Below are 72,089 nucleotides of genomic sequence, written 5' to 3'. Positions count from 1 at the left end.
CACACGCTGATGTGCTGTCTCTCATACGGTGGGCAGGGCCGGTGGCCGATGATGTTGAGGAGGGCGACCTGGCCTGGTGCGCTGCGGGGCTTGAATCGCTGCAGTCCGTGACATGGGACCGTGTCAGAGGGGCCATGAGCAGCAGCGACGATATGCGCACGTTGGAGGAGATGGCGGCAGACAGCTTCCCCGAGTCAAGGGCTGGGATGCCGGTGGCGATTCGTGGCTTCCACCAGTACCGCGAGGATATCACATCAGCTGATGGGGTGGTCCTGTACAAGGATAGGGTAGTCATACCACCCTCACTCCGTGGCGAAGTGCTGAGCGCCCTGCACGCTGCCCACCAAGGCGTCTCCATGATGACCGCCCGCGGGAGTCGTCTGTGTTCTGGCCAGGCATGTCGGCCGACATCTGCGCCACTCGGAATAACTGTGAACACTGCCACCGGATGGCGCCCTCTCAGCCCGCGGCGCCGCCGACCCCGCCTGTCATGGCCATTTACCCCTTCCAGGCTGTGTGTTCAGACTTTTTCATGCACAGGGGTGTGCACTATCTTGTGATAGTTGACCGCTACTCAAATTGGCCAATCATCTCGAGGTCGACGGGTGGCGCCGCAGACCTCATATGCCACCTACGCCGTGCCTTTGCCACGTACGGGACTCCAGAAGAGCTTGCATCGGACGGGGGGCCAGAGTTCACCTCCGCCGAGACCAGGTCTTTCCTTCACAGATGGGGCGTACACCACCGCCTCTCATCGGTGGCCTTCCCCCACAGCAACTGCCGCGCAGAGATCGGGGTGAAGACGATGAAGCGGCTCATCACTGACAATACAGGCCCGAAAGGCGAACTCGACACCGACGCTGTGCAGAGGGCGATACTCCAGTACCGTAATACGCCGGACCCTGACACAAAGCTATCCCCGGCGATGTGTGTCTTCGGCCGGCCCATCCGCGACTTCATCCCGATTCCACCCGGGAGGTACAGGCCGCACGTAACATGGCGTGAGACGCTGACGGCAAGGGAGGAGGCCCTCCGCAAACGCCACATCCGCACAGCTGACGCTTGGGCGGAGCACACCAAACGCCTCCCTCCTCTCGAGGTGGGGGACTTCGTCCGCGTACAGAACCAGACGGGACCTCACCCTAACAAGTGGGACAGGACGGGCAGTGTCGTTGAGGTGCGCCAGCACGATCAGTACGTGATCAAGATTGACGGGTCGGGCAGGATCTCAATACGGAACCGAAGATTCCTGCGCAAGTTCTACCCGGTCCACAGCGACCGGCCCCCGCCTCGATCGATCTATGACGATCTGGCGTCTCGTGTCGCTGTACCAGCACTTAGTGCAACGCCGCGGCTGCCTGGTCTTGTGAGCGGCCCGGTGAGGCCTGTGACGGAGTCAGGGCCCGCTCCACCACCGGCACTGCCACCTGCAGGCTCTCCCCGGCGCGGGATGCAGCCCACCCCTATCGTGCCAGTGGTGCCGGCCCAGGGCGTCCTTCGTACGCCACCGCCGGGCTTTGTGGCCCCTATGGCCCCTCTCCCACCGCCACCCGATGTGCCGCCGGCGACAGACTTGCGCCGGTCCACCAGGAGGGCCGGTGTGCCTGCCTGGCATAAGGACTTTGCTATGGGGTAGTCTTTGATGGGTTCTGTGGGCATTGTGTTCATGTTGGGCCTTCCGCTCGTTTTTGTGGCGCATAGTGCGTCCAACCATTCGTTTGGTGCTGTTTTGTTGTTTTAATCAGCCTTTGTGTTAGAGTGTTAAAGGCTCAGGGGGAGATAGGGAATATTGCACTACGGACCTCTTATGTTGTTACACATAACGGAACCGGAAGTTAATGACTATTTAGATGTAAACATACCAGCACCTTTAGCTGCTCATGACATGTTTGGTTATTGTCATTTCACTGCTATCTTTCATTAAAGAAAGTGAACAAATGGAAAGTTGTTCTTATTTTTGTGAGAAGGTGAAATCCTCCCCCTTCTCACTGTCCCGCATTAGAGGAATTATTATTATTATTATTATTATATTGTGTGCGTATATATTATATTGGGCTGGTGTAAAATTGGTCTTCCGTCCCGGTAGGGGGCAGTATGCTAAGGGAGCTTAGGATCAGAGTATCAGGGAATAGCCCAGGGGGGTGTTGATAGAAACGGCTGTTTTGTAAATATCTTTCGGTTCTGCACAGGGTGTGGGTATATATGTATTTGGTGATTGTTTATTTAGTATCATGTTTATTTAGTATTCACACAATGTACTTTCTGTTCAGTTATGTTGGATTGTTAGCTTTAGGTAAATAATGTTCCCCCAACTAATGGTCTGGCCCATACGGCCGTGATTGGTCCAATTGCCATTTCCCTATTTAAGGGCTTTCTCATTTGGTGTTTGGGGCTGAAGGTGGTGCTGGCTTGACGTGAGGCCAGTACGAGAAACGTATGTTTTGGTTATGATATGATATGCTATGTTATGTTATCTTAGTTTGGTGTGCGGACTGATGCAGTCATTTCCTTTTCATTTTGAACGTTGCTCTATTTTTTTGTGAATGTTTTGGAGAGATTAAAACTTCACTTTTCTTAGTCCTCAGTCCATTGCCCTCATTTTTTGCCCACACTCGAAATTCCCAGTTGGCCGTATCCCAGATACGTGGGGCGACCACGCCGGTCCCTCACATTTGGTGGCAGTGGTGGGATGTTTTTTTCAACGCCATCTGAGAAACTGGAGAGACGAGGGGGAAGACGAGGACTCGGTGGACAGCGAGGACGAGGCCGAATCTGGCGACGAATGGAGCAGAGGCTGTCCCGAGGGGTTCTACTCGAGATGGAGGAGGAAGACGGCCATGGTGAGGACCAGGCATCCGGCGGAGACCCGCCTGAGGAGTCGGACCTTACCGCAGTGCGTAGGCTCTTCGAGCGGGAGGCGTCCAAGCAGGAGCAGCGCTGGAGGAGTGTCCAAATGCAGCTGAACCAGCTCAGGGAGGACGTCGAGGCTGACCGGAGGCCTTCATCTGCAGCGGATCCAGCACCAGCTCCGGCATTGGCACATGCATCAGCACCTGCACCAGCACCTGCACCAGCACCTGCACCAGCAGCGCCAGCAGCGTGACCTGGCCCAGGGCGGCCATTCCCAGGCTGGAAGAGGAGGACGACATTGAGCAGTACCTCATAACATTCGAGAGGTTAGCAATGGCTTATCGTTGGCCAAGAGAGGATTGGGCAGTCTTTCTAGTGCCCTACCTCACCGGAAAAGCACGCAGCGCCTATGTGGCAATGAATATGGATCATGCCACTGACTATAACCGAGTGAAGGAGGCCATCCTTCACAAGTATGCAATCAACGAGGAGGTTTACCGGAGGAGGTTCCGCGAACCGGACGTCAGACCTGGTGAGTCCCCCGAGAGCTGTACACCCGCCTTAGGGATCTCTTTGAAAAGTGGATCAGGCCGGCGGATAAATCAGTCGAAGAAGTGGCAGAAGTGCTCATCCTGGAGCAGTTTCTCCGGACCCTGGCTCCAGACATCCGAATCTGGGTGAAAGAGCACCAACCCCAGAGTGGCCAGCGTGCGGCAGAGCTGGTGGAGAACTTCATGGCGGCGCGGCGAGGCCAGAAGAGTTACCGACAGGAGTCCTACTCTATTCCAGCAGCCCAAAGTAGGTCTGGGGGTTTTGGTCATGCGGGTGGTCCAAAGACTAATGAGCCCAATAGAGTGCCTGCCCAGAAGTCGTATAGGTATGACAAGCCTAGAGTAGTGCAAGGGCAGAAGCCCGGAGGACCGGTGGTCTGCTTCTATTGCCGTGAGGAGGGTCATATTAAGCCGGATTGTCCCAAATTGAAGCCTAGACTCTCTGGCCATAGCTGTATCCCGAGATCAGGGGAGGGTGATACAGGTTTTGGGGGAAGACTGCAGACTACCACTGTCCTAGTTAATGGGAAGGAAGCCACTGCCCTGTTAGACACCGGAAGTACCCAGACACTAGTGCAGCCCCACCTAGTGAAGGCAAGGGATTTTGTGCAGGGTAGGAACCTCAGGATTCTATGTGTTAATGGGGATGAACATGAGTACCCCACAGCTGAAGTCTATCTGGAGGTCAGAGGGCAGGCGTACCAGATGATTGTTGGTGTGGTAGAGAGGCTGAGCCATGCAGTCGTCATAGGCCAGGATATACTGGTTCTGCCAGAGCTGGTGCAGGCCAGCAAGCCAGTTAATGTGGTGGTCACCCGGTCCCAGAGCCGAGCAGGGGCTCCTGGAGAAGAGACAGAGGAGCCTGCTGAGCTAGCTACCCTAAGGGACATGCCTTTTGCAGAAGGAGAAATTGCTCCTCCTGCCAGAGTGAGGGGTAAAAAGACCCGCATGCAGGTCAGGCGGGATAGGCTAGTGGGCACGGTGGAGAGAAATGCTGAGTTACCACTTGCAGAACCAGATGCAGATTGGGGTGATATCTCAGTTAATTTTGAACAGTTACAGAGAGAGGATGAGAGTTTGCTAAAAGCTTATGACAAGGTCAGTGAAGTTGGTGAGACCTCCACAGATGTACCTCCAGCTTTGTCGGGAGAGAGCTACCGGGTAAGAGAAGGGCTGTTGTACCATCAGCCAGGAGAGGGCAGGGCAGAGCAGCTGGTTGTGCCTAAACAGCTCAGAGAACGGGTGTTAGCTATGGGTCATAAAATACCTTGGTCAGGTCACTTGAGTAATGCCAAGAGCTATGAAAGGATTGCAGCCAGGTTTTATTGGCCAGGGCTCTATATCGATGTGCAGCAGTATTGCAAAACCTGTCCCGAGTGCCAGGTAACTAGCAATAGGAGAACTAGCCCTTACCCACTACAGTCACTCCCTATAATAGAGGTTCCCTTTGCCCGCATAGCAATGGACCTTGTTGGACCCCTGGAAAGGACCAAAACAGGCTACAGGTATATATTAGTTATCTGCGACTATGCTACCCGCTACCCCGAGGCCTTCCCGCTGCGCAGGATTTCGGCCCGTCCAATAGCACAGGCCCTGTTGCAACTTTTTTCGAGGGTAGGAATTCCCCAGGAGGTCCTCACTGACCAGGGCACTGCATTCCTTTCAAAGACCTTAAAGCAGGTGTACAGCTTATTAGGCATTAAGGGCATTCGGACCACTCCTTACCACCCTCAGACAGATGGCCTTGTGGAGCGCTATAATCAAACGTTAAAGGGCATGTTGAGGAAGTTTGTTGCAGTCAATGGGAAGGACTGGGACCACTGGCTGCCCTACTTGCTCTTTGCCTACCGGGAGGTTCCCCAGGCCTCCACTGGCTTCTCACCGTTTGAACTGCTCTATGGCCGACAGGTGAGGGGCCCGTTGGATGTGCTGAGAGAGGCATGGGCGGGACCTGAGACGCCCATGACCCAGAGCCTGGTAGCTCATGTCCTCGAAATGAGGAACAAGATGGAGGAGATGACTGAGCTAGTGCGGTCCAACATGGAGCAAGCCCAGTCACAACAAAAGACCTGGTACGACAAGTCTGCCAGGAAGAGGATCCTCCAACCGGGCCAGAAAGTTCTGCTTCTCCTGCCCACCTCGGAGAACAAGCTGCTTGCTAAGTGGCAAGGGCCTTACGAGGTGGTGCGGAAAATGGGTCCGGTGACCTACGAGGTTGACCTCCCTGGCAGACGGAAACCCAGGCGGACCTTTCATGTCAACCTTCTGAAGGAGTGGCATGAGAGGCCACCGGAACTGCAGCTCAGGGTGCAGGCTGTGGCGGAGGAAGAGGAGTGTCCAGAGCAGTTCTTCCCCATCAGCCAGCAGTCCTCCACCCTGGACCTGTCTCACCTGACCTCCCGCCAGCAGAAGGAGCTAGCGGGGATTCTGCCTCCTGGCCTTTTCCAAGAAAGGCCGGGGTTCACGACCATTGTGGAACACTCCATTCCTCTCAAAGACACTACCCCTGTGCGCAAACGGATGTACCGGGTTCCTGAGCGTCTCCTGCCGTGCCTCAAAGCCGAGGTGGAGGAGATGTTGGCTTTGGGGGTGATTGAGAGGTCCTCCAGTGAGTGGAGTAACCCGGTGGTGCTAGTGCCCAAGAAGGATGGCACTATGCGCTTTTGTATTGACTTCCGCCAGGTGAATGCCCAATCACACTTTGACGCTTACCCAATGCCCCGGCTCGAGGACTTGATTGAGCGCCTGGGAAAAGCGTCCTACATCACTACCCTGGATTTATGCAAGGGCTACTGGCAGGTGCCCTTGGCGAAGGAGGCCAGGCATTGCTCAGCCTTTCGGACCCCACAGGGGCTTTTCCAGTTTCTGGTAATGCCCTTTGGCCTGCAGGGGGCACCAGCCAGTTTCCAGCGACTGATGGATATCGTCTTGGCGGGCACAGACGGCTTTGCGGCAGCCTACCTGGACGACATTGTGGTGTACAGCGTCACCTGGGAAGACCATCTGCGGCACCTCGATGACGTGCTGCAGCGCATCCAGCGGGCGGGGCTGACCATCCACCCCCTCAAGTGTGCGATAGCCCAGGAGGAGGTGAAGTACCTTGGCCATATTCTAGGCCGGGGTGTGATTCGGCCACAAAAGGACAAGGTCCAGGCGGTACAGGAATGCCAGCGCCCCAAGACTCAGAAGGACGTGAGGTCGTTCCTGGGTCTGGTGGGCTGGTACCGCCGTTTTGTGCCAGACTTCGCCCGACGAGCAGCTCCCTTGACTGACCTGACCAGGAAGTCAGGCTTCGCCAAGATACAGTGGGGGGGAGGAGCAGGAGCGGGCGTTCCTGGACTTAAAGGGGGCGCTCTGCAAGGATCCTGTGCTCCAGAGCCCGGACTTCGAACAGCACTTCACTGTCCAGACCGACGCATCTGGTGTTGGTCTTGGGGCAGTACTGCTTCAAGGGGAGGGGGACAACATGAAGCCTGTAGCTTATGTAAGCCGCAAGTTGTTCCCCAGGGAGACCAGGTATGCGGCAGTCGAGCTAGAGTGCCTAGCTGTCAAGTGGGCACTAGACACTTTGAAATACTACCTGCTGGGTAGAGACTTTACACTAGAGACTGATCACCGCGCCTTGCGGTGGTTGGGGAGCATGAAAGACTCAAATGCTCGCATCACCCGCTGGTTCTTGGCACTGCAGCCATTTCGTTTCACGGTGCAGTACCGAGCGGGAAGGCAGAATACTGTAGCAGACTTTTTGTCTCGCCATCCTGTTGGCGAAACTCCGGAGGTGGTGGGAAATGTGAGAAGGTGAAATCCTCCCCCTTCTCACTGTCCCGCATTAGAGGAATTATTATTATTATTATTATATTGTGTGCGTATATATTATATTGGGCTGGTGTAAAATTGGTCTTCCGTCCCGGTAGGGGGCAGTATGCTAAGGGAGCTTAGGATCAGAGTATCAGGGAATAGCCCAGGGGGGTGTTGATAGAAACGGCTGTTTTGTAAATATCTTTCGGTTCTGCACAGGGTGTGGGTATATATGTATTTGGTGATTGTTTATTTAGTATCATGTTTATTTAGTATTCACACAATGTACTTTCTGTTCAGTTATGTTGGATTGTTAGCTTTAGGTAAATAATGTTCCCCCAACTAATGGTCTGGCCCATACGGCCGTGATTGGTCCAATTGCCATTTCCCTATTTAAGGGCTTTCTCATTTGGTGTTTGGGGCTGAAGGTGGTGCTGGCTTGACGTGAGGCCAGTACGAGAAACGTATGTTTTGGTTATGATATGATATGCTATGTTATGTTATCTTAGTTTGGTGTGCGGACTGATGCAGTCATTTCCTTTTCATTTTGAACGTTGCTCTATTTTTTTGTGAATGTTTTGGAGAGATTAAAAACTTCACTTTTCTTAGTCCTCAGTCCATTGCCCTCATTTTTTGCCCACACTCGAAATTCCCAGTTGGCCGTATCCCAGATACGTGGGGCGACCACGCCGGTCCCTCACAACCATGAAAATCCTGTTATAGACAAAGCCATGGGCAATACTCTAACCCTGATGACCCACATTCTTTTCACAGCTGTGATGATGGAAAAGTCTACATCCAACACTCCAAAACAAAGTTGGTCTTTAAACAATACTGCAAGTGCTGTGACTGTCCCACAACAACTACCACAACCACAACAACCACCACCACCCCATCTGAACAACCTGAAAACCCCATGTATTGGAAATATCAAATGGCACTATGCCTATCACGCTGATCCATTAATGTTTTACAACTGTGCCCATCAGATAGCCCACATCCACAGCTGCTCAGGAATTTTCATGAGAACTGGGTGTGTTGCTGTTGGCTTAATTTTAATCACTTCGTAATTAGATGTGAGTGACATGCTGTTCCTCATTTCAACAAGGAAACTATAACGATAAAATGTATATATGAATCAATTTGTTTCGTCAACTACAGATGTTGCTACCATTAATTGCCGCAATTGCTGCAACGGTGAAGGTGCGCCGCGGTGTGAGAGAGGAATGAGGGACTTTTATTTTCATACAACCAGGACTGCCCTAGCTGCAGTGCACACCAACAACCACCAGGTTGCACATGAGAGCACCCAAAATTGTGCTCTGTTGTCTTACTGCAGCCATCACATAACAGTGTTATGTGTGCACATAACACTTTTGTTATGAACCAGTTTTAATTAGTGTACAATTTTAAAATGTGAACATTGTGCCCTACATATTTGCCACACCTCGTCAGATGCCAACAAATATAAAGCATCACCGTAATACACCTATCAGTCCACACCCGCAGCAGACAGACAGTGTATGCTTATTTCACCATTTGTAAGTATACCTTTTACTTTGATATTAACAAACCACTTTTTCACTGATTTCCTTTTTTTCTGCTAAGTATATCGCTATACATATATCACAAACAGCGCAACTGTATTTGTGGGTGGGTGATGAGCACCACAATGTCCTTCATAATCTAAACCTATACATTTGGCATTTGATAACTGTATTATCCATTTGTCTCTCAATTCTGGTCACTTAATTAGACAATTGGTGGGGGCTGACAACATCTGTGGCTGTTTGCTACATCTATATGCAAAATTACACCAGTTTTGTGAAATGTGTCAAAATAATTGTTCAAATACTTTAAGTAAAACCACAAACTGTGCTTAGTGGCACTGCCGGGCACACCACAGCATATGAAAACAGACCTACTTTCTAAAGACACTGCAGCAAGTTTGTGCATTTAGATATGTGTTTTTTTGACTTGAAATATTTTTTTGGGTAGGACCAATTTATTTATGAGAATAGCGTAGGCTGATGTTTTGTCTAATTAATAATTCTGTTCATATATTTCCGCTGCATATTAATCAAATGCTTCTGTTTCAGCTTATCCACACAGTGGCAAAATGTGCAAGCTCACTCTAACTGCAGGTAAGGCACGCTGATCAAGTAAATGTTTTATTAAATGTGTCAGTTTAACCAATTCACAAAAACACATTTTCTAACTTACCTCCTTGTGGTATCTTCCCAAGCAGTTTCATGATCAGCCCACATAGTATTTAACAGCTCCTTGGCTAGCACTTAGCCAAAATCAAATTGCTTAGTAGATTAATTAATTTGTATTGAAATAATTTGAATTTTTTTTTGTTATTAAACGAAATGTACTATATACTCTTCATAATCCACACAACACACAGTGTTGATTATTTTTCATAATCAACACTGTGTGTTTTATTTTTAAATTGTAAAACTAAATTTCATTCCAATGTAATTGGAGGACTGCAGAAATCTCAGAGGGTATTATCCTTTAAATCTGGACAAATAAAACTGTTATACTACCGAAAAGTAGAAGAAAGTGAGAATACTTTTGTTTGTTTTATCTTATTACTGACCTGAGGCATGTACCACGAAGCAAGATTTGGGGTTAGTGAGGTAACTTCAGGGTTTACTCTGGGTTTTCAGTTCCACGACAGAGGTTCACTTCTTACCTAAATAGATCGCCACGGTAAATTATGCTGAATACCTGCCCCATATGTCAGACTAAAGGTAAAACAGTTTAAACAGACACATGCAAAAAACTCTGAGTGACTCTGAAATAACTGACTGAGTGAATGTGTAAATTGACTGATTCGGTGTGGCTGTGTAGCAACAAGTCTGTAAAGCCTTGTGCAACAGCACAAAGTATATAATCCTGCGGGCTTCTTCTTCTTATTCTCCTTCTTCCGTACAAAAGTTTGCCGCGTAACTCCCGCCGTAGTGTTGCAAGCACACGCGTCAAAAATACATCAAAACGTGCGGCCTGGTCGGGAATCTGGTCAGAGATTCGCCCAGCGGTTTCCACGGGAACCAGGAAAAACGGCGAGAAATTTCCCCATAGAGATGAATGCGTTTTGGGCGTGGAGAGAGCTTAAAAACAATCAACTTTGGGCACAGACTGACTCGTCATTACGAAAAAAAAATATTCAAGGTTTAAAACGTGAACAAAACTCTGGACTATATTGGGCCAAATGGGCATTTTGATAGCTAGCACAGATTTTAGATCAGAGTTTAAGTTTCAGGAAAATTTAAGCCTTTTTCAGATTTCATAATGGGTGTCTTTTGGATGGAATGTTCAGACCTAGAGCACGTGATGTTATAGTTAGAGTGAGAGGAGCTTCAGAATCAAAATTTTCACTCTTCAGGCATAGTTTTTTGGTTCAAATTGTAGATAAACTTGTCCTAGTCGCAGCCATAACACTATGGAATCCAACAGTCTTACACATTTGACTCCATGTGCCTGAAAGCAACATGAACTCCAACCATGTTAGAAGAAGCATGAGCACACACACGCAGTGTGTGTGTGTGTGTGTGCGTGCGACCTATGAATCTCAGAAACAGAGATGAGGAGCGATAGCTCTTCATTCTCAAGTGATCTCGTGGTCACATTTCAAACACCACAAACATAACAAATATATCAACACGATGGGCAGTCTTTTCTCTCTATTGATATTATTTTTGCGATTGGACTCAAATTATTTTTGAAATGTACCTTAAATTAACCCCAAACTAACCCCAAACTAACCCTCATGATCACATTTTAAACACATACAACACATCAGTGGCAAAATCTCAGCCCTAGAATCCTCAGATAAAAAAATTAAAAAACATATCTGATTAATTATATAAATAAAATAAAATAATATTAATAAAATAAAATTTTAAATTACGTCGAGTTGTTTTCCGTCCATGCTTTGCGCATTTGAGTGGTTTAATGTTGGAAAGAAAATGCAACCAATCAGATATTTCTGTCTCTGGGTGGAATATCCTCCATCCAGGGTATTCTGTTTCCTTGATAGAATCCCCTGACAATTGAATGTAATGAGAGCGTATACGTTTGGATTGACAATTTGATCAACCAATCATATTTGGATTTGTAGCCTATGGGCGCGTTCTCTCAGAATGATCCCGGCTCTAGGGTATTCTAGAAGACCCGCTCACGAAACCTAGCTTAGGGCTAATTGGCGATTGATAGACTCTGAAAATGGCAGCTGGTGGAGAGGATAGTATTTTGTCTTCAAGTGAACGTCATTAGTGAGTGAAACTTTGACATTTGTATTGCTGGTTTTGCTTCAGTGTTGCATCTCGTTGAACTGGTTGAACTGGTTGCCTTTTCTTTCCACACACTTGTTGAATGATTGTCCAACAGCGCACGCATGTGGATAACTAGATCAACAGCATATTTTGAAGATGGAGCAGTGACATTATGTTTTGCATACAACATAAAAGCGGCCACGGACGACCATATTTCTAGTTAGTATTTTTTTCATTTGTAGGGAGGTATAGAAGGGCACGTTCTGATAGTTACGACTCGCCACTGCAACACATACAACACACACAAACAAACAGCTTTAAACATGGCTCCACATTATATTTAATTAAACCAACCAACTGAAGTCATGGAGAGGAGACAGTGTTGGGATTTTGATGCTAGCATGGTGATAGCTTTGGTTAAGCAGGACAAAATGGCTGACATATAAGATTGTTTATTGGGATTTAAGTCTGTGAGAAAGGCGGCCTTCATGAACTTGGTCATTTGATTGACAGAGAGAGAGTGTGTGTGTGTTTGTGTGTGTGTGTATTTATCTCTTTCTCACTCACTAACTCACTCACTCTCTCTCCATTTCTCTCTCTCTCTCTTTCACTCTCACCCTCTCCATTTCTCTCTCCCTTTCTTTCTCTCTGTCTCTCTCTTTCACTCTCACCCTCTCCCTGTCTCTCTCTTTCACTCTCTATCTTTCACACTCTTTCTCTCTCACTCACTCACCCTCTCTCTCTCTCTCTTTCACTCTCTCTTTCTCTCTAACTAGATCACTCTCTCTCCTTCTCTCTCACTCACTCTTTCACTCTCTCTTTCTCTCACACTCTCTCACACACACTCTCTCTCGCTCGCTCTCACTCACTCAATCTCTTTGTCTCTCCCTCTTTCACTCTCACTCACTCACCCTCTCTCTCTTTCTCTCTCACTCACTCAACCTCTCTCTTTCTCTTTCACTCTCTTATCTCTCTCACTCACCCTCTCTCTCTTTCACTCTCTCTCTTTTTCAATCTCTCTGTTGATAATATTATTTATGCGATTGGACTTACTTTTTTTTCAAATGAAACTAAACTAACCCTAAATGAACCCCATTAATACAGCTGTCTCAGAACTGTTAATATATGCAACGTCTTCGGGCAGTAGCAGCCACACAGTCAACATTTCTTGCGAATTTTTCTAGTTTATAATATTATTGATAACCAGCTTTGTGGTACCGCTTAGCGGGATCGCGGTTAAACTTATTGGGACATGGTCAGATGAATAACTTTTTTAATTACATTTAATTAATTTTTTATATGATCTGCTTTTAGGGGATTTCTTGCAACAGCAAGCAACTGTAGCGATCTGTGCAGCCTTTAATAATAAAGAGTTTAATACTAAAATGTAAAAAAACTGACATTTTAGTGCGTAATCAATATTTTACATTCACCTACTTGAACTAAATTTAGCTGATTACATACTTTTACTTAAAGGTCACCTATTAAACTTATTTTCAGAATCATACTTGTGTATTCATTTTCTACTAGAGTCCGGGTTTTTGCTGCTTCTGTGTGGTGAACGACCGGCTTCCGTGGAAATGGGATGGTTCGGAAAAAGAGTTTTGTTGGTGGCGGATGAATTAACCGGTTTGAAAAAAAAGGGTTTAAACGACCTTACTCCGATATTATCACGCGCGCTATGAGCGGTTAGCTCAGGCCGCTACTCTTCTGCTCTCCCGATCCTGTTCCTCTCCTGCCCAAAACCGAATGCCAGCTACGCCGGCAGGGTTGAAATTGCCGCCTCCACTGGGAACGAATCGGTGAATATATGAAAAAGAAATGGGTGTTTCCAGGGGTGTAACCGGTGGTGAAATCCAGGGATAAAATCCAGGTTGTCACAATGTTTGCATACTATAATGTTCAAAAAACACTTTACTCTTCTAATACGGTCTGCCTGCATAAGCCTGTATTTATCCTCTGTCTGAAAAGTTCTGGGTCAGCGCTCGTCTCTTTAAGCCCTCCCCTCAAACAAGCCTAGTCTGCTCTGATTGTTTATTGCTTCCTGGTCTGCCTGTCATTTGACTGCTCTCTAAATCTCTCTACTGTGACACAACACTGAGGTTTAGGAGCCCTTTTACCGCGAATAAATGACCAAAATCTGCAAACAACTGGCAACTTTCAGCCGAATGCGTCTATGGTTGTCGTAGTTACGAATGCCGTTGAAAATAGGAATAGAACGCGTAGCTGTTTTCGTAAATGCCGGAGTTTAGTTTTGCGAAGTCTGCTAAATACACAGTAAGTTAGATAACACTAACACATCCGCCACCAACAAAACTACTCTTTTTCCGAACCATCCCATTTCCACGGAAGCCGGTCGTTCACCACACAGAAGCAGCAAAAACCCCTAAAGAAACAGAGAAACCTTAACAACTTAGTGGTTATGGTAACTTAATGTATCAGCAGCAGACAAAACATTATGTCAATCAAGATTGTGGAGGGAAAACATTTTTAGAAATCAGATGTGAACATTTTTCTTTTTTTTTTTTTTTTTTTTTTTTTTTTTTTTAAATGGTACATGATCTACCAGCATGGCCTTTGCAGCTTACTGCTCAATGGGTGTGGAGTTTTTTTACTTAAAACTAGGCAATTTTACATACCTTTTATATAAGCTTAAAGACAGAACTTGAAGTATAATAATTATTTTACCATTTACAAAGTTTACGATGGCAGCCATGGTAACCATCCTTAAATTCTGCAGTGTCATAGTGACACTTATAGAGTTGAATTTAACACCATTTCAGAGTGTATTTGGTCCTACTCTAAATTGGTGTCAAACTACAGTGTTGAAATGTCTGAGTAAAATTGACTCCAAATAGAGTTAAGAATTAACACTGGTGTACACTGAATAGTGTCGATAACATTCAACACTACAACCGAAATAACTCTGTGTAGTGTAACGATCACTCTTAATGGTGTTGATGAATACCTCTACAAAGTTGACAAATCGACTCCAACAAGAGTTACATTTCTATGCTTATTAACACTATATTGAGTCATTCTAATTCAACACCAGGGAATGACTGAAAGGTGATGGTAAAACGTGGATGACTTCAGTTGATAAACATGACAAAACAACAAAATGCATTCAACAACTTTATTTTTTGTATTACTTTTTTCTTTCACAAGTATCAAAAAGTAGTACAAATAATTGTAGCTTCACTTCTCCATAAAATTACAAATGTTGGAATGTACTTTACCATATTTTTAACCTTTTTCTTTCAAAACAAATCATGTATGCCATTCTTTTTCTTTCACAAGCATGTAGAAAAACCTCATTGCAGATTCACATCTCCATAAAATGGCAATATGGGATAATAAATGATGTTGAATCTATTGAGCCATATGGCATTTGAACATCAAATGGCTTGAAGTAACAAAGCTCATTAGCAAATACTACTTTAAACACTTTATCTGGATGCAGCCTGACCTTAAATGCAAGGTAATGATCATCAAAACACATAGTTTCCATCAGTTGTCCACAAAGCAACACATAATTTTCCTTCACAACAATGGTCTTAATTTTACAAAACACCGGCATCTCAAATGCTACAGCGATACAAATTACGAAATCACGGCGGTACTCTGTACCATGATGTTTTACCCACTTGACAGAAAAAACACTGGTAGACACAGGAGTTCTAAGCTTGGACGCAATCTCTTCACTACCTACGAGGTCAGCAACCAAAATCAGTCTTTCAATTCTAAAACATTCCTGATACATTGATGTAACACTCTGATGTTTTCTGGCCAAGGTTAATGTAATGTTTTTAAAGCTTTTCAATTGCCTCTTAAAGAAATTATGTTTTGCTTCATAGCGCGTGCACCACATGTGCAGAACTGGACCAATGTTTCTGATGCTACGTGGATAATGAATCAAGAAGTGATGTTTTGGTATGAGATTGACTCCTGGAAATATCTGCTTAAACAGGACATGGCGATCAATGATCAAATGTTTTCAGAAAATACTCATGCCTTCTGAGACAACAGGTGAAAAGATGATGTTAACTATTTGCAACAATAACAGAAGGAGATGCCAGTATTTATCATCACTGTGTATCAAATCCCCAAAAACCAGAGGCATGTTTCGCAGTAAACACCATGACTGTATGGCATTCAAACCTAAATCATTGCTCCCATCAAAGAGCTTTACTCTAGGGGGGCGATTTCGCTGCTGATTGTAACCATAATCAAATACCTGAATTCTACCAGCTAATTGCTCAGCAATTAGGAAGTTTTGCTGTATGTACTGAAGAATGAGTTTAACCTCAAACTGAGCAATCCCTTCCAAAACATCATGCATGATGTTCACTGAAAAATCGTTTGCCGTGTGGAAAGACTGTAGTGTGTTCAAAAGACAATTACGCTTCACACCGTATAAATGAGGTAGTGTGGAATTAGTTTGTACAGTTTCACAGTGGTGTGTATGCATCTCAACAGTTCTCAATACAACTTTTGGATCATCTTCACAGAACACAGATTGGAAACAACCCTTCTCAAGCAGACAGAAACGACAACAATATCGCGCGGTAAATGCCTCCACAAAGCCAAAAAGGCTATGCAAACCAAGATTATCCCCAGTGACCTGAACTACGGTACCACGAATCACATGTTCAGATGAGTGGATTTTCAGTCCCTCTTGCTCAAGGAGTCCTGCGCATAAATGAATATTCGCTAGCGAGGAAAATTCCTTAGTGTAAAATATATAGCTCCTACTTTGTGTATACCCTTCTTTGATCCCAAGGGATTTCCAGTCTCAAAGTCATCATAAAATAGCTGAATCTGCAAGGCATCTTTCTCAACGGAAAATAAAGGACTGTTTTTGAAATAACTGCCATCTCTCAAGTCTGCATAAACACCTTCCTTTGGCATGCATCTGAGCTGTAACATTATCGCTAGTTCTGTGTTTTTAAGAATTAACTTCAGATTTTCCAAAATAGGGATGTATGCAAATTTGTCAGTGACAATGACCTAGTCATAGGTGCCTGTTGTTTTATTTCTTCTGCTGTCAAATCTTGTTCCGAGCAGTTTTTCAACAGGCTCAACATTACCCCATTTCTTAGTGAAATGCTCTTTTCGTTTAGTTTCTGAATTTAAGGCTGAGAAGGGGTTTTCCAACTTCTGAAAGGATTGTTCTATTTTGTTCTTAATTTCTGTGTCCTGTGGAGGTAAGCACTGTAAAGCTGCATTTTTTGCCTGATTCTGAATTTGAAAAACTACTTCTTCCATTGGTGAGGCAAAACCATTTACACTAGACTGACTTAATCCAGACATCTTGAGTTGTGCTAAAGCAGTAGCACACGAATCTACAACATCCTTACTGGACGTTGATGGTTCAGAATCCACTGCTGTTCTCTCTGCATTGACTGAGATATCTTCATCATTGCTTACATGAACATCAATGTCACAGTCATCATCAGTATTGTCTGTGTGTTTAGTATTCAAATGTTTCCTAAAACCAGAAAATGTACCAAACACAAGGCTGCATCCAGACTCAACACACCTCAAGTGGAGACGTCTCCCAGGAAAATAACCATGAACTGATCGTATATGCCTAACAAGCATATTTGAACCATCTAATTCTGCCTTACAGACAAAACACTTCATGATGGACAGATTTTAACCACTAATGAAGCAATCTTGCTCTAACTTCAGCAACACGAGGACTCTCTTCAACTTTGTCAACGTCAATGTTGTACACAGTTGTCTGAAGGAAAACATACATGTTGTGAAGCATGGTGTTGTATGATGTGCTAAACACAAAATGTGCCTTGAAGAGTTCATCGAAAGCACCAAGGGAAGAGGTTGACCTGTAGGGTATGACATTCTTGTCCAGAACGATGTAGAACTGCTGGATTGCATTCTTCTTAACGCCAACTGCCAGGAGATAGGGCTGAGTGCTGGTAGTGATGGCATCAAGATGTTCTTGGATGCTTGTTCCTGCCTGAGAAGACAAATACAAACAGAGTGGGGCAAATCACAATTAGATGGTAGTAACATTGCAATACATAAAATCTGTCATAATATTGAAAACACACAAACCTTCTTGAAGACAACAAGATATTTCTCAGCTTGGGAGGCCGACACTTTTCTTGGTCTCTTCCGACCCTGTGCAGATGGTGGAATCAGGTGCAACAGTAGCAAAGCTGATGAGAGGTCACTGTCCCAACCTATAAACACAGGTTTCATTACACCTGCACTCAAACACAATTATGCAAGGTTTTGTATGACCATCTGCATTAAGTTTAAAAACGATGCACTGGTCAAGGCACTCTATTTAGAAATGATATACCATGTTTATGTGTCAATGACAGTGTATCATTTCTTAATTGAGTGCTTTGACCATCCGACCCAAATGTTAACGTGTCTATGGTTAGTCATGGCACATAATGTTTACACAAAACAAGTATCATACAACACCACCATTACACAGAACTTACAAGAATCCAAGTCCATTTCAGTGCCATCCTCAGGTGGATCAGCTGCCAGTAGGAGATCTTCAACCTCGCTGGCCGATGGAAGCTTTCTGCACTGCTGGATTATCTTTTTCTTGAACATGGTAGGCCACCACTCTAAGAGCTTGACTGATACATCCTCTCCAAACATCAGGGTGAAATCCTGTTCAACCCGGGGAAGGAGTGTTGGGAGACAATACCAGAATTTCAAATTTCAAAATCACCAAAGTTAATTATTCTACATTCAGTACCATACCCATCTACTTCAGAAATATTTGATATTATGCAAAGATATTTACCAAGCCTTTGACATCTTTGAAGCGTGGGAAATCTGAGAGTATGTTGCTTGACTGCACAGAGTCAAGGATCAGGCACTGATCTAGAGTCAGGGTGGTCTCTGGAACATACTGGGACTGTCGTCTGACTGTTGGTCCTCCAGAAAGGTCTTTTACCAGATAGGCCTTGTTCTTAAGTGACAATGAGGAAAAAATGAATCTCATTAAAATCACATACAGTTGCAAACTGACATAACAGATCTGAATGTGTTCAGAAGATTGTTAACAAATGATTGACTGGACAAGTAATGTGTGAACCAAATGACTTCTCTTTCAACAGTTTTGGTCATTACAAGCACAATAGTTTAGCAGAGGTACCTTCAAAGGATGCTCTCCTGTCTTTGGCTGAGCCTCTCTGAATAGTTTTAATCCTCCAGGCCAGGTGTTCAGTGCCACTGTCACCATCATAATAATGCTCCTTGAAGTAAAAGAAAATATTACAATAAATAACACTTTCTCATATCATTCACAAATGAAAAAGTATTCCCATAATTCAAAACGTGATTTGTCAAGCATTTACTAAAACTATCACTAAAAACAACTCACATAGCCATTTTTCGAGAACGGGTCACTGAGGTATGGGAATAGGCTCACAATTCCTCGGGCATACTTTTCTTTCACCTGTCTGGGTGGTGATGTACTGCAGGATAGAAAGATTTTTTCCCTTATTGTTCCTTCATTTCATATTATTCCCTTCGTGAAACACATCAATTTAAACAGAAAACTACATTGAAATCACAAGAGCCAACTTCAGACAATGATCAAATGACCCATTCCTCTCAGTCATGTCAGCAGCCAGTATGTTCACCATTTTCCTTCTGGTTTCATCGGTCAAGAACTTGGTTCGAGTGTATTCATTTACTATACGTTCTCCACCAGGTTTCTTGGCAAGAATGGATTCTACCAACTTCAAACACAAAGAAAAACAGTTCCGCTTGATATGTTAACAGAAAGTTATCACAAGTAATATAAAGACTTCAAACAATGTGTTCAAGTGATTTCAAGAAAACTAAGACAAATCTGATGCAAGTACAGCAATAATGCATATATCTGCATCACTGTCAAGCCTTACTTGCTTGGCTTCTGCATCTAGCCGTTGATGTTTTCTGGAAGGGCTATCAAGAATGATGACTGTGTCCTGCGAGTCCAACGAATCCAGCGATGATGGTTGGGAATGCTCAGGAGAAGCCACCACGGAGACTGACTCTGTCAATACTTCAACAAAAAAGAAGGGAAAGCATTCCAATGAACAAGTTTTACATGACAAAAGTAAAAAATATTAATGATCCATTTCTATTGGAAACATACCTTTATCATATGTGATGGTCAATACCCCAGTTGAGGGATCCGTAACTATATCCTCAAAAACATCCTCATCCACCTCTGTCCCAGAACTGTCAATGACTCTCAAACCTTCTGTTACAGGTGGTACTCCAAACTTTGCAAAAGCTAAGAAACAGGCACAAAGCATTGTGATGACACAATAACTTGATCTCATAATTTCACATTATTATCTGCTTAAATTTCACATCGTACAGCTCGTAAATATCAACTGTCATTAATCAACAGCTCATTCATATTTTTTCTGAACTGAACATGGAACACACACTGCACATGTTAAGTCCTTACCTGCACTAAGAAACTCTGTCAGACTTGGTTCGGTTATTCTGACAAATTTCCGGACATCACCAAGTTTGGCCTGCTCCCTGCAGAAAGATAATAAAGTATTGTTTAAGTTCAGACACATTATTTGAGTTGTAATGAATTCCTTTTTAATGTGTGCATTTCATGCATGCACAGGACAGCCATGCAGCAAAGCCAAATTAGGCCTATATGTTTATCAGTTTGAGCATGCAAGAAATGCCGTCATATGCTACCCATTTCAGCATCAATGCTGGATTTCCAAGAAATTGACATGAGCATGCATACCGAGAATACACCATTAACCTGTTCTGCACAAATGCATTCATATACTACCCATTTTCAATTCTGAATTTGCAAGACATTAACAAGATAGACTGAGATATTAACGAGGAAATTGAACACCAGTCAAAACGGGAGCGACAATGTTAAAACATGGTCTTGATTGTTGCTTGTGCCAAATGTTAGCCATGAAGACACTTTGATAAGCACTTTCAAATTCGGTGTTTTAAGATGTAAGACAAGGTCGAGTGTAATACGAAATTCAAATCAAGTTGTTATAAGACACTGCTCTTGTCTTAATACCATTTTAACTGTTAAATGTGAAATTAAGAGACACTCACCGTAGTCTTCAGGAGAGAAGAAAATGAACTTGGATTGAAAATGGGAGGCGTAAATGGGTGGAGCTCTCTGGAGTCGTTGTCGATCAACAACTTGATTTGTCACTGACACTGAGGAGTATCTTAGTCAATATGTTGTTGAATTTCTTCTGAAAGAGTACATTTGCCTTGACACTGCATATTTGACACTGGAGAATTGACTGTGTATCTTGATTAAGATTGGTAATATCAGTTCTACTCTTATTCTATTTCTATGACTTTTATGCTCCCACAGGAATCGATTGCTCAAAACCCTGTTGGCGGTTGGTGGCTTGATGTTTAACACACTAAAGTAAGTTACTTACATGAACATTTAGGCCTTTTTTGTGTGAGTGAAAAGAAAAGTGTAAGCTGCACTTCAACATGTTGACATTTTCCTGACCATGAAACTTTGCCCCTATCATACTGATTTTCTTTGCTTTGCACAGCATGCATGGTTTTTAAGTAGCAAAAGGTGAGATTCTGGTGTTTAATTGGCCTATATAATTAAGTTAATTACATGATTCCAACAGCATATGCAAACAATATATGTGATGTCATTTTTTGGCAACAAATTATAATGGATATACACACTAAAACATAGTTCAAAAAGCAGAAGTATTTATACATGATACCTTCATAACTTTATGTGAAACCAAAAGTGCATTTCTGGAAAAAGAATCACACAAAATGTGCACATGAAAGTGCTCATTTTCATCAGTATTCATAATTAGATGTGAAGAGCATGGAAACCAGACCAGTTGCCTATGGCTGCATATTTGTCCTTACACACATGTGTTTGTGCTTTGCGTTGCTCTTTTTTTCAGTTATTAAAATAGAACTCCTAAAATGCAGTATGTGGTGTGTCCTCTTAAGAGCACTGTTTTGTTCAAATTTTTACCAGATTCAGTACAATGGTGGCAAACGAACAAGACAGATCAAAGTTCATCCAGTCCGCGATCACACTACTGAGAGAAAATGGATTTGATGGACTAAATCTGGACTGGAGGCACCCTGGGGGATCTGGAAGCCAAACAGAGGACAAGCAGAGATTCACACTGCTGTGCAAGGTCAGATCCTGAATTTATCTTCTGGGAGAGACGCTGTCAGAAATATGCCTTTGTAAGTACTATGCATAAAAAAAAATAATTGACATTTAAAAGAAACTAAAACCTGCTTCTGCGTGTATAGGAGCTCAATGAGGCCTTTGTTGATGAAGGAACAGCGTCTAACCGTGACAGATTAATCGTCACTGCAAGTGTCTCTGCTGAGAAAGCAACCATCGATGCTAGTTATCAAGTCTCACAGATTCCCAGGTAAACTACTTTAGAGTTATTCTTGACATTATACCCATGATTAGCTGTTGTCATGTTTTGTTGAACGTGATCTCCTCTGCATTTCATCAGGTACCTGGATTTCATTAATGTGTTGACATTTGACTTTCACGGCCCCTGGGAAAGTGTCACAGGACATCACAGCCCCTTATACCAGGGATCCCAAGACACTGGAAACGAAACCTACTTGAACACTGTCAGTACAGGGACTCATATTTTAACTGCCTAAACAGCTTTTTTATTAAGCGATGTCCTCTCATCCGAATTGTGTTTTCTCTCCCAATTGTAGGACTATGCCATGAGGTACTGGCGGGACCTGGGGGCACACCTACACAAAAGCTAAACTTGGGGTTAGCGGCATATGGGCGGGCTTTTGACCTGTCCACTGCATCCAGTGATGTTGGTGCACCAGCCAGTGGTCCTGGTGAAGAAAGCTGCTACTCCGGTGAAGAAGGATTCTGGGCCTCTTATGAGGTAAAGTTGAAAACTGTGAATATAAATAGTTCAGATAAGCCGGCAGTGGTATCTGAGAGATCAGCAGTGGTAAATGAGAAGCAGACCATTCATTTGTCTAAGGTGGTAACCCACTGGATCAGCTACTGGCTTGGCTGGTCATCACACTCATCTCAGTGTTCATTTCAGCTCAAATTGTTCTGCACCCATATACTGACATTCATGGGAAATGCATTGAAACGGCGTAGTTTGGGAGCTAGCGTAGGCAAAGTTATTGGAGGATATGCATAAATGTAAAAAAAACAGGCCTGATTTAATTATATTCAGAAGAAGTAGAAAAAAGTTACCACTTTCCCTTATGAGTTGGGGACATCTGTGACTACATATACAAAATCAAGTATTTTTTAATGTATAAATTAATAGATTTTACAAAGTAAAATTCCCACATTTGTACCTTCAAATGGCTAATTCCTAAATATTCTAGGGGCAATAAAAATACATTTCTGCATAATTCCAGACAATGTCTGGTATATTTGTGTGCAGGACATCCCTGACTACATCCATACTGAAAATCAGCATTTGTTCTTTATCAATTAGGAGATTTTCAAAAGTAAAAGTCCCACATTTGTACCTTGTGTGTCATTATAGTTTGAATTCATCCTGGTCTCCTTGTGCCTCAGGTCCAAACACATTTACATTACATTACATTACAGTCATTTAGCAGACGCTTTTATCCAAAGCGACTTACAGGAAGTGTATTCAACAAAGGTATTCAAGAGAACTACTAGTCACCAGAAGTCATGAGTGCATCTCCTTTCTTAAACAAGCATCTCAAAGCATAAGCCAGAGCAAAAGTATAGTGCAGAGGCAAGTTACTACGAAAACAATAATTGCAACAGACTAATCCGAATATAGTAAGTGCTACAAACTACTACGAATAGGATAAGTGCAGTAAACAAATACAAATTCAATAAGTGCAGCGAACTGATACGAATACAATAAGTGCAACAACTAATACGAGTGCAATAAGTGCTACGAGGAAGGCTCCGGGTAGTACTTCTTGAAGAGGTGAGTTTTCAGCCTGCGCCGAAAGATGGGCAGCGACTCTGCTGTCCTGACGTCAGTGGGGAGTTCATTCCACCACTGAGGGGCCAGGACAGAAAAAAGCTGTGACCGGGTGGATCGGCCGCAGGGACCTCTGAGCGACGGGGCAACCAGTCGCCCCGAGGCAGCAGAGCGAAGTGGTCGGGCGGGGGTGTAGGGCTTGACCAAGGCCTGGAGATAGGAAGGAGCTGTTCCTTTCACTGCCCTGTAGGCTAGCACCAGAGTCTGTAACTGGATGCGAGCTCTTACAGGGAGCCAGTGTAGAGAACGGAGAAGGGAAGTTGTGTGAGAGAACTTGGGGCGATTGAACACCAGACGTGCTGCAGCTTTCTGGACAAGCTCCAGAGGTCTGATGGCCGACGCCGGGGCTCCAGCAAGTAGTGAGTTGCAGTAGTCCAGGCGGGAGATGACCAGAGCCTGGATGAGCACCTGCGCCGTCTCCTCAGTGAGGAAGGGGCGAATCCTCCTGATGTTGTAGAGGAGGAAACACCCGTCTGTCTGACTGCTTAGCCTAACCAACTGCTTATCATCCCCTCAACAATATCCCCTTCCTTCCTCAGCTCAGCCCAGCCTTTTAGAGGTGAAATGGCTGATTTTGGTTTCATGGAATAGACTCTGACACAGTTTATATTACTCGTGTATATAGTCTTACAATTACTAACTCAAAAACATTAGGCTTATGAACTACTTATTTAAGAAATGGGTTATATCGCACATTGCTGATCCTTCAAAAACAAAATTAGAAAACTATCTATTGTCAGAAAACAAGACACAGATCCTGATTTTCAAAAAGTACAGAAAAAGACATGGCCCAGAGGTATGCATGTGACCAGTACTACAAGCAAAAACCAAACAAATAGAGAAAGTATTCAAACTAGGTATCACAGTGACCCAGAATTCAGGCTGCATCACATCCTGCAATGTACCCTGTACAAAATAGACAACTTTGCTATAAAATGCTCCATTTCACTTTTAACACAAGTTGCAGTTATATAGCAGAATACAAAAGAAATACAGACAAATCCATGTAATCCACCATTAGAAAACTCCATAGCCTGAATTTTAACAATAAGCCTTTTCACCTAATTTTGATGTGGGATAAAACCCATTTCTTCCATAAATAGTTCAAGACACATATACTGCTGGACTTTGTCTTTCTAAGACTATTTGAACTATTACTATGAACTGCTATTACTGTGTAGTTTTTGTTAATCAAATCTCAGAGTCCCTTCCAGACAACTCAAATCAGCATTTTCACTTAACTTTAATGTGGGCAAAAAAAAAAAACATTTCTTCTATAAGTAGTTCATGCGGATGATATTGCCTCGATTATTTCCTTAACTTTCACTTTAAAGAAGTGGGGCTTTTCCTTTATAAAATCTCTTATCGGCTGCTGTAAAACTGTTTGATTTTCCTTATATATGCAGTCAGAGATGCCTGAACACATTATTCATTGTCTGGAATTATAGAGAAATGTGTTTTCTGAATGAATTTAAAGGTACAATTGTGGCAAAATCTCTTAATTGACAAAGTTAAAATATCTATGTATCTATGTTGTCATAGACGTCCTGAATATCCACCATTCTCAGGAAAGATGAAGCAATGTGTTTTTATAGCGCCTCAAATTTTGAGAAATGTAGCTATTTTAAGGAACAAATGTGGGAGTTTAACTTTGATCAATCAAAATGGATACTGTAAAAATACTTGATTTTGTGTCTGTATGTAGCCACCTTGCAACCCACTTAATGGTACAAATGTAGAACTTTACCATTGGTCTATCTAAATTGATACTGTAAAAATACTTGATTTTGTGTATATAGTCACCTTGCAACGCAAATAATCAAAGAATATAGACATTTCCCTCACAATTTAGTGTTATTTTTACCATTAAAGAGTAACTACACATAGAAACAAGTTATTACCCTGCTAAATAATATGACTGTACTTTGAGCAAACACATCAAAGCTGGTGTTTATATTGAAAATGATTTCCAACTTTATAAAAAACGTAATTTCATGGACCACTGTGTAGAATTACAATTACAACCCCTCAGCACAAGCCTGTTCTCTCCTTTCGGTGTACTGAAAATTAAACCATTAGCATGTTACAAAATCTGGTGAATCAGTGTTAATGATTGATTATCTGGCGAAAGCAATGAGCTTTCTTTTGCTGTGACAAGAGTATGTTGATGAAGAGTTGGGTGCTTCAGTTTTACTCATTTAGCGGCTGACTTGTGAGCTAGCCAACATTAGCTTGCTATTTCCACCAAGTTACACTGGTTACAGAAAATGAAAGAAACAGAGGGCTGTTGCCCAGCGGCAGCGCTGGGTCCCTGCTCCCGGCCTTATTTTAAAAAACGGACGTTGTGACATTTATATAATTTTGCTAACTTCGCCAAGCACTTCACTAGCTCCCAAACTGGGCTATTTGAATGCGTTTACCGTTAATGTAAGTATATGGGTGCTAAAAATTCGGCGGTTTGACCGCCTCAGAAGCTAATGGCCAGCCAAGCTGGTAGCTGCTTTATTGAGTTGCCAGCCGCAGAGAGGTAGTTTCAGCCTTTAAAGCTTATGACCAGCCAAGCCAGCAGCTGATACAGTGGGTCGCTGGGCTAGACACATGAGTTACCACCTTGGATGAATGAATAGTCAACTTCTAATTTCTAACTGCCGCTCTCAGCGCTGTCTTATCATTGACCAGATCAGTAGGTGGCTTTGGCAAGGATATAGTCTGCGCCAACTTCTCAGTATTCTTAATTTTACCCAATAATACATAACATTAAATCTAAATGTGACAGTTCACGTTGTTTTTTTTCCCCAGACTTGCCTTTATCTTAAAGGGGTCACCATCCATCTGATTACTGATCAGAGAGTTCCATATGCCACTACAGAGAATCAATGGGTTGGATTTGACAACAAAGACAGTCTTGATAATAAGGTAAGCATCTGTTCATTTCTAACTATTGCTCGCTGAAATGAGTGGTCTTCTGGTTAAAGAGATATTTTGTAAACATGAAATCCAGGCCCTGTTTTAAAAATCAGGTTTATTGAAAACTCTGGGATTTTAGTTCCAGAAAGAAAAAGTTACTCTGGGTCTTTTACCATGGTCACTGAAACAGCAGCTGTAAAATGTAGTTTGAAAGTGAGTTATTTAAAAAGGTTGCGTATAGTAAACATTTTTTAACATTTAAGAGACGGTGCTTAACTTTAATACATTTGTTGAAGTAGCTGAAATAAAGCAACTAAATGCTGTTGAATAAAGATCCACATATAATGTATAACATTTAAAATCCACTGTATTTGAACCTTTAAATTAACCAAAACATTATTACTGGATCAGATTGTGAGCTAACAATCATGTCTCTTACTTCTATTGTTCTATTTTTTTTTTTTTATCTGATCTCTCAGCCAATCTCAGAATGAATATACTCAGATTTGACTGATCAGCTTTTATGGAACTGAAAATTCAGAGTTTTCCATCACAGGATTAATCAACTCAGAGTTCAGGGTGAGGCTCAGAGTTTGTTAGACCTGCTTTCTGAAACAGGGCCCAGCTGTTGAAGTGTTTTGTTCCTTATCCTTTCAGGTCACCTACCTAAAAACTAACAACTTTGGGGGAGCTTTTGTCTGGTCTTTGGACCTGGATGACATTAGTGGACAGTTCTGTAACATGGGTAATAACCCTTTTATCAGCCACCTGCATACTCTCCTGGTCCCAGGTAACTAAAATGTTAAAACATTTATATCATATCCTGTCAAGGGGTGGTTGTTTTAGTGTGGATTTGACGTAATACCACCAGCATTAATATAACCACTTTTTATTAACTTCCTAACATTTTATAATGCAGGGTGCAAATGGGTGCTCTTTCTATTTTTAAATGCAGTCATACTCAGTGATATTGAGGTATGATGTGATGATCAAACAGCGTCAATTAACACAAAATCTGACATTCTCATTCTCATTCTTTTAGGTTTTCCTGGCATCACCACATCTCCCTCTACCACAACCACAACGATGCCCACTACCACATCAACACCCCCTACCAAAACCACAATAATGCCCACTTCCAAAACAACTCCCAAGATCACAACATCTAAACCAAACACAACCACATCAATGCTCACTACAACAACTCCCCCTACCTCAGCCACAACAAACACTACGACAAAAACTACCAAAATCACAACAATGCCCAAATCAACATTTCCCCCTACCATGCCTACAACAACGCTCACTGCCCCAACTCCTGCTACTATGGCCACAACACTCATTACCACAGCAACTCCCCCTATTACAACCAAAACAATGCCCACTACCACAACAACTCTACTAACCTCAACAATCCCCACTACCACAACAACTCCCCCGACAACAACAATGCCCTCTTCCAGAAGAACCATCCCTACCATGACCATAACAACTTCCCTTACCACATCCACAACAGTGCCCACTACGACAACAATGCCCACTACCACGACAACTCCCCATACGACAACCACAACAACTCCCCCTACCAAAACCACAACAATGCCCACTACCACAACAACTCTCCTAACTTCAACAATGCCCACTACCACAACAATTTCCCCTACAACAACAGTTCCCACCACCACAACAATGCTCACTACCACAAGGACTCCTTCTACCACAACAACAATGCCGACAAGCAAAACGACTTCCCCTACAACAACTTCATCAACTACAACAACTTCCCCTACCACACCCACAACAATGCCAACTACCACAACAACTCCCCCTACGACAAACACGACTCTCACAACCACTACCACAACTCCCTCTACCATGATCACAACAACTCTCCCTACCACAACAACACTCCCTCGACCACTACCACGAAAATTCCCACTACCACAACAATTCCCCCGCCAAAACAATGCCCACAACAACAACAACGCCCCCTACCACAACAACTCTCCCTTCCCCAACCACAACAACGGCCACTACCACATCTCCCTCTACTATGATCACAACAACTCCCCCTACCACAAAAGCACCCACGACTACAACTCCCTCTACCACTACCACGATAATGCCCACTATCACAACAATTGCCCCTATGACAACCACAACTCCGACAACCACAACTACTCCCCCTACCAGAACTACAACAATGCCCACTACCACAACTCCTTCTACCACTACCACGAAAATGCCCACTACCACAACTCCCACAACAACTCCCCCTACCACAACTACCGCCCCTGCCACGACCACAATAATGCCCTCTAGCACAACAGTGCCCCCTACCACAACTCCTACAACCACAACAACTCCCCCTACCACGACCACAATAATGCCAATTACAACTTCCATACCCTTAACAACTTCCCAGACCACAACAATGCCTCTTACCACAACCACAATAATGCCCACTACAACCTTAACAACTTCCCCAACCACAACAATGCTCACTACCACAACAATTTCCACCACCACAACAACTCCCTCTACAACAACCACACCACCCACAACCGCAACAACTCTTCCTACCACAAGTACTCCCTTTACCACAACTTCCCCTGCTACTACAACTCCCCCAACTACAACAATGCCCACTACTACAACAATTATACCTACCACAACCACAACAATGCCCTCTACCACAACAACTGCTCCTACAACAACTCCAAATCCTACGACCACAACAACTCCCCCTACCACAACCACAACTCCCCCTACCACAACAACTCCCGCTACCACAACTTCCCCTACTACAACCACAACAATGCCCGCTACCCCCACAACTCCCCAAACCACAATTATGTCCACAACTACAAGTCCCTCTACAACTACCACAACAATACCCCCTACCACAACCACAACTCCCACAACCACAACTATTCTGGCCCCCACTACTTTAATTAACTCAGATAAAGGAAACTCTTGTAATGGAAAGAGCAGTGGGCTATTTGCCGTCATTGATGACTCATCTTCTTTTTACAACTGCACTCCTCCGATATCCATCGGAAAGTGCGAATCAAATACCACAATTCAAAAGAAAATGTGAGTGCTGTGAGTAAATAAAATGAATCATTTCACTGTCCAAAAGATTCATTCATATTAACAAATGGGGGGTATTGTCAAAAGCTATTAAGCAATTTCTTATGATTTTTCACTGTTCAATTATATGTAGAAAAAATGCCTAATAATGGATATGCTTAATTTTCAGGCCTCACCTATTTACTCTTAGTTAAATAAATGTATGGATCAAATGAGAGCACTTATATCAAACCTTTACGCAATTCTATACTTTTATAAGTTTGGTTGTACATGTTAAATGTGGCAATGTCTGTATTATTCATATTATTTTATTTATACTACACATACTATGAACAGCTTGTACTGTGTATTTAAAATTGTTGTCCTGTTGTTACCTCTTAAGTGTAGGTGTATCTGAAACAGTTGGGTGTGTATGTTCTTGTTTTTTTCACTGCCATCATTTATTTTGACATGCCTTAATTATACGGTTGTTGCATATCTTTGTAATTGTGTATCCAACCCTAGTGTATGGGTGTGTTATCTGATTGACAAGGTACATGTGCATTGATTTTAGACGTCACAACCCAACTCCTACAAACACTGTAATTAGCTGACGTATTTGTGATTCATAATTGACAATTAGTGACCCAGAAAAGCCAGCAGTGTGTCTTTGTCTGGGGAAGCTAACCAAGTTAACTCATTAACAAGGGGGACGAAAGTCAGCAGCAAAATCATTGGCAGAAGTATCTTTCTGAACTGTCGAACAGTCTAAGAAAACAGAATCCATTTTATCTGACAGTACCCAACCCTTGCACTTAAAATGCATTTTTTCTAACCTTTTGTTCTTGCTTCAGAAAAAACTTACAGTTATATTTCCTTCTGCTCAACACTGTAAAGTACAGGTAATATCAGCACATGTCCAACCATGCCTGTTCCTCAGTTCCCCTCAGGGACAAATAAAGCTCTTCTACTTGAGCTTTTGTTTGTTTATCCATTATGTGATTAAATTTGATGAAATAATGCCACAGATGTTGCATTTTGAATATATCTATTATATATTGTGTGTCTACTAGTAAATTCATGCAAATAAATAGCAATGAATTAATAAGTTAACAATAGAAATTAATAAAACAGACATTTGGCACATTTTTGGGGTTTTGTTCTTTGTTTGGTAATTCTCTGTTGTACTTTATCAGATGTTTATTAGATAAAAGACACACTAAACAGTGGAAACAAGCCTTACTGGCACTCATGTATGAAGTATGACTTCCATGAGGAAGTGAAAGTCAACTGAACAAAACTTGTTTGTCAACATTTCTTAACATCAGAGTCATCGAGCTTAACTGCAATTTAATAATCGCCTTCGGGGTTCAAGTCACATGTGAAAAGATCTAAAGTCTCCTAGGACTATGCTCATCATCTATTTTTCATACTTACATTGGTAGGAAACATTAGGAGCTTGTTTAAAAAGACTCTGAGAGGATGTCCAATGAAGCGCTGATTTTTATATCAATAAGCTGTGAATACTGCCATTCTTAGATCCCAGTAACAGCACTATGCTGTTTTAAAATGTTTCCCACTCACTCAGTTTGCTCCACCGACAAACTTAAACAATACTGGCTCAGAGAAGACAACCACAACCAGCAGGTCTGAAGAGTAGTTCACAGCACCCAGGCCTGAGTCAGTGTAATTTATAGGCTAATGTAATAATAGTGTATTATATACTGTAACTGTATACTTCAATTTTGTTTTTCAATTTTTATGTATGTGTAACATTGATAATGACGATAATGTTTGTAATGATAATGTTTTCTGTCCATTTAAAGATGATTGCTCCTCCAGATATTTATGTGAGTATTTTCCCTTGTTTCGGGGAATGACTGGGATTTTACAGCTCTCAAACCACTTCCAAACAGCACAGACAGATATCAGTCAGTCATTCATCAGTCACAGTAGAGAGACAGTAAATGCTTCTTTCACCATGATTTAACTTTTTAAAGATAAATAAGGAACATTCTTTGGTAACAGGAAAATGCTATTTGATTGTTAAGCACAAAGAAAAGAGCTGAACAATTTTAGCAAAAATCCTTATAAAAGTCTACAGCAATTCTAGTGTCTGTGTGAAGCTGTGCTGAGGCACAGCCGCACTTTGGGTTTAATGCTAGCATCAGTATGCATGCTCCGTATGACAATGACAACAAGCTAACAATTTTAGAGACATCATTTTAGTTTAGCATCTAAGCATGCTTACATCATTGCTAATAAGTATTACAGCTGAGGCTGATGAAAATCAAACCAGGCCTACGACAAAGTATTTGACAAAGTCAACCGTATTTGACAAAGTCAACCAATTTATTACATTACAGTCATTTAGCAGACGCTTTTATCCAAAGCGACTTACAGGAAGTGTATTCAACATAGGTATTCAAGAGAACTACTAGTCACCAGAAGTCATAAGTGCATCTCCTTTCTTAAACAAGCATCTAAAAGCATAAACCAGAGCAAAAGTATAGTCCAGATTACTACGAAAACAATAATTGCAACAAACTAATACGAATACAATAAGTGCAACGAACTGATACGAATACAATAAGTGCAAAAAACTAATATGAATACAATAAGTGCTATGAGGAAGGCTCAGGGTAGTACTTCATGAAGAGGTGAGTTTTCAGCCTGCGCCGAAAGATGGGCAGCGACTCTGCTGTCCTGACGTCAGTGGGGAGTTCATTCCACCACTGTGGGGCCAGGACAGAAAAAAGCTGTGACCGGGTCGATCGGCCGCAGGGACCTCTGAGCGACGGGGCAACCAATCGCCCCGAGGCAGCAGAGCAAAGTGGTCGGGCGGGGGTGTAGGGCTTGACCATGGTCTGGAGATAGGAAGGAGCTGTTCCTTTCACTGCCCTGTAGGCTAGCACCAGAGTCTTAAACTGGATGCGAGCTCTTACAGGGAGCCAGTGTAGAGAACGGAGAAGGGAAGTTGTGTGGGAGAACTTGGGGCGATTGAACATCAGACGTGCTGCAGCTTTCTGGACAAGCTCCAGAGGTCTGATGGCCGACGCCGGGGCTCCGGCAAGTAGTGAGTTGCAGTAGTCCAGGCGGGAGATGACCAGAGCCTGGATGAGCACCTGCGCCGTCTCGTCAGTGAGGAAGGGGCGAATCCTCCTGATGTTGTAGAGGGGGAATCTGCAGGAGCGTGTGACCGATGCAATGTTTGCTGAGAACGACAGTTGGTCGTCCAGGGTTACACCCCTCACAGTCCGAGTTGGCGTCACCACGGCATCATCAAAGGTGATGGACAGGTCTTGGTGCGGGCAACCCTTCCCCGGGAGGAACAGTAGCTCGGTTTTGTCCAGGTTGAGCTTCAGGTGGTGTGTCGCCATCCATTTCGAGATGTCAGCCAAGCACGCAGCAATGCGTGCCTCCACTTGGGTGTCACCGGGAGGAAATGACAAGACCAACTGGGTGTCATCGGCATAACAATGGTAAGAGAAGTCATGCGAGAGAATAACAGAACCCAGAGATGTTGTGTAGAGCGAGAAGAGAAGGGGGCCCAGAACTGAACCTCGTGGAACCCCCGTAGTCAGCATGCGTGGTTCTGACACGGCCCCCCTCCATGTCACCTGGTAGGATCGGCCTGTCGGGTAGGAAGCAAACAGGGAGAGTGCAGAGCCTGAGACGCCCATCCCCTCGAGGGTGGAGAGGAGGATCTGGTGGTGCACCGTGTCAAACGCCGCTGACAGGTCCAGGAGAATCAGGACAGAGGAGAGAGAGTTCGCTCTCGCGGCATGAAGCGACTCTGTCAGCGCAAGGAGGGCTGTCTCTGACGAGTGACCCACCTTGAACCCGGACTGGTGGGGGTCCAAGAGGTTGTTCTGGTGGAGGTAGGAAGACAGTTGTTTAGAGACAGCGCGTTCAAGTGTTTTGGATAGAAAGGGTAGAAGAGAAACCGGTCTGAAGTTCTTGACATCAGAGGGGTCAAGTGATGGTTTTTTCAGAAGGGGGGTGACTCTGGCAGTCTTGAAAGCCGAGGGAAAGCATCCCGAGACGAGAGATGTGTTGATGAGGTGGGTGAGGAAAGGAAGGAGTTCAGTCGCAATAGACTGAAGGAGAGGGGAGGGGATCGGGTCAAGGGAGCACGTGGTGGGGCGGTTAGATGTAACAAGGTCGAGGACCAAGTTAGGGGAGAGGGGAGCAAAATAGGGTAAGATGGGGTGTGGAGAGGGAAGGGGGAGCTGAGGGGGAAGAGCTGGAGAGGGTAGAGAGGGAGAGGGTGGACAGAGAGAGGGGGGCTTAGAGAAGGAGGATCTGATATCGTTTACCTTCTTGTCAAAGAAGTTGGCGAAATCATCAGGGAGAAGGGAGGAAGTAGGAGGAGGGGGTGGGGGTTGGAGGAGTGAAGAGAAAGTTTCAAAGAGTTTTTTAGGATTGGAAGCAGAGGTTAGGATTTTAGAGCGGAAAAAAAGCCGCTTTAGCAGTAGCTAGAGAGGAGGAAAAAGTGGAAAGGAGAGATTGGAAGTTAAGAAGGTCCTCCAGGAGTTCTGTTCTCCATTTACGCTCAGCCGCTCTTAGGCTCCGTCTATCAGTACGCACTGAGTCCGACAGCCATGGGGCAGGAGGAGTTGGCCGTGCAGGCCTGGAGGTGAAGGGACAGAGGTTGTCCAAAGAGGAGGAAAGGGTGGAGAGGAGAAGATCAGTAGCAGTATCGGGGGATAGGAGAGAGAAGGATTCAGGGTCAGGGAGGGCAGAGGTAACGGAAGAGGAAAGATCAGCGGGGGAGAGGGAGTGGAGGTGACTACGGGTAGAAACCATGTGGGTAGGTGGAGGAAGTAAGGGGGGAGAGGAGAGGGAGAGGGAGTAGGACATGAAGTCGTGGTCCTAGAGCTGGAGGGGAGTGACAGAGAGGTTAGCAGTAGAACAGTGTCTAGTGAAGATAAGATCCAGCTGGTTGCCGGCCTTGTGGGTAGGAGGAGAAGAGGAGTGGTAGAGGTCAAAGGAGGAGAGGAAGGAAAGCAGAGGTTCTAACTTATCAGTCTGGATGTTGAAGTCGCCGAGCATGATGAGTGCGGAGCCATCGTCATGGAAGTGCGAGACTAGTGTGTCAAGCTCCTCCAGGAACTCGCCAAGAGGGCCTGGTGGGCGATACACAACAGCAATGGTGAGTTTGACTGGATAAGTGACAGTAACAGCATGAAATTCAAAAGAGGAAGGGGAGAACTGTGGAACAGAGACAAGAGAGTATTTCCATTTTGGGGAAATTAGCAGGCCAGTGCCACCACCTCGCCTCGCAGCTCTGGGAGTGTGAGAGAAAGAGTACACATCTGACAGAGCTGCGGGTGTGGTAGTGTTTTCTGGTGTGATCCAGGTCTCAGTTAGAGCAAGAAAGTTGAGGGAGAGCAAGGATGCGTAGCCTGAGATGAACTCAGCTTTCGGCACTGCCGACTGGCAATTCCAAAGCCCCCTGACACCACTTGTTCACCATGGGCTGAGAGAGTGGGATAGATGAGATTAGTGGGGTCACGGCACCTGGGAGTGACCCACTGTCTACGTGACCACCGGACAGAGGAATGGACAGAAATAGGATGCAAACACATGGTAGTCAATATAAGCAAATTGCTGACCCGCAAGTACACGCTCGAGAAGTCATTGCTTGAAGAAGTCGCCCTGTTGCCTTTGTTCGCCCTAGCCTTCGCTTGAAAGCTGATGCTTCCAGCCACCAGCAGTGGTTAAGGACCTATCTACTGATTGCTCATTGTCTGCCAGGAGTGTAAGCCACTCCCCCTAGCACTTAAGAGGACAATTGACCAATTGAAACTAAACCACACCTCTCAAAGCAGTTCCTGATTACAGCAACAGCACAGACAACAGAATCAGCAACAAACACTAAAACTTAAGCAGGCTTGGTATAGTTAAGAGCAAATTATTAAAGCAAGAACAATATACTTAGTCTATTCTAGCAGAATCAAGTAGTTCAGTATCCCTCCAGAAGTCAAATACACTGGAGTAAAGGTTTGTTTGGTCTGAGTTGATATTTCCTTGAGATGTGTAAGCCACTCCCCCTAGCACTTAAGAGGACAATTGATTCCATCAATTGTTTGATAACCTAATATTGGAGCTACCATACATTATTGCCATTCAAACTAAAGGGGACTTGAATATGGATCTAGTAGATATTGGCATGCTGTGTTGCAGTCAGGATCAAAGGGGTAGATCAACCGAAAGACACACTTACTGACCAACATTGCCATCTGTTGTACCAAGCTGATGGCATGGCCAAAAAATACAAATGCAGTGCAAGTTTTTCTTACTTTGAGAATCAGGTGTGTTCCTTTTCTCCAGTTGCTTTGTGATTCACTGTATAATCACACCAGTTTATAAGAGGAGGATACAGTAGAAAAGCAGCAACTGCATTACATTCCAGCCAATGACCACTGTACATACACAGTTCAGTACTGTTTGTCAATAGAGAGTAGTAACAAGGTGGTAGGTAACCCAATTGGGTGTGTGTGCTATTTGCTTGGTTATTTATAACATTGTGTCAGAACATTTGGTGATACTGCGCCTTCCTTGGCATTGAAGCTACCTTTTTGTGTGGTTGTGTTCTTGTTTGTGAATTGTAAACCTGTGTGTAATTAGACATTCATTATATGACAGTGGTCCTGTTCTCATCCCTACTGATTCAAGTCTTGCTTTATGCATGTATTGTGACTACTTTTAACAATTACTAACAATTAATTTGACATACCTTACGTCACATCATGACGTTGCTTTAAACATATCTTTTGATGACAGGCAGTATATTACCAAATGCCCAGGAACTATAGGTCAAAATCAGCCTTTTGTCTGATCATGCTAGAAAAACAACTGGGCTTCTACAGAATTAATCCAATTCAGTCAGAGTTTGAAACATATTGAAATAAATGTGTAATTTCCCCATTTGTCAATTGTATAACTCTTTATGCCTTGCATACTTGTATTTTTCCTTTATTTGGTGCACGTGTGTTGGAAAAAAAGAAGGGTCTTTCTGACACGGACCTTTTCCCAAAGGACTCGGTAATGGGTCCACCCCTGTAGTTACTAAAAGTTGCGATGGTAGATGGTGTCCAAATTATGTCAGATTTTGCCGTCACATAAAATAAATTCCTTCATGGCTCTGTCTGCAATTCTGCTCAAAACAGCCTCCTAGTACTTTGATACTGGCCCCAGGTGAGTACTAGTATTTCCACAAATTGCATCATGAATATTGTTTTTTTTACTGTATTTACAACAAATGTATAGTGCCAGTTGTAGTACAGAGGAGTAGATGACATTCAGTTCACACATATTCATAGTTCTTGTTTATAAGTGTGATTTTTATCCTTAAATGTACCCTTTTGTCATTACCAAAACAATCATGTCACAACTGAAACTCCACCAGTTCTTGAAAATGAGAATGTTAGATCATTTTGAGCTTATCTCAAAGATGCTAGTTTTGGTAACAATGGCATTTGGTAATAATGTTCCTTCAGGTTGCACACTGATTTTTTCAGACTTTTGAGCACATTTATTTCAAAATGTTGGGACCTATCTACTTACCATGCGAGAGAGAGGGACACAGACATACTTCCTGATCTAATGTAGGGGTGTTGCTAATTTCAGTCTCAGCCCATGGACTAAAACATAGTTTTGATAAATATAAGATTAATGTAAATTAGTTGTATTTTTTTTAACTTAACTAAGTTTTTTTTTCAAAAACAACAATGGAATATTTTTCAGAAAATATAGCATTGTGTCAGAACATTTGGTGATACTGCGCCTTCCTTGGCATTGAAGCTACCTTTTTGTGTGGGTGTGTTCTTGTTGGTGAATTGTAAACCCGTGTGTAATTAGACATTCATTATATGACAATGGTCCTGTTTTCATCCCTACTGATTCAAGTCTTGCTTTATGCATGTATTGTGACTACTTTAACAATTACTAACAATTAATTTGACATACCTTACGTCACATCATGACGTTGCTTTAAACATATCTTTTGATTACAGGCAGTATATTACCAAATGCCCAGGAACTATTGGTCAAAATCAGCCTTTTGTCTGATCATGCCAGAAAAACAACTGGGCCATTCTACAGAATTAATCCAATTCAGTCAGAGTTTGAAACATATTGAAATAAATGTGTAATTTCCCCAAACTTTGTATGTTTGTCAATTGTATAACTCTTTATAGCTTGCATACTTGTATTTTTCCTTTATTTGGTGCACGTGTGTTGGAAAAAAAGAAGGGTCTTTCTGACACGGACCTTTCCCCAAAGGACTTGGTCATGGGTCCACCCCTGTAGTTACTAAAAGTTGCGATGGTAGATGGTGTCCAAATGATGTCAGATTTTGCCGTCACATAAAATAAATTCCTTCATGGCTCTGTCTGCAATTCTGCTCAAAACAGCCTCCTAGTAATTTGATACTGGCGCCAGGTGAGTACTAGTACTTCCACAAATTGCATCATGAATATTGTTTTTTTACTGTATTTACAACAAATGTACAGTGCCAGTTGTAGTACAGAGGAGTAGATGACATTCAGTTCACACATATTCATAGTTCTTGTTTATAACTGTGATTTTTATCCTTAAATGTACCCTTTTGTCATTACCAAAACAATCATGTCACAACTGAAACTCCACCACTTCTTGAAAATGAGAATGTTAGATCATTTTGAGCCTATCTCAAAGATGCTGTATCTCAATGTTCCTTTAGGTTGCACACTGAGTTTTTCAGACTTTTGAGCACATTTATTTCAAAATGTTGGGACCTATCTACTTACCATGCGAGAGAGAGGGACACAGACATACTTCCTGATCTAATGTAGGGGTGTTGCTAAATTCAGTCTCAGCCCATGGACTAAAACATAGTTTTGGTAAATATAAGATAAATGTAAATTAGTTGTATTTTTTTTAACTTCACTTTCAGTAAAATCCCAAAGTTTTTTTTTCAAAAACAACAATGGAATATTTTTCAGAAAATATTACAGTTTAATTGTAATGAACTTAAATTTGGGGGTTAGAGTTCCTGACAGCCACCTCCCAATTGATAGAACCCTATACATGTTAATTTGATATATAAAGCTGTTTGCTATTTGGTTGTGGGACAGCAGTTTGCATCTCAGTAGAATTGCCCAAATATGTTGTCATTGATACTTTGTTAAAAATTAAGTTGGTTTTTTTCCTGAAAAGTTCAATATGACAAACTAAAGATTTGCTGAATTAAAATGAATTATTTCCGCACTTTTTGCTAATTTCCAGAACCGTCCTTAACAGAAAGAAATTTGAGTATGATGTAAAGGGCCTGGCATGAGGTGACTTTGTTCTGCTGTTCCAGATTCCATTAGGGTACAATTCCTTAGCACATTGGAACATTGCAGTAATTATCCCCGCCCTAGTTAACAGCCTAACCCTTTTAGCTGTCTTATTTAAAAGAATGAAGACAGACAACATCTGCCAGTCATCCGTCACAGTAGAGAGACAGTATCTGCTTCATTCACATTCATATTTGTAAGTATTTATTTTATTCTGATTTTAAAAAACCACATTTTCAATAATTGTTTTGTTGTTTCTGTATGTATACTACTGGGGAGAAGGTTTGAACCAGCAGACACTGTGCAGACTGTTTCCTTTTTAATTTAGTTGGAACTAAGCTTATTACTTATGTCTTACACACTTCGTACCTGTACTTTTGACTTTCAATAGCTGTATGTTGTATTTCAAGTTTTGGTTGTGTGTTGTATGACCCGATAAAGCAAGGTGAACATATCATGGCTCCAGAAAAAAAAGGAATATTTCGGAAATAGGTGCTATGGATTGAATATTTGACAGTACAGTTGTGTTTTCCAGCCTCACTCCTTTCAAATCAACATTGCTAAAGCAGATCTTAAAATATGAGGAGTAAGAACTATCCTTCTATGCAACATTTTATTTCACAAAAACATCATCTGCCAAAACTTGTGGTATTAGGAATGATCACAACTTGAGTGCTTATTTGGGTTAATACTCTTGGACAATATCTCTTAAATGTCTTGGGTGGGTGCTGACAACATCAACGGTTGTTGGCTATAACTTAAATGCAAAAACATAGCTGTGTGCGACATGCATCCAAATAATTGTTCCAATACTTTTAAGTGAACCCACTAACTGCCCGCATCTAGGTTTGTGTGGTGGCTTATGGACACACCAGAGAATGTAAAATTGACCATTCTTAAAGACGATGCAAATCAATAGCTGTCACAAAGGACGATAGAAACCTAATGTTGAGGTAACAATATCCAGGTCTCAACATGCTACAGTCTCAAAACTTTAAATTAAATATTGAAGACATGTCATAGTTGACTCCTAAATCCAGTGCAGCAATATTGATTGTCTCAATGCTATGTTGTGTGTCTAATTTGTGTTATTTGTCCTATTTTTCTGGTCACTTATAGATATTGATTACTATTTAGTTTGCCACCTTCCTTTGGTTGTTAATTAACCAAATACTTTGCTTAATCTATAAAAATTAAGAGCTCTTGAGTGCCCTGAAACAATCGCTGAGTCAACAGACAGAAATTTGAAAATGCCGGTAAAGGGCCTGTTTAGGTGACTTTGTTTTGTTGTCCCATATTCCATCTGTATACAATTTCTAAGGACATTAAAACAGTGCAGTAATTATCCCCACCCTACTTAACTGCCACACCCTGTCAGATGACTACCTTAAAAAAGCACAGCCAGACATCTGCCAGTTTTCATTTACAGTAGAGAGACAGTATATGTTCATTATATTTGTAAGTATCTCTTTTACTCTGATTTTAACAAACTACATTTTAACTAATTGCTGCAGCATGCCATTTTGAATTTGTGTGTTCAATGAAACTAAATGCTATGTTGTGTGGTCCTGTTGAAGTGTCACTTCTGATTTTTGCCACAGGTGTCAAAATGTACACAATATGACAGTGACGAGTGTCTTTAAACTGCTAAAATACTCTGAACATTTTGTAGCCTCTTACAGATATTTTTGCTTGGCTTCTCTTTGTTGGGGGTTAGGAAACGCAAACTGTGTCTGAAAAATGTGAATTTCACCATCATGAATACTAGACACCTGTTTTTAAACTCTGATGTGTGCCCGGATTTACCAGGATGTTCATTTTGTAAATTAAAGTTAGATTATAAATGAAAGTAACTTATGTCAGATGTGAATTCAAAGCTTGACCTGTGACATAATTGTACATGGTTTACAACAGCCTCCCTGGTGTAGGATAAACATCTCAAAACAACATTATTATAAAACAAATGGTTTGGGTACTGATCTGGAATACACTTAATACTTGATATGTAACAGGCAAAAGTTCAAAGGTGCTAAATTCTAAATTCAGAGCATAAAATTAAGGGGTAGCTGCCACATGGCTCTCAACATGGTGGCCAAGCCGGCAGCTAGCAGCTCACGGTGCTAACAGTGTGAAAGCAGAAAAACGCAACAGTGCTGACAGAGCTAAAAGGATAACCTGGGAGAGAATCGCGTGTGGGCGTTATTCTTCTACACCAACGTCTTGGGTCAGGACGACAATAGCCGCCATTTGAGTGCAATGCAGAGCAATCAGCTGGACAGTGCGGCAGACATAGTGGTTTATATCTATGGGGAAACACATTCTGGGATCCTGCATATTAAACATATTTGTCTATTTCTTCTGCTTATCTTCATAGTGACAACATGTGCAAGCTCACTCTAATCACAGGTAAGGCACACTTGTCAAATTATTGTTTCCATAAAGGGTTACTACCCCCAAATAACAAAAGCACATTTTCTCACTTACATCCAGTGGTATCTAGCTATGCAGACACTTTTTGTTTTCTTTATCAATGTTTCTGTCCTACAGACTACAGTGAGACATTATCCACTCAACACAATTATCCAGAATAAACGTTGCTGTTGATTTTTTTTTTAATTTGAAATGAAACTCTAATTAAGTAACATCTAATTAACTCAGACAAATAAATCCCAACCTAAGTGTTATGCTAGAGACTAGTAGAAGTGAGTGAGAAAACCTGTGGATTTTTTTTATTTTATTTTGTAATTTGGGTGAAGTGATCTGTTAAGCTTGATTTTTAACAAAATACTAACCAGTCTTTCTCTTTGAAGGTCTCTGTTTGATCATCTGCAGCTTTGGTAAGAATATAACATGTATTATTCATAAGCATCAGTCTTATTAGTAGATAAATAATAATGACTAATTAAAAACATAATTTTTCTATTCAATGTCTCAGCATCCTCCTCCAGGCTGGTGTGTTACTATAACAGCGAGGCTGAAAATAGAGCGGATGATGGGAAGTTCACAATTTCAGATATCGATCCAAACAAGTGTACACATCTGATCTATGCCTTTTCTGACATTAACAACACAAATGAGCTGGTGCCCAACAATGCAGCTGACTTACAACGCTATCAGTCTTTCAATGGACTCAAAACCAGGTCAGTGCTTTAGCCTATGAATATTGTGGAAACTATGTTGATTTTGTGTTTTGTCAGACAATCATTATGAAACCTTTATGCTCCCACAGCAATCCACTGCTCAAGACCCTGCTGGCGGTTGGAGGCTTGACCTTCAACACACAGAAGTAAGTTACTTACAAGATCATTTAGACCTTTTTTGTGTCCATGCAAAGACAAATATAAGCAGCAGTTCAACATGCTGCTATTTTGCTGAGCAAAGGACATGCTTTGCACAGCATGCATATTGCATTGTTTCATACAAATGAGGTAGCACAAGGAGAGATGCTGGTTAATGATTACATAAATAAGTTAATTTCATAATTCAATCAGTACATGCGAAATAGTTTAGGGGATGAAAATATTCAGAAACTACATAATAATAAAAGTTCACACTAAAACATAGTTCAACAAGCAGAAGTATCTATACCTGATACCTTCATTACATTGTGTGAAACTAAAAGCAGGTTGCTGGAAAAGAATTACACAAAATGTGCACATAAAAGTGCCAATTTTTATCAGTATTCATAATTAGATGTGATGAGCATGGAAACCAGACCATTTGCCTATGGCTGCATATTTGTCCATACACATGTGTTTGTGCTTTGCGTTGCTCTATTTTTCAGTTATTAAAATAGAACTCCTAAAATGCAGTATGTGGTGTGTCCTCTTAAGAGCACTGTTTTGTTCAAATTTTTACTAGATTCAGTACAATGGTGGCAAACGAACAAGAAAGAACAAAGTTCATCAAGTCTGCAATCACACTACTGAGAGCCAATGGCTTTGATGGACTAAACCTGGACTGGAGGCACCCTGGGGGATCTGGAAGCCAAACAGAGGACAAGCAGAGATTCACACTGCTGTGCAAGGTCAGATCCTGAATTATGTTCTGGGAGAGACGCTTTTTTGACATTTAAAAGAAACTAAAACCTGCTTCTGCGTGTATAGGAGCTCAATGAGGCCTTTGTTGATGAAGGAACAGCGTCTAACCGTGACAGATTAATCGTCACTGCAAGTGTCTCTGCTGAGAAAGCAACCATCGATGCCAGTTATCAAGTATCAGAGATTGCCATGTAAACTACTTCAAAGTTATTCTTGACATTATACCCATGATTAGCTGTTGTCATGTTTTGTTGAACGTGATCTCCTCTGCATTTCATCAGGTACCTGGATTTCATTAATGTGTTGACATTTGACTTTCACGGCCCCTGGGAAAGTGTCACAGGACATCACAGCCCACTATACCAGGGATCCCAAGACACTGGAAACAAAACCTACTTGAACACTGTAAGTACATGGAGTCATATATCAACTGCTCAAACACCTTCCTACTTAGAGATGTCCTTTCATCCTCATCGTTTAGTTTTCTCCACATTGTAGGACTATGCCATGCGGTACTGGAGGGACGAGGGAGCACCTACACAAAAGCTAAACTTGGGGTTAGCGGCATATGGGCGCGCTTTTGACCTGTCCACTGCATCCAGTGATGTTGGAGCACCAGCCAGTGGTCCTGGTGAAGAAGGCTGCTACACCGGTCAAGAGGGATTCTGGGCCTCTTATGAGGTAAAACAGCAAGCTCTGAATTTTATTAATTAATATAAATAGCCTTATTATAAGCTAACCATTTTTTACTGTACTTGGTGTGACAAATTTCTGTTTGAATGAATACATTTGATCTAAATATGATGTTTGAACATTCTTTTTAGACTTGCCTTTATATTGAAGAGGTTACTACCGAGCTGATTGTTGATCAGAAAGTTCCATATGCCACCACAGAAAATCAGTGGGTTGGATTTGACAACAAAGACAGCCTTAATACTAAGGTAGTCATCTGTTCATTACAAACTGTTGTTCAATAATTCCTTTGCAAATGACTGGTTGTACACAAATCGGATAAAATAAATATTTTGTCAAATGTGTTGTTCCTCATCCTCTCAGGTCAGCTACCTAAAAACTAACAACTTTGGAGGAGCCTTTGTCTGGTCTCTGGACCTGGATGACACTACTGGACAGTTCTGCAAAATGGGCAACAGCCCTTTCATCAGCCACCTTCATACTCTCCTGGTTCCAGGTAATCAAAGTTCAACACATTAACATCGTACCTGTCATGGCAGGACTTGACCGTAAGCTTTTCAGCCACTTGTTCCAAGGTATTTTACTTGCTGGATAGCCTAACTAAAATAAATAAATAAAGGGTTTTAAATAATAAATGAAATCAACAGAGATTCAAACAATTTGAAAAAAATACGTCAAAAAAATCTTAATGTTAACTTCATAGATATATAGTGGTTATTTGCATAAAAACACATACATGGAAATAAATTATTTTATTATCTTAGAGAAACATTTATGGGGGGCATTATTAGTTTTATTAATGTGTTATAAGCTGCTTCGAGCTAGTGTTAGGAGGTTGACGAGTCAAAATTGCTCTCTAATATCTATTTTATATTGCTGTGGAATCTTGTCCTTCAAACAACTCTATTAATTCAAGTTTTCTCGCCAATAACTACACTTTACAAGGTTACATTTGAACACGTGATGATATCGTTTTAATTTTACCCTTGCTCAATACAAATTTTTACATTTTTCAAGCTTGAACACACCGTAATGTAAAGAAATGGAAACTTCGTACATTCGCTATTCGCTCCTTTTAAAGCAGAACTGCACTCTGAAGCGACCCTGAGGTGTTGGCACAAAAGCTGTGCACCATTATTAATCTGAGAACAAGCATAGGAATTAACAAATGTTGCTATGCTGTTAGGACCGTTATTTGGCCAAGCTGGACTGTGCTGCCAACCAGCTGTTCAAAGCTGGCGAGAGCAGAGCTACGTGAAAGTAAAATAGCGTTGCATATTTGAACAAATTTGTGGATCACAATGAAACATCTTTAGGGATTGGCGACTAGAAAACATGGCAATCTCCAGATGGCATATTTTTAGTGTAAATCAGCCCTTCATAAAAATTATATTTATTTTTTAACTTGCCCAAAAGGAAACTGAATGAGGCATTCCAATAGTCTGAACAAAGAGTTTACTTGCCCTGGTCAAACATGGAACTATTAATGTTGAGCCCTGCATGGAGTGGCGGTTTTAAAAGTGTATTTAATTGAATGCCATTGGCACTCAGTACATTACATTACATATATTACATTTTATTACGAAGAAAGCAAATATGTGCTCTTTCATTAAAAGATCTCAGCAGCCATGCACAAGGATAGAAAAGTATTATGTGATGATCTAACAAACTTTAAAAAGCATATAACACAGTATCTGAATCTTATTCTTTTAGGTTTTCCTAGCCTCAGCACTACAACTCTCCCTACCACAAACACAACAATCCCCACTACCACAACCATAATTCCCACTACAAGGACCACGACAACTACCATCACAGCTACAACGACAATGCCGACTACAACCCTCATCACCACAGCAACTACCCTTACCTCAACCTTCACAATGCCCACTACAACAACAACTTCCCCCACCACAACCACAACAATGCCCACTACAACAACAACTCCCCCTACCACAACAATGCCGACTACCACAACAACTCCCCCTGCCACAACTACAATCATGTCCACTACCACAACAACTCCCCCTACCACAACAATACTGACTACCACAACAACTCCCCCTACAACATCCACAGCTACAATCATGGCGACTACCTCAACAACTCCCCCTACCACAACACCCCCTACAACGACCACAACAATTCTCCCTACCACAACTACAATCATGCCCACTACCACAACACTCCCTACAACGACCACAACTACTACACCTACCACAACTACAATCTTGCCCACTACCACAACAACTCCCACTACCACAACACCCCCTACAACATCCACAGCTACAATCATGCCAACTACGTCAACAACTCCCCCTACCAATACCATAACACCCCCTACAACAACCACAACAACTCCCGTGACTACAACAACTCCCCCTACCACAACAATGCCGACTACCACAACAACTCCCCCTGCCACAACTACAATCATGTCCACTACCACAACAACTCCCCCTACCACAACAATACTGACTACCACAACAACTCCCCCTACAACATCCACAGCTACAATCATGGCGACTACCTCAACAACTCCTCCTACCACAACACTCCCTACAACGACAACAACTCCCGTGTCTACAACAACTCACCCTACCACAACAATGCCCACTACCACAACTTCCCCTACCACCACCACTACAACTCCCGTGACTACAACAACTCCCCCTACCACAACAATGCCAACTACCACAACAACTCCCCCACAACAACAATGCTGACTACCACAACAACTCCCCCTACCACAACTACAATCATGTCCACTACCACAACTACTCCCCCTACCACAGCAATACCGACTACCACAACAACTCCCCCTACAACATCCACAGCTACAATCATGGCGACTACGTCAACAACTCCCCCTACCACAACACTCCCTACAACGACCACAACAACTCCACCTACCACAACACCCCCTACAACGACCACAACAACTCCCGTGACAACAACAACTCCCCCCACCACAACAATGCTGACTACCACAACAACTCCCCCTACAACATCTACAACTACAATCATGCCCACTACCACAACTTCCCCCTACAACGACCACAACAACTCCACCTACCACAACACCCCCTACAACGACCACAACAACTCCCGTGACTACAACAACTCCCCCTACCACAACAATGCCAACTACTACAACAACTCCACCTACCACAACTACAATCTTGCCCACTACCACAACAACTCCCCTTACCACAACACCCCCTACAATGACCACAACAACTCCCGTGACTACAACAACTCCCCCTACCACAACAATGCCAACTACTACAACAACTCCCCCTACCACAACAATGCCAACTACCACAACAACTCCCCCTGCCACAACTACAATCATGTCCACTACCACAACAACTGTCCCTACCACAACAATACTGACTACCACAACAACTCCCCCTACAACATCCACAACTACAATCATGCCCACTACAACAACTCCCCCTACCACAACACTCCCTACAACGACCACAACAACTCCACCTACCACAACTACAATCTTGCCCACTACCACAACAACTCCCCTTACCACAACACCCCCTACAATGACCACAACAGCTCCCGTGACTACAACAACTCCCCCTACCACAACAATGCCAACTACCACAACAACTCCCCCTGCCACAACTACAATCATGTTCACTACCACAACAACTGTCCCTACCACAACAATACTGACTACCACAACAACTCCCCCTACAAGATCCACAACTACAATCATGCCCACTACAACAACTCCCCCTACCACAACACTCCCTATAACGACCACAACAACTCCACCTACCACAACTACAATCTTGCCCACTACCACAACAACTCCCCTTACCACAACACCCCCTACAATGACCACAACAACTCCCGTGACTACAACAACTCCCCCTACCACAGCAATGTCAACTACTACAACAACTCCCCCTACCACAACAATGCCAACTACCACAACAACTCCACCTACCACAACACCCCCTACAACGACCACAACAACTCCCGTGACTACAACAACTCCCCCTACCACAACAATGCCAACTACTACAACAACTCCCCCTACCACAACAATGCCAACTACCACAACAACTCCACCTATCACAACACCCCCTACAACGACCACAACAACTCCCGTGACTACAACAACTCCCCCTACCACAACAACTCCCGTGACTACAACAACTCCCCCTACCACAACAATGCCGACTACCACAACAACTCCCCCTGCCACAACTACAATCATGTCCACTACCACAACAACTGTCCCTACCACAACAATACTGACTACCACAACAACTCCCCCTACAACATCCACAACTACAATCATGCCCACTACCACAACTCCCCCAACCACAACAATGTCGACTACCACAACAACTCCCTCTACCACAACTACAATCTTGCCCACTACCACAACAACTCCCCTTACCACAACACCCCCTACAATGACCACAACAACTCCTGTGACTACAACAACTCCCCCTACCACAGCAATGCCAACTACTACAACAACTCCCCCTACCACAACAATGCCAACTACCACAACAACTCCACCTACCACAACACCCCTACAACGACCACAACAACTCCCGTGACTACAACAACTCCCCCTACCACAACAATGCCAACTACTACAACAACTCCCCCTACCACAACAATGCCAACTACCACAACAACTCCCCCTGCCACAACTACAATCATGTCCACTACCACAACAACTGTCCCTACCACAACAATACTGACTACCACAACAACTCCCCCTACAACATCCACAACTACAATCATGCCCACTACCACAACTCCCCCTACCACAACAATGTCGACTACCACAACAACTCCCCCTACCACAACACCCCCCACAATGACCACAACAACTCCACCTACCACAACTACAATCATGCCCACTACGACAACAACTCCCCCTACCACAACTACAATCATGCCCCTTACCACAACACTCCCTACAACGACCACAACAACTCCTGTGACTACAACAACTCCCCCTACCACAACAATGCCGACTACCACAACAACTCCCCCTGCCACAACTACAATCATGTCCACTACCACAACAATACCGACTACCACAACAACTCCCCCTACAACATCCACAACTACAATCATGCCGACTACCACAACTCCCCCTACCACCACCACAACAACTCCCATGACTACAACAACTCCCCCTACCACAGCAATACCAACAACCACAACACCCCCTACAACGACCATAACAACTCCCCCTACCACAACTACACTCATGCCCACTACCACAACAAATCCCCCTACCACAACTACAACACCCCCTACAACATCTACAACTACAATCATGCCCACTACCACAACTACAACACCCCCTACAACCAAGTCTGGATTATCTTCTGGAAACCCTTGTGTCGGAAATACATATGGGCACTTCGCTGATCCAGCTGACCCAACACAATATTACCAATGTGATGGTACGAGGTTTTTCATAAAAAAATGCTCAAGTAATTTGGTCTTTGATGATACAATCGGTACGTGTAATTTCCCTTAAGACCACTTACTTTAAAAGTAAGTGGTCTTATTTTCCTCAATAAGAAATGGGGGGTATTGTCAAAAGCTGTTACTTGTACTATTTCTTCTGAATCTTCACTGTTGAGATGGATGTAAAAGAAATGCTTCATAATTGTTATGCTTGCTTTTTAGTATTTATTTTGTTTTATTTATGAATACAACTTGTATTGTGTATTTACAGTTACTGTCTTAATTTAAGGTGTATCTATAGCAGTCTGGTGTGTATGTTCTTCTTTCTCAAATGCCATAATTACTTAATTATATGGCTTTTACATAAATGTGGTTTTTGCATATCTATGTTATTATATGTGTATCTAACCCTATTGTATGGGTTTGTTCACGTTGGTTTAATTTAGCTATTGGGAGATTTGTCCTCCATAATGACACAAATGTTACACACTATACTATACACTGCACATGTAAATAAATGTATAAGTCAATAATGTTGAATTCATTAATTCTAGAATTTTCTGTCAATAAAGAAAAAAGGAAATTTTTCAGTGGGCATTATTTCTGATTGGGTTTGAGGTGTTCGATTAATAAGTCCATCAATAGTAGATAAGCGTTGAAATTATCTTAATGATTTTAGAGAAAAAAGACTGGCCTATATAATTTCTTTGTTGTCATCATTCAGTCTATCCCTTAAAGATAACATGTTGAACTAGAAGATTTGTTGAGGTATTTGTACTTTACTTGAGTATTTGCATTTAATGTAAATTTAAACTTCAAGTTCCCCAGAGGGGAAATGTGGTACTTTTAACTTCACTACATATATTTGATAAGATAAGTTACAAGTTAGGCAACTTTGCAAATTCAGATTCCTAATACAAAATATAAATCAACTGATAAATTATATTGTATTATTGTGTTGTATATAGCCTAACTATTAAGCATATGAAGTAGTTCAAATTAGCTCCAACATTACCAGCTGAAACATTAAAGTGAAGAAAACACTGCTGCATCTAAATTTATAATCCAATGATTTAAACCAGATGCTGGACCATAGACTGCATATAAGAAGGGGACGTTGTAACAGTGATGTCACCAAATGGTTTGTGAAATGCCCTTTTTATAGCCTTGAGTTTGGCATTTTCGCGTCTTGGCTTGGAGAGGGTGTAGCTGCACTTACAACATTGCCATCCGTTGTACCAAGCTGATGGCATGGCCAAAAAATACAAATGCAGTGCAAGTTGTTCTTACTTTGAGACTCAGGTGTGTTCCTTTTCTCCAGTTGCTTTGTTAGTCACTGTATAATCACACCAGTTTATAAGAGGAGGATACAGTAGAAAAGCAGCAACTGCATTACATTCCAGCCAATGACCACTGTACATACACAGTTCAGTACTGTTTGTCAATAGAGAGTAGTAACAAGGTGGTAGGTAACCCAATTGGGTGTGTGTGCTATTTGCTTGGTTATTTATAACATTGTGTGTAATTGTGTGTAATTAGACATTCATTATATGACAGTGGTCCTGTTCTCATCCCTACTGATTCAAGTCTTGCTTTATGCAGGTATTGTGACTACTTTAACAATTACTAACAATTAATTTGACATAACTTACATCAAATCATGATGTTGCTTTAAACATATCTTTTGATTACAGGAAGTATATTACCAAATGCCCAGCAACTATAGGTCAAAATCAGCCTTTTGTCTGATCATGCCAGAAAAACAACTGGGCCATTCGACAGAATTGATCCAATTCAGTCAGAGTTGGAAACATATTGAAATAAATGTGTAATTTCCTCAAACTTTGTATGTTTGTCAATTGTATAACTCTTTATAGCTTGCATACTTGTATTTTTCCTTTATTTGGTGCACGTGTGTTGGAAAAAAAGAAGGGTCTTTCTGACATGGACCTTTCCCCAAAGGACTTGGTAATGGGTCCACCCACCCCTGTAGTTACAAAAAGTTGCGATGGTAGATGGTGTCCAAATGATGTCAGATTTTGCCGTCACATGAATCTATGTATTTTATCAAAGCCTATGTTATTTTTGTCAAAAAAGGTGGATTTAGTTACTCACATGTCTGCAGCAATGATAAACATACAGAGAGTCAGAGATATCAGCTTGGAGAGACAAACAGGCCCCTTCATGGCTCTGTCTGCAATTCTGCTCAAAACGGCCTCCTAGTACTTTGATACTGGCCCCAGGTGAGTACTAGTTGTAAGAGCCATATTAGACTTCATAAGATGTGTTCAGTTATATAGTAACGAAAAATGTTGAAATGCTCCTTTAGTTACGCTACTGACGACGTCATAGCCAATAGCCCTCAGTTGAGGTTAATCAGTCTGCGGAGCCAAGTTGAGCACAGAATGAATCTTGTAACTTTGCTTTTTGTCGAGTAAACTTTTAAAATGGAGTTACTGCCTCTGAAGAATCATTTCGCATCAAGCTCATTGCAAATACGCAGACTGTTACAGTAGTGGTAATGTGGATCACCAGACAGAGAGAAGAATGCCGCTACACCACTATTACAACAACTCCTACTATACCAACAAATCTCCTGACCACGATCACAATAATGCCCCATAGCAAGACCACAACCACAACAACAGCTACTACCACGACTCCCTCTCCTCCTACCATAAAAAAGCCCACTACCACCACAACTCCCTCTACAACAACCACACCACCCACAACAACACCTCCTACCACAAGTACTCCCTTTACCACAACTTCCCCTACCACTGCAACTCCCCCAACTACAACAATGCCCACTACCACAACAACTATACCTACCACAACCACAACAATGCCCTCTACCACAACAGCTGCCGCTACCACAACCACAACTTCCCCTACCACAACCACAACAATGCCCCCTACCACAACCACAACTCCTACAACAACTATTCTGGCGCCCACTACTGTAATTAACCCAAATAATGGAAACTTTTGTAACGGAGGGAGCAGTGGGCTATTTGCCGTCCCTTATAACCCATCTTATTTTTACAACTGCGCTGTTCCGATATCCATCGGAAGGTGCCCACCAAATACGGTCTTCAAAAAACAATGCAAGTGCTGTCAGGAATTAAAATGAATCATTTCACTGTCCAAAAGGTTCATTAATATTAACAAATGAGGGGTATTGTCAAAAGCTATTAAGCAATTTCTTATGATTTTTCACTGTTCAATTATATGTAGAAAAATGCCTAATAATGGATATGCTTAATTTTCAGGCCTCACTTATTTACACTTAGTTAAATAAATGTATGGATCAAATGAGAGCACTTATATTTTCAGAGGGATTTTCATAAGCTCTCTATGCCCACTGGATTGCCAAAACAATGAGAAAATAGTATCAATCTCTTTTCCTACCTCCTCTTTTCAGCTAGCAAACCACAAAACTATGCATTTATGGAATGATCAAACCTTTACGCAATTCTATACTTGTATCAGTTTGGTTGTACATGTTAAATGTGGCAATGTCTGTCAATATACAATATTATTCATATTATTTTATTCATACTACACATACTATGAACAGCTTGTACTGTGTCTTTACAATTGTTGTCCTGTTGCTACCTTATAATTGTAGGCGTATCTAAAACAGTTGGCTGTGTATGTTCTTGTTTTTTTCACTGCCATCATTTATTTTGATATGCCTTACTGATACGGTTGTTGCATATCTTTGTAATTGTTTGTGTATCCAACCCTAGTGTATGGGTGTGTTCTCTGATTTACTAGGGACATGTGCATTACTGTAATTAACTGTGAATCAGAATTGACAATAAGTGACCCAGAAAAGCCAGCAGTGTGTCTTTGTCTGGGGAAGCTAACCGAGTTAACTCATTAACAAGGGAGATGAAAGTCAGCAGCAAAATCATTGGCAGAAGTATCTTTCTGAACAGTTTTCTAAGAAAACAGAATTAATTTTATCTGACAGTACCCAGCCCTTGCTCTTAAAATGTAATTTTCTACCCTCTTGTTCTTGCTTCAGACAAAAAAAAAAGTTATATTTCTCTTTCATACCTTCTGCTCAACACTGTAAAGTACAGGTAGTATCAGCACATGTCCAACCATGCCTGTTCCTCAGTTCCCCTCAGGGACAAATAAAGCTCTTCTACTTGAGCTTTTGTTTGTTTATCCATTATGTGATTAAATTTGATGAAATAATGCCACAGATGTTGCATTTTGCATATATCTAGTATATATTGTGTGTCTACTAGTAAATGCATGCAAATAAATAGCAATGAATTAACAAGTTAACAATAGAAATTAATAAAACAGAACACATGTGGCACATGTTGGGGGTTTTGTTTTTTGTTTGGTAATTCCCAGTTGTACTTTATCTATCAGATGTTTATCAGATAAAAGACACACTAAACAGTGGAAACAAGCCTTACTGGCACTCATGTATGAAGTATGACTTCCATGAGGAAGTGAAAGTCAACTGAACAAAACTTGTTTGTCAAACATTTCTTGACATCAGAGTCATTGAGCTAAACTGCAATTTAATAATCACCTTCGGGGTTCAAGTCACATGTGAAACATGTTGTCTCCTAGGACTATGCTCATCATCTATTTTTCATACTTACATTGGTAGGAAACATTAGGAGCTTGTTTAACAAGATTCTGAGAGGATGTCCAATGAAGCGCTGATTTTTATATCAATAAGCTGCGAATACTGCCATTCTTAGATCCCAGTAACAGCACTATGTTGTTATAAAATGTTTTCCGCTCACTCAGTTTGCTCCACCGACAAACTTAAACAATACTTGCTCACAGAAGATGAGCCAGCACACACAACCAGCAGGTCTGAAGAGTAGTACACAGTAACAAGGCCTGAGTCAGTGTAATATATAGGCTAATGTAATAATAGTGTATTATATACTGTAACTGTATACTTCAATTTTGTTTTTCAATTTTTATGTATGTGTAACATTGATAATGACGATAATGTTTGTAATGATAATGTTTTTTTTCAATTTAAAGATGATTGCTCCTCCAGATATTTATGTGAGTATTTTCCCTTGTTTCGGGGAATGACTGGGATTTTACAGCTCTCAAACCACTTTCAAACAGCACAGACAGATATCAGTCAGTCTTTGGTAACAGGAAAATGCTATTTGATTTTTAAGCACATATAAAAGAGCTGAACATTTTTAGCAAAAATCCTTATAAGAGTCTACAGCAATTCTAATGTCTGTGTGAGGCTGTGCTGAGGCACAGCCGCACTTTGGGTTTAATGTCCATATGACAATGCTAACAAGCTAACCATTTTAGAGACATCATTTTAGTTTAGCATTTAAGCATGCATACATCATTGCTAATAAGTATTACAGCTGAGGCTGATGAAAATCAATCCAGGCCTACACCAAAGTATTTGACAAAGTCAAACAATTGATGGATTAAATTGGTTGATAACCTAATATTGGAGCTAGATGAAAATGTAAGGGATCACCTACCATACAGTATTGCCATTCAAACTAAAGGGGACTTGAATATGGATCTAGTAGATATTGGCATACTGTGTTGCCGTCAGGATCAAAGGGGTAGATCAACCGAAAGACACACTTACTGACCAACATTGCCATCCGATGTACCAAGCTGATGGCATGGCCAAAAAATACAAATGCAATGCAGTGCAAGTGTTTCTTACTTTGAGACTCAGGTGTGTTCCTTTTCTCCAGTTGCTTTGTGATTCACTGTATAATCACACAAGTTTATAAGAGGAGGATACAGTAGAAAAGCAGCAACTGCATTACATTCCAGCCAATGACCACAATTCAGTTTGTCAATAGAAAGTAGTAACAACAAGGGGGCAAGTAAACCCAATTGGGTGTGTGTGCTATTTGCTTGGTTATTTATAACATTGTGTCAGAACATTTGGTGATACTGCGCCTTCCTTGGCATTGAAGCTACCTTTTTGTGTGGTTGTGTTCTTGTTGGTGAATTGTAAACCCGTGTGTAATTAGACATTCATTATATGACAGTGGTCCTGTTCTCATCCCTACTGATTCAAGTCTTGCTTTATGCATGTATTGTGACTACTTTAACAATTACTAACAATGAATTTGACATAACTTACATCAAATCATGATGTTTCTTTAAACATATCTTTTGATGACAGGCAGTATATTACCAAATGCCCAGGAACTATAGGTCAAAATCAGCCTTTTGTCTGATCATGCCAGAAAAACAACTGGGCTTCTACAGAATTAATCCAATTCAGTCAGTTTGAAACATATTGAAATAAATGTGTAATTTCCCCAAACTTTGTATGTTTGTCAATTGTATAACTCTTTATACCTTGCATACTTGTATTTTTCCTTTATTTGGTGCACGTGTGTTGGAAAAAAAGAAGGGTCTTTCTGACACGGACCTTTTCCCAAAGGACTCGGTAATGGGTCCACCCCTGTAGTTACTAAAAGTTGCGATGGTAGATGGTGTCCAAATGATGTCAGATTTTGCCGTCACATAAAATAAATTCCTTCATGGCTCTGTCTGCAATTCTGCTCAAAACGGCCTCCTAGTACTTTGATACTGGCCCCAGGTGAGTACTAGTACTTCCACAAATTGCATCATGAATATTGTTTTTTTACTGTATTTACAACACATGTACAGTGCCAGTTGTAGTACAGAGGAGTAGATGACATTCAGTTCACACATATTCATAGTTCTTGTTTATAACTGTGATTTTTATCCTTAAATGTACCCTTTTGTCATTACCAAAACAATCATGTCACAACTGAAACTCCACCAGTTCTTGAAAATGAGAATGTTAGATCATTTTGAGCTTATCTCAAAGATGCTAGTTTTGGTAACAATGGCATTTGGTAATAATGTTCCTTCAGGTTGCACACTGATTTTTTCAGACTTTTGAGCACATTTATTTCAAAATGTTGGGACCTATCTACTTACCATGCGAGAGAGAGGGACACAGACATACTTCCTGATCTAATGTAGGGGTGTTGCTAAATTCAGTCTCAGCCCATGGACTAAAACATAGTTTTGGTAAATATAAGATAAATGTAAATTAGTTGTATTTTTTTTAACTTCACTTTCAGTAAAATCCAAAGGAATATTTTTCTGAAAATATTACAGTTTAATTGTAATGAACTTAAATTTGGGGGTTAGAGTTCCTGACAGCCACCTCCCAATTGATAGTACCCTATACATGTTAATTTGATATATAAAGCTGTTTGCTATTTGGTTGTGGGACAGCAGTTTGCATCTCAGTAGAATTGCCCAAATATGTTGTCATTGATATTTTTTTTTCCTGAAAAGTTCAATATGACAAATGAATTATTTCCGCACTTTTTGCTAATTTCCAGAACCGTCCTTAACAGAAAGAAATTTGAGTATGATGTAAAGGGCCTGGCATGAGGTGACTTTGTTCTGCTGTTCCAGATTCCATTAGTGTACAATTGCTTAGCACATTGGAACATTGCAGTAATTATCCCCGCCCTAGTTAATTGCCTAACCCTTTTAGCTGTCTTCCTTAAAAGAGTGAAGACAGACATCTGCCAGTCATCCGTCACAGTAGAGAGACAGTATCTGCTTCATTCACATTCATATTTGTAAGTATTTATTTTATTCTGATTTTAACAAACCACATTTTCAATAATTGTTTTGTTGTTTCTGTATGTATACTACTGTACTTGCTCCATAGCTCAAAGTAGCTAAACTAATTACATTTTAGGGAGAAGGTTTGAACCAGCAGACACTGTGCAGACTGTTTACTTTTTAATTTAGTTGGAACTAAGGTTATTACTTGTGTCTTACACACTTCGTACCTGTACTTTTGACATTCAATAGCTGTATGTTGTATTTCAAGTTTTGGTTGTGTGTTGTATTACCCGATAAGGCAAGGTGAACATATCATGGCTCCAGAAAAAAAAGGAATATTTCCGAAATAGGTGCTATGGATTGAATATTTGATAGAACAGTTGTGTTTTCCAGCCTCACTCCTTTCAAATCAACATTGCTAAAGCAGATCTTAAAATATTAGGAGTAATAACTATCCTTCTATGCAACATTTTTTTCACAAAACACATCACCTGCCGAAACTTGTGGTATTAGGAATGATCACAACTTGAGTGCTTATTTGGGTTAATACTCTTGGAGAATATCTCTTAAATGTCTTGGGTGGGTGCTGACAACATCAACAGTTGTTGGCTATAACTTAAATGCAAAAACACAGCTGTGTGCGACATGCATCCAAATAATTGTTCCAATACTTTTAAGTGAACCCACTAACTGCCCGCAGCTAGGTTTGTGTGGTGGCTTATGGTGGACACAGCAGAGAATATAAAACTGACCATTCTTGAAGACGATGCAAATCAATAGCTGTCACAAGGGACGATAGAAACCTAATGTTGAGGCAACAATATCCAGGTCTCAACATGCTACAGTCTCTGTACAAACTTTAAATTGAATATTAAAATGTCAAAGTTGACTCCTGAATCCAGTGCAGCAATATTGATTCTATGTTCCCAATGAAACTCAATGCTATGTTGTGTGTCTGATTTGTGTTATTTGTCCTATTTTTCAGGTCATTTATAGATCTGTTACAGTCTAATTTTAATCCATATCACTTTCTAAGTCATAACTCTGACTGCTAGTAAAACTTATCAGCAGATCTACATCATATTGAAGAAAGAACTTAACTTAGGAAAACAAATGGTTTGGGTACTGATCTAGAATACATTTAATACTTGATATGTAACAGGCAAAAATTCAAAGGTGCTAAATTCCAAATTCAGAGCATAAAATTAAGGGGTAGCTGCCACATGGCTCTCAACATGGTGGCCAAGCCGGCAGCTAGCAGCTCACGGTGCTAACAGTGTGAAAGCAGAAAAACGCAACAGTGCTGACAGAGCTAAAAGGATAACCTGGGAGAGAATCGCGTGTGGGCGTTATTCTTCTACACCAACGTCTTGGGTCAGGACGACAATAGCCGCCATTTGAGTGCAATGCAGAGCAATCAGCCGGACAGTGCGGCAGACATAGTGGTTTATATCTATGGGGAAACACATTCTGGGATCCTGCATATTAAACATATTTGTCTATTTCTTCTGCTTATCTTCATAGTGACAACATGTGCAAGCTCACTCTAATCACAGGTAAGGCACACTTGTCAAATTATTGTTTCCATAAAGGGTTACTACCCCCAAATAACAAAAGCACATTTTCTCACTTACATCCAGTGGTATCTAGCTATGCAGACACTTTTTGTTTTCTTTCACAATGTTTCTGTCCTACAGACTACAGTGAGAATGAATGGAATTTGGTTTATGGTGCCGCTGAAGAAATTGCATCATTAAAATTCACTTGAAATTCACTCTGGATTATCCACTCAACACAATTATCCAGAATAAACGTTGTTGTTGATTTTTTTTTTTATTTGAAATGAAACTCTAATTAAGTATCTAATTAACTCAGACAAATAAATCCCAACCTAAGTGTTATGCTAGAGACTAGTAGAAGTGAGTGAGAAAACCTGTGGATTTTTTTATTTTATTTTGTAATTTGGGTGAAGTGATCTGTTAAGCTTGATTTTTAACAAAATACTAACAGTCTTTCTCTTTGAAGGTCTCTGTTTGATCATCTGCAGCTTTGGTAAGAATATAACATGTATTATTCATAAGCATCAGTCTTATTAGTAGATAAATAATAATGACTAATTAAAAACATAATTTTTCTATTCAATGTCTCAGCATCCTCCTCCAGGCTGGTGTGTTACTATAACAGCGAGGCTGAAAATAGAGCGGATGATGGGAAGTTCACAATTTCAGATATCGATCCAAACAAGTGTACACATCTGATCTATGCCTTTTCTGACATTAACAACACAAATGAGCTGGTGCCCAACAATGCAGCTGACTTACAACGCTATCAGTCTTTCAATGGACTCAAAACCAGGTCAGTGCTTTAGCCTATGAATATTGTGGAAATTATGTTGATTTTGTGTTTTGTCAGACAATCATTATGCAACCTTTATGCTCCCACAGCAATCCACTGCTCAAGACCCTGTTGGCGGTTGGAGGCTTGACCTTCAATACACAGAAGTAAGTTATTACAAGATCATTTAGTCCTTTTTTGTGTCCATGCAAAGACAAATATAAGCAGCAGTTCAACATGCTGCTATTTTGCTGAGCAAAGGACATGCTTAGCACAGCATGCATATTGCATTGTTTCATACAAATGAGGTAGCACAAGGAGAGATGCTGGTTAATGATTACATAAATAAGTTAATTTCATAATTCAATCAGTACATGCGAAAACATCTAGGGGATGAAAATATTCAGAAACTACATAATAATAAAAGTTAGTTCATAGTTCAACAAGCAGAAGTATTTATACCTGTTACCTTCATTACATTGTGTGAAACTAAAAGCAGGTTGCTGGAAAAGAATTACACAAAATGTGCACATAAAAGTGCTAATTTTTATCAGTATTCATAATTAGATGTGATGAGCATGGAAACCAGACCATTTGCCTATGGCTGCATATTTGTCTTTACACACGTGTTTGTGCTTTGCATTGCTCTATTTTTCAGTTATTAAAATAGAACTCCTAAAATGCAGTATGTGGTGTGTCCTCTTAAGAGCACTGTTTTGTTCAAATGTTTACCAGATTCAGTACAATGGTGGCCAAAAAACAAGATGGAACATAGTTCATCCAGGCTGAAAACTCACCTCTTCATGAAGTACTACCCTGAGCCTTCCTCGTAGCACTTATTGTATTCGTATTAGTTTGTTGCACTTATTGTATTCGTATTAGTTTGTTGCAATTATTGTTTTCGTAGTAATTTGCTTCTGCACTATACTTTTGCTCTGGTTTATGCTTTTAGATGCTTGTTTAAGAAAGGAGATGCACTTATGACTTCTGGTGACTAGTAGTTCTCTTGAATACCTATGTTGAATACACTTATTGTAAGTCGCTTTGGATAAAAGCGTCTGCTAAATGACTGTAATGTAATGTAATGCAATCCAGTCTGCAATCACGCTACTGAGAGCAATGGATTTGATGGACTAAATCTGGACTGGAGGTACCCTGGGGGATCTGGAAGCCAAACAGAGGACAAGCAGAGATTCACACTGCTGTGCAAGGTCAGATCCTGAATTATCTTCTGGGAGAGACGCTGTCAGAAATATGCCTTTGTAAATACTATGCATTCAAATATATTTTTTGACATTTAAACTAAACTAAAACATGCTTCTGCGTGTATAGGAGCTCAATGAGGCCTTTGTTGCTGAAGGAACAGCGTCTAACCGTGACAGATTAAGCGTCACTGCAAGTGTCTCTGCTGAGAAAGCAACCATCGATGCTAGTTATCAAGTCTCACAGATTCCCAGGTAAACTACTTTAGAGTTATTCTTGACATTATACCCATGATTAGCTGTTGTCATGTTTTGTTGTACATGATCTCCTCTGCATGTCATCATGTACCTGGATTTCATTAATGTGTTGACATTTGACTTTCACGGCCCCTGGGAAAGTGTCACAGGACATCACAGCCCACTATACCAGGGATCCCAAGACACTGGAAACGAAACCTACTTGAACACTGTCAGTACAGGGACTCATATTTTAACTGCCTAAACAGCTTCTTTTTTTCAGAGATGTCCTCTCATCCGAATTGTGTTTTTCTCTCCCAATTGTAGGACTATGCCATGTGGTACTGGCGGGACCTGGGGGCACACCTACACAAAAGCTAAACTTGGGGTTAGCGGCATATGGGCGGGCTTTTGACCTGTCCACTGCATCCAGTGATGTTGGTGCACCAGCCAGTGGTCCTGGTGAAGAAAGCTGCTACACCGGTGAAGAAGGATTCTGGGCCTCTTATGAGGTAAAGTTGAAAACTGTGAATATAAATAGTTCAGATAAGCCGGCAGTGGTATCTGAGAGATCAGCAGTGGTAAATGAGAAGCAGACCATTCATTTGTCTAAGGTGGTAACCCACTGGATCAGCTACAAAAAAAAAGTTACCACTGTCCCTTATTAATTAAGGGAAAATACCACTAAATTGAGAAGGAAATGTCCTGAAATTGAGTAGGGGACATCTGTGACTACATATACAAAATCAGGTCAAAAAACCCCTTTGTCTGTCTGACTGCTTAGCCTAACCAACTGCTTATCATCCCCTCAACAATATCCCCTTCCTTCCTCAGCTCAGCCGTGCCTTTTAGAGGTGAAATGGCTGATTTTGGTTGGACATGGCCCAGAGGTATGCATGTGACCAGTACTACAAGCAAAAATCAAACAAATAGAGAAAGTATTCAAACCAGGTATCACAGTGACCCAGAATTCAGGCTGCATCACATACTGCAATGTACCGTGTACAAAATAGACAACTTTGCTACAAATGCTCCATTTCACTTTTAGCACAAGTTGCAGTTATATAGCAGAATACAAAAGAAATACAGACAAATCCATGTAATCCACCATTAGAAAACTCCATAGCCTGAATTTTAACAATAAGCCTTTTCACCTAATTTTGATGTGGGATAAAACCAATTTCTTCCATAAATAGTTCAAGACACATATACTGCTGGACTTTGTCTTTCTAAGACTATTTGAACAATTACTATGAACTGCTATTACTGTGTAGTTTTTGGTAATCCAATCTCAGAGTCCCTTCCAGACAACTCAAATCAGCATTTTCACTAAACTTTAATTTGGGTAAAAAACCCCAACGTTTCTTCTATAAGTAGTTCATGCGGATGAAGGACTATTTCCTTAACTTTCACTTTAAAGAAGTGGGGCTTTTCCTTTATAAAATCTCTTATCTGTTGCTGTAAAACTGTTTGATTTTCCTTCTATATTCATTGTCTGGAATTATAGAGAAATGTCTTTTCATAGGACCCTTAAATATTCAGGAATTACATATTTGAAGGTACAATTGTGGGACTTTAACTTTGCAAGATCTCTTAAGTGACACAGTTAAAAAAACATGTATCTATGTAGTCATAGACGTCCTTAATATCCACCATTCTCAGGAAAGATGGAGCAATGTGTTTTTATAGTGTTTTTATTTGAGAAATGTAGCTATTCTAAGGAACAACTGTGGGAGTTTAACTTTGATCAATCAAAATAGATACTGTAAAAATACTTGATTTTGTGTATATAGTCACGTTGCAACACAAATAATCAAAGAATATAGACATTCCCCTCACAATTTAGTGTTATTTTCCCATTAAAGAGTAACTACGCATAAAAACTAGTTATTAAGCTGCTAAATAATATGACTGTACTTTGAGCAAACACATCAAAGCTGGTGTTTATATTGACAATTATTTCCAACTTTATAAAAAACGTAATTTCATGGACTATTTCATGATCATGGACTAAACTAAATGAATTCTCTCTACTCAAAACCCCCTCCTGGCCTCTCTCCTCATCGTCTTTCGTTAATACTCGTAACACAGTAAACCACTGTGTAGAATTACAATCACAACCCCTCAGCACAAGCCTGTTCTCTCTTTTTGGTGTACTGAAAATGAATCCATTGGCACGTTACAAAGTCTGGTGAATCAGTGTTAATGATTGATTATCTGGCGAAAGCAATGAGCTTTCTTTTGCTGTGACAAGAGTATGTTGATGAAGAGTTGGGTGCTTCAGTTTTACTCATTTAGCGGCTGACTTGTGAGCTAGCCAACATTAGCTTGCTATTTCCACCAAGTTACACTGGTTACAGAAAATGAAAGAAACAGAGGGCTGTTGCCCAGCGGCAGCGCTGGGTCCCTGCTCCCGGCCTTATTTTAAAAAACGGACGTTGTGACATTTAGATAATTTTGCTAACTTCGCCAAGCACTTCACTAGCTCCCAAACTGGGCTATTTGAATGTGTTTACTGTTAATGTAAGTATATGGGTGCTAAAAATTAAGCGTCGGCGGTTTGACCACAGAGATGCAAGTGTTAACTGTCTTGAATGAAGTCTGAAGTCTTTTTTCCCAGACTTGCCTTTATCTTAAAGGGGTCACCATCCATCTGATTACTGATCAGAGAGTTCCATATGCCACTACAGAGAATCAATGGGTTGTATTTGACAACAAAGACAGCCTTGATAATAAGGTAATCATCTGTTTATTTCTAACTATTTCTCACTGAAATGAGTGGTCTTATACAAATCTGGTTAAAGAGATATTTGTAAACATGACATTTTTTAAGTTTAAGTTTTTAAGTTTTTAAGTTTAAGTTTTTAACTTAGTTAAGGAAACTCTGGGATTTCAGTTCCAGAAAGAAAAGGTTACTTAAACTCTGGGTCTTTTACCATGGTCACTGAAACATTGTTTCTATAATATTGGAGATTATATGTTTATAATTATAAGTGGGCAGGAACGTGGTGCAGCTGTAAAATGTAGTTTGAAAGTGAGTTATTTAAAAGGGCTGCATATAGTAAACATGTTTTAACATTTAAGCGCTTAACTTTAATACATTTGTTGAAGTAGCTGAAATAAAGGAACTAAATGCTGTTGAATGGAGATCCACATAGAATGTATAACATTTAAAATCCACTGTATTTGAACCTTTAAATTAACCAAAACATTATTACTGGATCAGATTGTGCGCTAACAATCATGTCTCTTACTTCTATTGTTCTATTTTTATTTTTTTTAATCCGATCTCTCAGCCGATCTCAGAATGAATATACTCAGACTTGGTTGATCAGCTTTTCTGGAACTGAAAATTCAGAGTTTTCCATCACAGGATTAATCAACTCAGAGTTCAGGGTGAGGCTCAGAGTTTGTTAGACCTGCTTTCTGAAACAGGGCCCAGCTGTTGAAGTGTTTTGTTCCTTATCCTTTCAGGTCACCTACCTAAAAACTAACAACTTTGGGGGAGCTTTTGTCTGGTCTTTGGACCTGGATGACATTAGTGGACAGTTCTGTAACATGGGTAATAACCCTTTTATCAGCCACCTGCATACTCTCCTGGTCCCAGGTAACTAAAATGTTAAAACATTTATATCATATCCTGTCAAGGGGTGGTTGTTTTAGTGTGGATTTGACGTAATACCACCAGCATTAATATAACCACTTTTTATTAACTTCATAACATTTTATTATGCAGAGTGCAAATGGGTGCTCTTTCTATTTTTAAATGCAGTCATACTCAATTAACACACTCATTCTTTTAGGTTTTCCTGGCATCACTACAACTCCCTCTACCACAACCACAACGATGCCCACTACCACATCAACACCACCTACCAAGACCACAATAATGCCCACTTCCAAAACAACTCCCAAGATCACAACATCTAAACCAAACACAACCACATCAATGCTCACTACTACAACAACGTCACTACCATACAAAAGCCGCTACTGCCCCCTATTGGCGAAAGTGATTTTCGCCCACCGATTACTTAAGGTGAAAGCAGGTTAGTTTAGAAGTAACACAAAGCGTTTTAAATTATAATAACCAGAAAATAATGGTGTGGGGGGACAAGTTAATAACACACACTAATACATTAACAATCCTGCAAATAATTGTAGCCATTAAAATGTCCAGGGTGCCACACTTACAACGCTGACTACCCCAACTCCTGCTACTATGTCCACAACTCCCATTACCACAGAAACTCCCCCTCTTACAACCACAGGTCCCTCTAACATAACCAGAACAGTGCCCACTACCTCAACAACTATCCTTACCATGACCACTAAAATGCCCACTACCGCAAATACTTCCCATACAACGACCACAACTCCCACGACCAATACTTTCCATACAACAACACTCCCCACTAGTGAGACCACAACTCCCCCTACCACAACAATGCCCATTACCACAACAACTATCCCTACCACGATCAAAACAAATACCACAACTACTACAACTTCCACCAACACACCCACAACAACTCCCCCTACCACGACCAAAACAATGATCACTAACGTGACCACTCCCCCTACCATGACCACAACAACCACTACCACAACAACTTCCCGTCTAACAACCACCGCTATGCAAACTACATCAAATCCCCCTACCACTATTACAACAACTCCTACTATACCAACAATTCTCCTGACCACGATCACAATAATGCCCCATAGCAAGACCACAACCACAACAACAGCTACTACCACAACTCCCTCTCCCCCTACCACAACAACAATGCCCACTACCACAACTCCCTCTCCAACTACCATAAAAAAGCCCACTACCACCACAACTCCCTCTACAACAACAACAACACCTCCTACCACAAGTACTCCCTTTACCACAACTTCCCCTACCACTACAACTCCCCCAACTACAACAATGGCCACTACCACAACAACTATACCTACCACAACCACCACAATGCCCTCTACCACATCAACACCACCTACCAAGACCACAATAATGCCCACTTCCAAAACAACTCCCAAGATCACAACATCTAAACCAAACACAACCACATCAATGCTCACTACTACAACAACGTCACTACCATACAAAAGCCGCTACTGCCCCCTATTGGCGAAAGTGATTTTCGCCCACCGATTACTTAAGGTGAAAGCAGGTTAGTTTAGAAGTAACACAAAGCGTTTTAAATTATAATAACCAGATAATAATGGTGTGGGGGGGACAAGTTAATAACACACACTAATACATTAACAATCCTGCAAATAATTGTAGCCATTAAAAATTCCAGGGTGCCACACTTACAACGCTGACTACCCCAACTCCTGCTACTATGTCCACAACTCCCATTACCACAGCAACTCCCCCTCTTACAACCACAGGTCCCTCTAACATAACCAGAACAGTGCCCACTACCTCAACAACTATCCTTACCATGACCACTAAAATGCCCACTACCGCAAATACTTCCCATACAACGACCACAACTCCCACGACCAATACTTTCCATACAACAACACTCCCCACTAGTGAGACCACAACTCCCCCTACCACAACAATGCCCATTACCACAACAACTATCCCTACCACGATCAAAACAAATACCACAACTACTACAACTTCCACCAACACACCCACAACAACTCCCCCTACCACGACCAAAACAATGATCACTAACGTGACCACTCCCCCTACCATGACCACAACAACCACTACCACAACAACTTCCCGTCTAACAACCACCGCTACGCAAACTACATCAAATCCCCCTACCACTATTACAACAACTCCTACTATACCAACAATTCTCCTGACCACGATCACAATAATGCCCCATAGCAAGACCACAACCACAACAACAGCTACTACCACAACTCCCTCTCCCCCTACCACAACAACAATGCCCACTACCACAACTCCCTCTCCAACTACCATAAAAAAAGCCCACTACCACCACAACTCCCTCTACAACAACAACACCTCCTACCACAAGTACTCCCTTTACCACAACTTCCCCTACCACTACAACTCCCCCAACTACAACAATGGCCACTACCACAACAACTATACCTACCACAACCACAACAATGCCCTCTACCACAACAACTGCCGCTACCACAACCACAACTTCCCCTACCACAACCACAACAATGCCGCCTACCACAACAACTATACCTACCACAACCACAACAATGCCCTCTACCACAACAGCTGCCGCTACCACAACCACAACTTCCCCTACCACAACCACAACAATGCCCCCTACCACAACCACAACTCCTACAACAACTATTCTGGCGCCCACTACTGTAATTAACCCAAATAATGGAAACTTTTGTAACGGAGGGAGCAGTGGGCTATTTGCCGTCCCTTATAACCCATCTTCTTTTTACAACTGCACTGTTCCGATATCCATCGGAAGGTGCCCACCAAATACGGTCTTCAAAAAACAATGCAAGTGCTGTCAGGAATTAAAATGAATCATTTCACTGTCCAAAAGGTTCATTAATATTAACAAATGAGGGGTATTGTCAAAAGCTATTAAGCAATTTCTTATGATTTTTCACTGTTCAATTATATGTAGAAAAATGCCTAATAATGGATATGCTTGATTTATATATATATATAATATGGATCTAGTAGATATTGGCATACTGTGTTGCCGTCAGGATCAAAGGGGTAGATCAACCGAAAGACACACTTACTGACCAACATTGCCATCCGATGTACCAAGCTGATGGCATGGCCAAAAAATACAAATGCAATGCAGTGCAAGTGTTTCTTACTTTGAGACTCAGGTGTGTTCCTTTTCTCCAGTTGCTTTGTGATTCACTGTATAATCACACCAGTTTATAAGAGGAGGATACAGTAGAAAAGCAGCAACTGCATTACATTCCAGCCAATGACCACAATTCAGTTTGTCAATAGAAAGTAGTAACAACAAGTTGGGTGTGTGTGCTATTTGCTTGTTATTTATAACATTGTGTCAGAACATTTGGTGATACTGCGCCTTCCTTGGCATTGAAGCTACCTTTTTGTGTGGGTGTGTTCTTGTTGGTGAATTGTAAACCCGTGTGTAATTAGACATTCATTATATGACAGTGGTCCTGTTCTCATCCCTACTGATTCAAGTCTTGCTTTATGCATGTATTGTGACTACTTTAACAATTACTAACAATGAATTTGACATAACTTACATCAAATCATGATGTTTCTTTAAACATATCTTTTGATGACAGGCAGTATATTACCAAATGCCCAGGAACTATAGGTCAAAATCAGCCTTTTGTCTGATCATGCCAGAAAAACAACTGGGCTTCTACAGAATTAATCCAATTCAGTCAGTTTGAAACATATTGAAATAAATGTGTAATTTCCCCAAACTTTGTATGTTTGTCAATTGTATAACTCTTTATACCTTGCATACTTGTATTTTTCCTTTATTTGGTGCACGTGTGTTGGAAAAAAAGAAGGGTCTTTCTGACACGGACCTTTTCCCAAAGGACTCGGTAATGGGTCCACCCCTGTAGTTACTAAAAGTTGCGATGGTAGATGGTGTCCAAATGATGTCAGATTTTGCCGTCACATAAAATAAATTCCTTCATGGCTCTATCTGCAATTCTGCTCAAAACGGCCTCCTAGTACTTTGAAACTGGCCCCAGGTGAGTACTAGTACTTCCACAAATTGCATCATGAATATTGTTTTTTACTGTATTTACAACAAATGTATAGTGCCAGTTGTAGTACAGAGGAGTAGATGACATTCAGTTCACACATATTCATAGTTCTTGTTTATAACTGTGATTTTTATCCTTAAATGTGCCCTTTTGTCATTACCAAAACAATCATGTCACAACCGAAACTCCACCACTTCTTGAAAATGAGAATGTAAATCAGAGAACACACCCATACATTAGGGTTGGATACACAAACAATTACAAAGATATGCAACAACCGTATCAGTAAGGCATGTCAAAATAAATGATGGCAGTGAAAAAAACAAGAACATACACAGCCAACTGTTTTAGATACGCCTACAATTATAAGGTAGCAACAGGACAACAATTGTAAAGACACAGTACAAGCTGTTCATAGTATGTGTAGTATGAATAAAATAACATGAATAATATTGTATATTGACAGACATTGCCACATTTAACATGTACAACCAAACTGATACAAGTATAGAATTGCGTAAAGGTTTGATCGTTCCATAAATGCATAGTTTTGTGGTTTGCTAGCTGAAAAGAGGAGGTAGGAAAAGAGATTGATACTATTTTCTCATTGTTTTGGCTAATTTCCAGAACCGTCCTTAACAGAAAGAAATTTGAGTATGATGTAAAGGGCCTGGCATGAGGTGACTTTGTTCTGCTGTTCCAGATTCCATTAGTGTACAATTGCTTAGCACATTGGAACATTGCAGTAATTATCCTCGCCCTAGTTAATTGCCTAACCCTTTTAGCTGTCTTCCTTAAAAGAGTGAAGACAGACATCTGCCAGTCATCCGTCACAGTAGAGACATTATCTGCTTCTTTCACAATCATATTTGTAAGTATTTATTTTATTCTGATTTTAAAAAAACACATTTTCAATAATTGTTTTGTTGTTTCTGTATGTATACTACTGTACTTTCTCCATAGCTCAAAGTAGCTAAACTAATTACATTTTAGGGAGAAGGTTTGAACCAGCAGACACTGTTTCCTTTTTAATTTAGTTGGAACTAAGGTATTTTTTATTTTGATTACTTGTGTCTTACACACTTCGTACCTGTACTTTTGACATTCAATAGCTGGTTGTTGTATTTCAAGTTTTGGTTGTGTGTTGTATTACCCGATAAGGCAAGGTGAACATATCATGGCTCCAGAAAAAAAAGGAATATTTCCGAAATAGGTGCTATGGATTGAATATTTGATAGAACAGTTGTGTTTTCCAGCCTCACTCCTTTCAAATCAACATTGCTAAAGCAGATCTTAAAATATTAGGAGTAATAACTATCCTTCTATGCAACATTTTTTTCACAAAACACATCATCTGCCGAAACTTGTGGTATTAGGAATGATCACAACTTGAGTGCTTATTTGGGTTAATACTCTTGGAGAATATCTCTTAAATGTCTTGGGTGGGTGCTGACAACATCAACGGTTGTTGGTCGTTTTCAAACTCTCTGCCCTGGTCATGGTGTAGCTTGGCAGGGTATCCAAAGCGGGGAATGAAGTCGTTGAAGATTCTTTCTGCAGCTGTTCGTCCAGACTTGTTTCTGGTTGGATACGCTTGGGCAAATCTCGTGAAATGGTCAATGACAACCAAGATGTATTCATAACCACCCTTGCTTGTCTCTAGATGCATGAAGTCAATGGAGACCAGTTCCAGTGGGGAGGTGCTGGTGATACTTCCCATTGGTGCTCTGATATGAGTGACAGGTTTCTTTTTTTTGATACAGGGGCATCTCCTGGTCACATGGACTTCGATGTCTCTTTTCATAAAGGGCCAATAGAACCGATCTCTTGCCAAGTTAACGACTCTCTCAGTTCCTACATGACCCATGTCATCATGGAGGTGCTTTAAAGCCACCGCTTGGTACTTTATTGGGAGGACGAGTTGTTGTCGCTGCATGGTCTGCCTGTACAGCAGTTGATTCTTGATGTGGAGTTTCCCCCATTCATGCATGAGTTTTCGCAGGAGACCATTCGCTCCTTGACGATCTTCATTTGACAAGACTCTCTTTGTTTCCTTCAGTTTTATCAGTGTCCCGATTGCTGGGTCTTCTCTCTGAGCTTTGACCAGCTCATCATGGTTAATGGTAGGTAGATGTTCCATCCCATGTGGTTCTGGATCTTGTGCAAGATTAAGGGCTGCCACATAAGCAATGTCTTGTTTCTCGGCAGCCTGGCTACCTTCCCATGTTGCACATACCGCTTCTTTTGACAATTCTTCAGTGCACACTGCCACATATCTGTCAATGTCCAGTGGTAGACGGGAGAGGGTGTCGGCATCAACATTGCTCTTTCCTGGTCGGTATTTGACATCAAACCGGAAGTCCGCAAGTTCACCTACCCATCTGTGACCAACAGCGTTTAGTTTGGCTGTGTTCATGACGTATGTTAGTGGGTTATTGTCGGTGTAGATTGTGAAGTGGGGCGCATAAAACAGGTAGTCCCTGAATTTCTCACAAACAGCCCATTTCAAAGCGAGGAACTCAAGCTTGCCAGAGTGAAGCCTGTAGTTCTTCTCTGCTGGAGACAAAGTCCTTGAACCATAGGCGATGACTCTCAGCCTTCCTTCCTGGCGCTGGTAGAGCACCGCTCCTAGACCTTGCTCTGAGGCATCAGTGTGTACTGTGAAGGGCAGGTCAAAATCAGGGTATGCTAATACAGGTGGGTTGGTAAGAGTGTTAATGAGCTGGTGGAGGATACCCTGGTGCTCCACCGTCCACTTGACTGGGGACCTTGAAGAGAGCTGGACACCTTTCCCTCTTTTCTGTGTCCTCGGTTGGTTTTCTGCTGTGCTCCCTTTTACCTGCAGCAGTTCATAGATGGGTTTGGCAATGCGAGAGAAGTCTTGGATGTATGTCCTATAATAACTGAGGAATCCCAGTAGCTTTCTGACATCTCCTACCGTGTTGGGCGTCTTCTCCCTCAGAGCTAGGACAGCATCCAGATCCTTCGGGTCTATCCTTACTCCCTCTGCGGAGACCATCCTTCCCACATATCTGACTTCATGCTTAAATAGCTCACATTTTGTTGGTCTGAGCTTCACACCATGCCGCTGCAGAGCTCTCAGGACCCGCCTTACCCCCTCAACATGATCTCCAAAGGATTCGCCATAACAAAGGACATCGTCCAGGTAGGGAATACAGCATTCATCCCGCAGACTGTCCAGCATTTCCTCCATGCTTCTCTGAAAGGCAGCTGGAGCATTGGAGAGGCCAAATGGGATCCTCACCCATTCATATAGGCCCCAGGGTGTGACAAATGCTGTCATGTGACGAGACCCCTCAGCGATGTAGCCCTGATGATAGGCCTTTCCTTGGTCCAGAATGGTGAACCAGCTATTACCTCCAAGGGTGTCGATTAGGTCTTGAATGCGAGGTAAGGGGTGTCGGTCGGGCACAGTCTTTTGATTGAGTCGTCTGTAGTCAATACACAGTCTGAGTGTCCCATCTTTCTTTCTAACACAGACCACTGGAGCAGCAAATGGTGACTTTGACTTCACTATCCATCCTTTAGCGAGCAGATCCTGTACATATTCCTTGACCTCCTTGTAGAGTGGCTTTGGAATTGATGTATAGGTTTGCTGGACAGGAATATCATCCTTAAGGTTGATGCCCATTTGGAGACTGGGGATGCATCCGATGTCATCATCATCCTGAGCAAAAGCTCCAGATTCTTCATACAGCATTTGTTTGACTTCCTTCTGTTGTTCTTCTGTTAGATGGCTTATGTCAACAGAAGGGTGCCACAGTGTGGTTGAGTTGCCATTGCTTAACTTAGTTGTGGATGAATAGTCAGCACCATGTACTGGGTTTTGATGTTTCTTGTGACACTCCGGCTTGGCTACTTCTATTATTTTCTCAATAGGCTCAATACTGCCAATAACTGTCCTGCTGGGCAGGATCACGTCCTGCTCTGTGTGGTTTCCTATAGGCACTTCAACATAGGGCCTGTCAGACTGACAAATTTCCATT

The 72,089-nt window shown here is 41.6% G+C and overlaps 2 protein-coding genes and 1 pseudogene across 2 annotated transcripts; all 3 read left to right on the top strand.

Annotated features, from left to right (window-relative positions):
* Positions 1–20,862: 20,862 nt before the first annotated feature.
* On the top strand, positions 20,863–28,731 carry LOC129099491 (acidic mammalian chitinase-like). The gene is given in 12 exon segments (XM_054608746.1): positions 20,863–20,903; positions 21,495–21,660; positions 21,782–21,906; positions 21,997–22,120; positions 22,214–22,240; positions 22,243–22,398; positions 26,302–26,418; positions 27,067–27,199; positions 27,452–27,539; positions 27,629–27,944; positions 28,116–28,366; positions 28,494–28,731. Coding segments are annotated over 12 exon segments (1,758 nt in total). The 5' UTR covers positions 20,863–20,886.
* A 12,457-nt stretch (positions 28,732–41,188) lies between these two features.
* On the top strand, positions 41,189–51,976 carry LOC129099490 (oviduct-specific glycoprotein-like). Its single transcript, XM_054608745.1, has 16 exons — positions 41,189–41,213; positions 41,618–41,644; positions 41,743–41,947; positions 42,037–42,093; positions 42,669–42,834; positions 42,914–43,038; positions 43,129–43,252; positions 43,346–43,528; positions 43,672–43,788; positions 43,904–44,036; positions 45,254–45,425; positions 45,620–45,903; positions 46,052–46,121; positions 46,336–46,650; positions 48,736–48,907; positions 51,632–51,976. Exons 1-16 carry the CDS (start codon positions 41,189–41,191, stop codon positions 51,974–51,976), a joined length of 2,520 nt encoding a protein of 839 aa, XP_054464720.1.
* Positions 51,977–58,142: 6,166 nt separating this feature from the next.
* On the top strand, positions 58,143–65,445 carry LOC129099489 (chitinase-3-like protein 1; annotated as a pseudogene).
* Positions 65,446–72,089: the final 6,644 nt, after the last annotated feature.

This window comes from Anoplopoma fimbria, chromosome 12, assembly GCF_027596085.1.
Source record: "Anoplopoma fimbria isolate UVic2021 breed Golden Eagle Sablefish chromosome 12, Afim_UVic_2022, whole genome shotgun sequence".
In the NCBI taxonomy this organism is placed as follows: domain Eukaryota; kingdom Metazoa; phylum Chordata; class Actinopteri; order Perciformes; family Anoplopomatidae; genus Anoplopoma; species Anoplopoma fimbria.
This window is presented reverse-complemented; position numbering and strand designations above follow the sequence as displayed.

Bases quoted from the DNA above. Each gene is read 5' to 3' on its own strand.
- LOC129099490 (XM_054608745.1), top strand. From the start codon at position 41,189: ATGTGCAAGCTCACTCTAATCACAG. The intron at 45,426-45,619 runs GCCCACTACAAC...CAACATCCACAG, and splicing joins CTTACCTCAACCTTCACAAT to CTACAATCATGGCGACTACC. The intron at 45,904-46,051 runs GTGACTACAACA...CAACATCCACAG, and splicing joins CAACAACCACAACAACTCCC to CTACAATCATGGCGACTACC.